Below are 60,948 nucleotides of genomic sequence, written 5' to 3'. Positions count from 1 at the left end.
ATCATCTCTTGTCACTTCTATCTGGCTCAGTTCTTTAGCTGCCGTTCCTGAAAAGCCTGGTTCAGGAACAGGTATATGCTCAGTATCCTCTGCTGTGAGACAGATGCAAAGAACTCATTTAGCTTCTCTGCAACCTCCATATCCTCCTTAATAATCCCTTTCACTCCCTCATTGTCTAATGGTCCAACTGCCTCCCTGGCAGGTTTCCTGTTTCTGATGTATTTAAAGAAGTTTTTGTTATTCCCCTTGATGTTTTCAGCTAAATGTTCCTCAAACTCTCTTTTCATCTCCCTTATTGTTGCCTTGCATTTCTTTTGCCAGAGTTTGTGTTCCTTTCTGTTCTCTTCATTTGGACAGGCCATCCAATTTCAGAAGGAAGTCTTCTTCCCTTTTATGGCTTCCTTGATAGTACCCGTTAGCCATGCTGGCATCTTCCTGGACTTAGTGGTACCTTTCCTCTTTTTGGGTATACAATCTAACTGGGCTTTTAGTATTGTGGTTTTGAGTAAACTCCATGCATTCTGGAGCAAAGTGACTCTCCTGATTTTCCCTTTCAGCTTCCTTTTCACCATACTCCTCATTTTGGAGAAGTTTCCTCTTCTGAAATTCAAAATGTCTGTGTTAGACTTCCTTGGTGATTCTCTCCCCACATGTATGCTGAATATGATGGCACTATGGTCACTGTTCCCTAAAGGGTTGATGACACTGACATCATGCACCAGGTCCTGGGTGCCACTCAGAATTAAGTCCAAGGTCGCCTTCTCTCTGCTTGGTTCCAAGACCAACTGTTCTAGGGCACAGTCATTTAGCGTATCTAGAAATTTGACCTCTTTGTCCTGACTTGAATGTGAATTTACCCAGTCTATGTGTGGGTAATTGAAGTCAACCATGATTACAGCCCTGCCTCTCCTTGACGCCTCCCTGATTTCCTCCTGCAACTCCCAGTCACTGTCAGCATTTTGATCAGGAGGGCAATAGCACGTCCCCAGTAGCACGTTTCCTTTCCGGCCTTGTACTGTCACCCACAGGGTTTCTGTGGAGGACTCCAGTCCACCTAGGTTTTCTAGCTTGTTAGATTCTATGCCTTCTTTAACATACAGTGCTACTCTACCCCCAAGGTGCCCCACCCTGTCCTTTCTATAGAGTTTATATCCAGGGAGAACAGTGTCCCACCGGTTCTCACTGTTCCACCATGTTTCTGTTATGCTCACTATATCTATTTCTGCGTTAGCCAACAAGCACTCCAGCTCACCCATCTTGGCTCCGAGGCTTCTGGCATTGGCATATAAGCACCTATACGTTGAATCTCTCACCTGATGTACGCTATCTATCTTTTGACTCTTTGACCAGCTGGCACAGTCTACCATCGGCTCTTTATGCTGTCCTGCTCTGTCCCCTTCTGTTTTATCTGAATCCTTTGCACCCTCTCACTTTAAAAGATGGCTTTTGCCGAACGGGATACTGCCAAGCTCCCATCAGCTGTTCCCCAGGTGTCATTTTAAAAGCTGCTCTGCAACCTTTTTGATTTTAAGCGCCAGCAGTCTGGTTCCATCTTGGTTGAAGTGCAGCCCGTCCCTTTTGTACAGGCCTTGCTTGCCCCAAAATGTATCCCAGTGCCTGACATCTAAACCCTTCCTCCCGGCACCAACGTCTCATCCACGCATTGAAACCCCTCAGCTCTGCCCGTCTCACTGTACCTGTGCATGGAACAGGTAGCATTTCTGAGAATGCTATCTTGTGGGTCCTGGACTTCAATACGCTACCAACCAGCCTAAATTTGGCTTCCAGGACCTCCCGACTACATTTCCCCACATCGTTGGTGACGACATGCACCACGACAGCTGTCTCCTCCCCAGCACTGCCTAAGAGCCTATCTAGATGCTGCACGATGTCCGCAACCTTTGCACCAGGCAGGCAAGTCACCGTGCGGTCAACACGTGGGTCACAAACCCATCTCTCTATACCTCTAATGAGTGAATCACCTACTACAAGGAGGCCCCCACCCCCCAGAGGAGTATCCCCTGTGCAAGAGGATATGGGCTCATCATCCATGGAAGGGGTCCCTTCTAAAGGAGCATTTCCCTCTTCCTCAGACCGATGTCCTCCTTGCCCGAGACCTTCATTCTCCCTGACAGCAGAGGAGCTATCAGCCCTGGAGTGGGATGTCTCTATCACGTCCCTGAAGGTCTTGTCCACATGCCTCTCTGTCTCTCTGAGCTTCTCCAGATCTGCCACCTTGGTCTCAAGGGAACAAACTTGTTCCCGGAGAGCCAGGAGCTCCTTGCACCGAGCACACACCCATGACTTCTGTCCATGGGGCAAATAGTCATACATGTGGCACTCTGTGCAATACACTGGGAAGTGCCCCCTCTCCTGCTGGCCTTCTATCTGCATACTGTTTTTGTTGCCTGTTTACAGTATTTAGAGATAGCTTATTAGAAGGATAGGTCTCAGCTGTAATGGTCAGCTATTTCCTGTCCAAGCAGCCTTTCCCAAGAATATGAGGAAGAGATTTATACTTACGTTCTCTTCTCCACCAGTCTCCTTGTGATCACCGGGACTTGTTCCAGGCTCCCCCGCACACTTCCTGCTAAACTCCTGCTAAACTCCTACGTCCTACGTAAGTCAAGTCATTTCCCTGCTGTGCCATTAGGTGGCTAACACCTTAGAAACACAAAATCAAGTTTCAGATGGATCTGGACAGGTTTGAACATTGCGTGAGAATCAAGTAGGTGAAGTTCAACAGGGGCAAATGTAAAGTCTTGCATTTGGGTAAGAAAAATCAAAGGTCCAAGTATAAGATGGAGGAGACCTGGCTTGGCAGCAGTACATATGAAAGGGACTGTCAGGAACCCACCCCGACGCCCCCTCAGGTCCAGGAAGGGGATTGGTTTTTGTATTGTTTTAGAACAACTTATTCTCCAGGTTCTGGGAATGTATTCAGTTTTTACTTTCCTTCGCTGCCACCATCTGATCACTCATTACCCTGCTCTCCGTACTCAACACCTTGGTTACGTAGCCTCGCAAGCACAGGATAGGCATATATGTTCAGTGTACAAATGAAACAAAACTTGAAGTGTAGAACAAAAGCAAGAATAAGTTTATTGTTTACAACTGATTTGAAAAAAGACCTCTGCAAGGAAGGGCACATAAATGTCTCTACAAATTTGATAAGTATGTCAGCTGTTTAACTCTTTCTGAGTGGTTTTTCCTTCTTGATAGCATGTAAAATTTAGGGAGGTGATATAACTGGGACAGAGGTAAATAAAAGTTTGTTTGCAGACTTAGTGAATCAAGTCAGACCTTCCTGTCTGTCACCAGGAGGTGTCACTTCTGGGCACCTTTCACATTCGAGGTTTTTTTCTGAGGCTTAACACTCCTAGGGTAGCCACGCCCACTGGATTTCCGGGTATTACCCGGATTTTAAATATCTCACCCAGATTGTTCAGCCTACCTGGATTTGCCTGGATTTCAGCTTTTTTTTTAAAAAAATTATTTTTTAAAGCTAAGCCGTTGTAGAAGCGGAGTTATGGAGCAAAATGTGTAGTCACTATTCTGCTCAACTCCTGGATTTGGGATTAAGAGAGGAAGAGCACAGGAGGCTAGCTGGGAGGGTTTCACTTCCACAAGTACAGTAATCCCCTGAGGAATGTTGCCTTGTTTGTTATCAGCAGGATATCTCTGTTGGGCGGTTCAGAGGATAGCTTGCTTTTGATGTGAATCACTACCTGCCTACCCGGCTGTGTATTGTAATGTTTAAGGACTGTCTTGGCTTTACATTCAATGCATGCCTACTTAGAAGTAAGCATGGTTGGTTTCAATCAGATCTTCTCTCAAATAAGTGTGCATAGAATGGCAGCCTTAATTTAAAAGCTGTGCATTTTTTGTTTTGTTCTATTGCTGCTGTTAATATGTCAAGGAAAATGGTCAGGCAAAGATATCTTCTCCAGCTATTTTTGGTAGATATACAGAGCAAATACAAGTCAGCTGGAAAGCTCAGCTGCTAATTTGATTATTTGCAAGCCAATTTACATAATATGCAAATTAGCCACCCAGATTTGGAGATCCAGAATATGGCAACCCTAAGCACTCCCCACTTTTAGAATACTGCCCCATACTGGTTCCACAGTCTCCACAGATTCACCAACCAAGTCTCACACAATCCTCTGAACAATCTCTCTTTTTCAGATCACATAAACCAATCTCTCTGCTACGCTCTGTCCAACTTCTCACTCCTAACCTCTAAACTTTAACCACCTCTAAATCCAACTAGCTTTGTCTTCTCCTGACCAACTGTCCTCCTTTTTAACTTCCCTCTGAAGATTCCATGTCTGGTTACTATAGCAACACACACTTTCACGCACTCACTCTCCAGCTCCTATATAGATGTTCCATCACAGGGACCTATGTGACTTAGTAGACACACTGGCAGATTAAAGGAGAGAAAGTAGAGGCAACTGCCTATGGTGGCAAAATTCTCCCAAGCAGCAAATTTTGGTCTTGTGGGGGAAAATTTTTTTAAAGGGGGAGGGGAGTTCAAATCTATTTTTTAACTTTAAAACTACTGCTGCAGTGCAGCACAGCAGCATGATGGCAAAGAGAGCAGTGATACCCTCCTAATCCAAGCCTGCCTACCTCCCAAATGACAGCTATTGCCTGAAATTGGGCTTTTCTGTTCACGTGCTGCACTGCTGTGCAGCGGCGGTTTTAATGTTAAAAAGAGATTTATTTATTTATTTATTTATTTATTTATTTATTTATTTATTTATTATTAAGAAATTTATATCGCCCTTCCAAAAGGCTCAGGGCGTTTTACATTAAAACACCATTAAAATCAATTAACAATTAAAACAGAAATTATAAAACTGGGCAATAATTAACAATTAAAACATCATAAAACACCAATTAAATAGCCAAAACAATTTAAAAACAAGTTTTTAAAAGCTGAGAAAGCTTGGTTGAAGAGATGTGTTTTCAGAAGTTTTTTAAAAATAGCCAGAGATGGGGAGGCTCATATCTTAGTAGGGAGCGCATTCCACAATCTTGGGGCAGCAGTTGAGAAGGCTCGTTTCTGTGTAGCCACCAAATGAGTTGGCGGTAACTGGAGACGGACCTCCTCGAGTGACCTCAATGGGCGGTGGGGCTCATAGCGAAGAAGATGCTCTCTTAAATACCCAGGGCCTAAGCCGTTTAGGGCTTTGTAAGTTATAACTAGCACTTTGTATTTTGCCTGGAAACCTATTGGCAGCCAGTGTAGCTCCATCAGTAAAGGAGTAACGTGGTCTCTCCGAGATGACCCAGAGACCAACCTGGCTGCAGCATTCTGAACCAACTGAAGTTTCCGGATTACGTAGAAAGGCAGCCTCATGTAGAGCACATTACAGAAGTCAAGTCTGGAGGTTAGCAACAGATGTACCACTGTTTTGAGGTCATTGATCTCGAGAAACAGGCACAGCTGACATATCAGCCGAAGCTGATAGAAAGCACCCCTGGCCACTGCCTCAACCTGAGAAACCAGGGAGAGGTGTGAATCCAGAAGTACTCCCAGACTGTGAACCTGTTCCTTTTGGGGGAAGTGTGACCCCATTTAGAACAAGGAGATCAAAATCGTCTCTGGAGTTCTGACCCCGCACAATAAGTAACTCCATCTTATCTGAATTTAACTCCCCCACCTCCTTGCTCCCTTGCTACTGGGGTGGCAAATCTTTGGCTGCCTATGGGCGGCAAAGAGCTTAATCTGCCCCTGAGTAGACAGTAAGTTGAACATGAAGCAGCAGTGTGAAGCCCCTGCTAAAACACCTACAACACAGCAGGGTATAAGAGCAGATGAGATTCTCACTGGCTGACATACAGAGCAAGGATGCACCAGTGCAGCAAGAGGAGCAGCTTAACAGAACTTCCCAATTAGCTGCACTGGTGTAGCAGGGAAGTAGCCATTTTGGATGTCCTCCTCTTCCCCAGGAAGCTCACTGGGCCAACCAGAAATATGTCCCTGAGGGCTGTGCAACCTTCAGGGATACATTTTCATGTGGCACAGAGGTTTTTCTGGGGAAGAGGATGGCATTAAAAATGGCTGCTTTCCTAGTGCACTGGTGCAGTTAGTTGTGAAGTTCTGTTAGGTTGCTCTTTTGCTGCACTATGCGTCTTTGCTCTGTATGTCAACCACTGCTGTGTTAACGTGTGTTGACTGTTTATTTGGAGCATCCAGCTCCCCTTGTAATAGGAAATTCTGCTTTGATGAAAATGAAGCAGCTGCCACTCCCTTGCCTCAGCTCCAAACACTTCTTCCAGTGGCCAGTTGCTGACCTGAAATGGGTTACTTCGTGCAGCCAGGATGCTAATTAAAGTTTCTCATCGCCAGAGCAGAACATTGCTCTCTTTTCGCTCGGTGGCCAGCTGCTCCCTTTCCAGTTCAGCTCTCAGGGCAATAAGTCTCCTCAGCCTTCTCTAGTCTGGTGTCCTTTTCTCCATCCGGATGGAGGGCAATCATCGGCAGTCAAAATCAGCTTCCATTCCCTTGTGGCAACGTTTGTCAGCCTTTGCTACAGAGAAGGCAGGCTCCTATCTCTCAGGGCATGGTTTCAGCAAGGGCTGGCCTGGGCAGCGCTCAACATGCAACCTGGTTTTGTCCAGCCCCTGCAACCTGTTACCATCCTGCTTCTCGGATGTCCTACCAAGGTCCAGAACGGAAGTGCCCTGGCTCCCTTTCCTGATCCCATTCGGCAAGGACTGGAGTGCTGCCTTCAACATTCTCTTCTGCTGTCTTGGAGCCACCAAATTCAGATGAGCATTGAGGATCAGATGAAGAACTAAAGCAGAAGAAGCTGATTAGAAGGCAAGGCAATTCTGCCTCCCTGCCTGCCATCCTTCAAGCCTGACATATGATGCCAAAGGTAAGGATCCTCCAGTCCCCAAGACACTTAACTAGGGAAAGTCTGGCTCTCTCATCTGGGAGTTGGACAACTCTGATTTAAACCTAGCAAGAGAGTGGTAATCAAAGATAATTACTGGCAAAAGGACAGACACCTTTACTTGCAGAGCTGAACTTTTTATTCCAATATATACGGGCATAATAAATGTAACATGTTCATGGAACATGTACTTTACTGAAGTGTGGGTAGAAACGTCTCCAATCCATTTTCTCCCCACATAAATTCACTGAACACACTAGCCCACTTTAGCCCACAGGGCTGCCCAACTTTGGCCCGCCAGCTGCTTTTGGACTACAACTCCCATCATCCCTACCCATAGTGGCCAGTCGTCAGGAATCCTGGGAGTTGTAGTCTGCAGGAGCGCTGAAGTTGTGCAGGCCTATCAGAGGTTCCTTTCAAATGGACAGAGGGCAGGGCTAGCAGAACCTGCATGGAATTTTGCCAACTCCAAGAATCCCTACTTTTTTTTTAAAAAAAATACAAGTTTCTAATACTTATGGTGATGGAAATATGTCTGAGAAGGCTTAGAGTCAGTAAAGGGTTCCAGAGAGCAGAGTTTGAGTGACCTGGCTATATGCTCCTCATTGGCCTCCAGTTATGTTCCATTATTAACTCATACTCTTCTCTTGCCACTTTGTGTGTGTGTGTATGTGTGTGTGTTTGTGTGCACTTGCATGTGCATGTGTGCGTGCGCACGCACACACACACACACTCAAAATGTTGTACAATCATACAATTCATTTTAATCAACTAATCAGTTAATACAGCAGCCGTCTGTCGGGGATGTTTTAGCAAATTCTTGCTCAAGGAGAGGGCTGGCCTGGAAGGCCTCCAAGGTCCAATTCTATGATTTTATTATTCTAGGGTGGTCCATTTTTCAGTATTCTTTCCTGACCCCGTCAGCCACCTATGCCTCCCAAAATGATGTCCCTGAGGACTGAGGGACCCTCAGGAAGATACTTTTGGGAGGCACAGGTGGCTACGGAGAGAAGGGAAGATTGCTGAAAATTACCCCTTTCATAGTGGAAAACCCTGGTGCATCAATGGAGGGCTGGGCTGGATATCAGCCACTATTTTAAAAAAACTAGTTAGGGTTTAAAGTGTCCACAATTAGAAAAATGTGCATCATTCCACATTTACTCACATACATTAGTGAGATCTATTTTGTACAATTTTTAGATCAGAATTTTCATTTATTTTTGAGGGGTTGCAGAATCTAGGATTGTGCAGAATTGGAATTTTGTATTCAAAATTTCTGGTCAGGGACTTGAGATGGAGTGTTCTGACTTATGGAAAATTGGGAACAGGGAAGAGGGGCAGGGATGCACTGGGGATGGGGGTTGAGGCCTAGTTCTCACTGAAAAGGTAAGCCTGAGTTTGGGTTATACCACAAGACTGCAGGTTGGGGCTCACATAATTAAACAGTAACCAGAAAAAAATGCACATGGAAAAAAGCCCATAAGAAAATTGCACACAGAAAAACCCCACTGTCATAAAAGGGCACAAGAAAAATGTGCACACAGAGCATTGCCCACATGGAAAATTGCCCACACTGGAAAATGCTCACATATATACTATGCTCCAGAGCAGAAATTTTCCCATGTGAGCATTTTTCGGTGTGGGCATTTTTCGGTGTGGGCATTTTTCTGTGTGAGCAATGCTCAGTGTGCGCTTTTATGACAGTGGGGTTTTTTTCATAGAATCAGTTAAACAGTTCTCCATATTTTTTCTAAAAAGACGTTCCACATAAAAAACTAGATATTTGGATGCTGGTTTCTAGCCTTTCCTTTCTCCTGAGATGCTAATTTTCTATGTAGTATATTTTCTTCTTGCATTCCCTGCAGTGGAAGTTTCTGCTTTCTTTTTTATGTTTCTTATGTTTCTTATATTTCTTTTTTTAGATTGTGACCCCTATGGGGACAGGGAGCCATTCTGTCTATGAAAACTGCTCTGGGAACTTTGGTTGAAAAGTGGTATATAAATATCGTATTCATACTCATAGTCAGATTTGCATAGCCAGATTTTCAACCTTCCCCACACCCCATCCTAAGATCCATGTTTATTCTACTCCCTTCTTCACTTTGTGGCCCAGCAGTTAATTCACTGCTGTCCCCATAGGGGTCACAATCTAAAAAAAAGAAACATAAGAAACATAAAAAAGAAAGCAGCAACATCCACTGCAGGGATGCTGTGCTGGGGATGGAGAGGGCCAGTTGCTCTCTCCCTGGTAAATAAAGTGAATCATCACAGTAGCTACCACAGTTATCCTAGAACAATAATTCTTACTCTAGCAAGCACCCTTGTTCCATTGACTCAAAACAATGGTGAATACTATCCATTATTTTGACTGTGGAGACCAGAAGAGTTGGAAGGGGAAGAGAGTAAACAGAAAATCAGCAGAATCTTCACCTGCTCACCAAGTAAGTAGCAGGGAAGAGGAGGCTGCTTGAGTGGCAATGGCCATGCTGCCTCCATCCTGAGCACCACATTTGGTAGGATGAGGCCTGATGAGTGGGGTGCCACCTTCACCTCATCCACTCTACTGCCTGCAGTGACTGCCTCACTAGGCCTCATTAGTGGGCCGGCCCTGGCTAACACACTCCAAAACTGTATTACACATGGAGCTGCAGACCATGTGCAGATTTCTCTTTCCCCTAGCACAGTTCTGCACAATATAACACGTAGGAGACCCTAGAAACTTTAATACATGGCTGGTGGGCTCAACTTACTTGGGTCTCCTACGTGCCTGAGACAGTGGTAGGGCTTTTCATGGCCCTGGCAGGACACATCAAATGGTGGCTGAGTTGTGTGCAGTTTCAGGGGTCACAAACTGTGCAGACCTCTTTAGCAACTGTTTTCCTACTTTTTGAGAAGTGCTGCCTCCTCATTTTGAAAACACTGACTGAAAATATTACGGAGAGGAAAGACAAAGCCCTCCTAAGCCTTCCAGTTCCAGATGTACCCGTCACAACGGTGTGGCCTGCTGCAAGGCATCAGCATGCTTTCATAATGGCTGGCCAGCAATGTTGTTGTTTCCAGTGAGAAGGGGCAAAGAAAGTTCTCAGAAACCGGGCCTGGGATTGGTCCACATCTTCCTTCTCATTAAAACTTTTGATCACTTTCTGATACTAGTGGGCATAGTCACTTTGAGGACTACGTGCAGAACTTAAAAATATTTGCAGTCACACACTGATTAACTTTTAATTTTAATTAACAAATAAATAACAATCACAGCCCTAGTAAGGGAGAAGTGGAGAAAATGGAGACATGGTGACATGGAGCCCTGCCCACCTTTGCATCTGTTCATGCATGCTATGGGGTACACTGATGCTTGCCTTCTCCCTTTGCCATTCTTGGATCTACCGAATACGCCTCCCACTCAACCTCTGCCTTTCCCCTTGTACACTTGACAATAAACCCTGATCCTACAAGTCTTTTCCAGCCACGTCCTGTGCAACAATACCTTATGGTAGGCAAATCTCCTGGTAAGGGACTGCAGTCCATCTCACAAAGCTGTGTTGTTCCATTCCATCTGAGGAACCTGCTTTGAAACCAGGCTGCATGAAGCCAAACGATCTGAACCGTACGTTAGGGCCTCTCCATACATTACATTACACCTCAAAATATAAAGTGTGAATGCAACAAATGTGTGACAAACTTGGAGCTCTTTGTGAAGCAAAACTCGGTAGCAACCCTGCTCTTTATTAACATGTGAAGTGCTGAGCACAATTTGGGGAGCAAGATGGTAGGAGAGTTAACCATGGCAAGATCTGGATGCTGCTCATTCTAAGGGAGATTTCACGACTCCTGGTTTGCTTCTTTATGTAAAATGGGTCTGCTGATTTATCTACCAAGGCCTGCAATCCTGTTAATCAAAATGACCATCAGAGTCCCTCAAACATGTAACAAGTCCTTTATTAGTGTGTGTATATAAGTGACACAGAATAATTAAACCACATTTAGCTTGAAACTCCATGGACTCCAGAAACACAATTCACACTTGGCAAGGCAATCTTTCCAACACACAAGTTTCTTAACTATCATTAAATTGTGAAAGAGCAAGTTCCTTTATGCAATTCTAAAGGATTCAGTGTTTCTTTTTCTTCTTCTGCACATGTCTTTTAGACAGTTCCTTTGGCAAGAATTTCTGGTCCTTCCCAGGTTTTATTATATAAAAATAGAATGGAATTTCCTTATATACAAACATTACATTACACCATATACAGGCTAAAAAAACCACTACAAAAATGGCAGGCCATGGGGTGAAGCAAGAGAGCAACAGAGGGGGAAAAATTAAATACTGCACATTTCATAAAAATTACATAAACTACAAAGTTTTTTGTTTGCAAATATCAAACATTACCAATGTAATTGGAAATATTTCCCAACAGTTTCATTTACACACCATATACATATATACATATAATATACATATGTATACGTGTGTGAGTATATGTATATAAATACACATACAAACATATCTATCTATAAATGTATATATATTTTAAGGCACGTTTCATTTATTCCTATATACATCACTGGACTCGGTCAATAATTTAAGAGCTTCAGGAATGGCCTAGCGGTGTTGATTCATGTAGGTGCATGCTTGGGGTGGGGTAGTGGGGATGGAAGCAGTGCTTAATTTTGTTTAAACGAATAGGTGCTAGGATACAGAGACCTTCCCTGTAACCTTGAAAGTGTACTGTATAGGGGCTGGCTGTGATCACTGAGCAGTGAGTAGGACACTCTGCACATGCTCAGAGTCACTGTCCTCTCCAACTCAGCCTGCAACTGCAGTGAGGGGGGAAACCCCCCAGCAAACACATAGTTTTGGACATTGGGCCTGAGGCCCCAGCATCAGCAACAGCTCCTGGGTCTGACACTTGTGAGCCTCAGCTCGTGAAGCACAAAGTAGCAGTTAAACTTTCTGACTGGTCTCAGGTGGAGGACCTAAATAGCGAGTTGAGGGGGCTTGGTATAAGGGCACCGAGATCTCTTGCAGGTCTGGCAGCCTCCCCGGATGAGGAGGGGAGAGCAATGTGATTGTCCTGTCATAATCCCTGTGCAACACTTTCTCATAGACACTCTGCAGCCCCACAGTCTTTGGCAGCTGTGCTTGGTAGAAGTTATCTCGGCGAAGGGAGTCTCTGGGCAGTGAGGTGCTTTTGCAGAAGGTGGACAGCTGGGCCTTTGGGTGGGGAGAGGAGTGAGGGTTGGAGCGGCCACAGGAGGGACTCCAGCATCGATCTGAGTGGCCCAGGATCTTGCATTCAGCAGTACAAGCCCACAGTCCTAAAAATGCAAGGGACAAAACAGAATTGTAAAAGTGGACATGCAACAGACAGAATACAACTGCAATACCCAGAAATGGACAGCACCCTGAAGGTCATCATAACAATGCTATATCAAAGGGAGGAAAGGTTCACACGACTTTCAGCTGGGGGAAAGCTTGCTGAATGTCCATGACACTGTTCACACACAGCAGCAAAAAGGGACTCTGTGACTGCGTGAAGCGTCTCAGAACACGCCCAGAAGTCCCGCCCCTGATGCTGACATCCAAGGAAGCCGCATCCTCACCATGCTGCTCACAGTTATGGCAGGTCTCTGAAGAGGCAAAATACCATAAGCGTGATCGTGGGCATTTATGTTCTCTTAAGGCTAGGGTGCACGAGCTTTGCGATCATGGAAATGCCCACGATCACCCTTACGGCATTTGCCTCTCCAGACACATGCCATAACTAGGGGAGTGCATGAATTGCTTCAGGCACATCCCAGGCTGGCGAGGGGTAGCTTTAAATGGAGGCAGGCAGGTCCTGCCTGCCCCCCTGCCAAGCCGCCACTGCCCCACACTGCCCCACCGTGGTGCTGTTGCAATCCAAGTTAGTCCATGCCAGCAGCAGCCTGTGCCGCTGGCCCCTTTGACACGCCGGGGCGACGGGATGCTGCTCCAAGCATCCCTCATGCGGCATCGGCATGCAAATGCTGGGAGCATCCTGTTGCTGCAAGCGTGTTAAAGGGGCCGGTGGCATGGGCTGCCGCTGGCATGGACTAACTTGGACTGCAACAGCACCGTGATGGGGCAGTGGTGGCTTGATGGAGGGGGCAGGTAGGACCTGCCTGTCTCCATTTAAAGCAACCCCTCGCCTTGCGCCGAAACGTGTCAGCGGCAGGGAGCGGAATGGTTTCAGTACCTTATCAAAGAGGCACCGAAATAATTCGGGCACACCCCTAGCCATAACCCCTTTTTTCCTTCTGTGAGTGAACAGGGTAGTCTTGTTTTCCATAGTGTACTAGCTCAGAGCCAGTTGTGGCCAGAAGAAAGCAACGGTGTATGGAAGAATGCGGAGGGCAAGTGGCCAAGAAGTCTACACGCAAACCCCCCAAAATGGGCTTAATGGAATCAATCATGTAAACCAAATGAAACAGCCATGAAACTGCTTCTGTTATTTGAGGTGTTTTTATGTGCCCCGCTGCCCAAATTTGATTTCACAGATATCCAGCTGTTTCCTGCATATTTTCCTCGAGAAAGGAATGAAGATTGAAACTCATTGAGGACTACAGTGGGACAAATGTAAGGAGCAAAGGGGTAAAGGAGACATACATGGACCTGTGCCGAGTCCCATCTCTAGACATGAAGTCTTTTGAGCACCTGAAGGTTCACACTGGTGTCTAAGGGAATTCTTAATCACATTTGCCCCTCATCTTTCCTTCAAAAAGCTCAAGGTGTATCCCCCTATCCCAGTCACAACCCTGTGAACTAAGTTGAGAGATAGCAAGGTCATTTACACAATCAAAAACTGTTTGGGAGCTGTGTATGCTCCCAATTTTTGGTTATGCGGAAGTAAGGTAAGAGGAAAATCAGGGTAGCTTTCAGATCAGTTTCATACCCTGCTTTGTTTTGTGTATCATGGAGCTTTTCCTCTTTCCTTGCTTACACACAATCACTTCTACCCAGGTTTCCCTCTTACCTTGCTTCCACACAACCAAAAACTGAGAGCACACACAGCACCCAAACCCAGTTAGGACAGAGTTTTTGATTGTGTGAATGACCTCAGCATCTATTCCAAGATCACCCAGGGGTTTCAAGGCTTCAAAGCAAGGGCTTCTTGGCCCAAGTCCAACACTTTATTCTTTACACCATACAGAGAACGGTATATTCTTTACACCTTTCAGAGAAACATAGATGGGTTTTTCGCCCATGTAGGTTTTATGTACTTATGTCCCACTTTGTACTAGGAAGTCAAAAAAAGAGCCCAAGTCTTCTTTCACCTGAAACTGGAATGGTGTTATGGCACTGGAAAACCAGTGGTTAGTGCTGCCTTAACCTGATGATGATACCAACATGCCTTAGGGACAATACTGTGTAGTGGAATGCATCTCACACTTGCACCAAGGAAACCTAGGTTCAAACTCCTGCTTTGCCATGAAGCTCACTGGGTGATCTTTGGTTCACCACTCTCTCTCAGCCTGGTCTACACCAAATGGGTGCTGTCAGGTAATGTGGGGCAGCCACCTGAGATCCTTAGAGAAAGGGAACCCTAAGAATCCTACGAATAATCATAGATCAGATCCTTGAGTTTCCGGTGGTGTGGGTGTGCCTTATGTCTTTAGCAACAGTGCATCTTTTCTCTATTTCTGAGATTCACAGAAATCTATAGTAGCCACCAGATCACACAACAATAAATACAGCCCATGGTGAACAGTGTGGGTGTAGCTCTGCATATTCCTAGACCATTCAGGGGGCTTCCAAGAACAGTTGGTTGGTGTCCAGGTCTTTGGACATATTCAATCCCTCGCCTTCTGTTTTTAGGGTATTATTATTATTACAAAGCTCTGTGGTATTTCCTGGAAAACACGCAAAGAGTGGAATGTGTTGACCTTACCATTCTGCATGTGAGTGATGAGGTCCTTCTTAAGGGCATCCCCACTGATGTCGGAATCACTGTCGTTGAAGTCGCTATCCCCTTTGCCACTGTCTTTGCCACTGAACTTCTCCGCTTCTCTACCTGATATGGTGTTGAAAGAATGGCCTTTCCAGATGGCCACAGGCGGGACTGGTTCCTTGCTGTAACTAGGGGTAGAGGTATAAGACTGGAAGGGGACAGAAGGGTGGGAGCAGGGTTGTGGGTTGTGAGGGTGAAGGAGGGGAGGAGACAGCAATAAAGAAGCAATGTTAATAAAAACAGTAACTGGCAGCCTGATCCATGTCTCAAGGAATATGAAATGCGTGGATTTAAATCACACGGACACATTGAATCGTTAGTACCAACAGAGCCCAACTAGCTAAAAACTGAAGTGCTTCAATTTGATTGGCCTGTCAATCTGGCTGTAAAGTAAACTTTAAATGCAAACACTCCTGTCTAATTAGTTTGTGAACTGTACTCCATACAATAATTATTATTATTATTATTATTATTATTATTATTATTATTATTATTATTTTTTTTTTTTTTTTTAAAAACCATTCAGGAATACTTTAAACCACAGTAAGCACTGCAAGGTGACTGATTCTCTTCCTCCGTTTTTACAAGGCTCCATGGGGTGGGAATGTTACCTCTGCGTTTGTTCCTCGGAGTTTGCTCTGACTGTCATAGAGACCGGTGCTCTCTCTGCTGTTCTCCGAAACAGGGATGTCTTCACTGGCTGGTGAGGGCTCAGGGCTAGCAAAGGAAGACTTGCTGGGGAAGGACTGGACTTCGAAGCCGTTGCCTCTGGCTCGGGGGCTAGAGGAGGTGCCGCCCTCTTGACGCTGCCCCTTCTCCAGGTGAGAGCTGTCCAGCGGCTCCTCCAAGACTCCCTTCTTCTCTTTTTTACGCCTGTTGCAAGTGGTGGCAATGGTGATGATGGCCACGAGCAGCAAAGTGCAGCTGCCTGCAAGGACAATGATGACAATCAAGGGGATGTCCCACTGCAGTGCCTTTCCTTCCCAAGAGCTGGGCTTGGCACCTGAGTCCTGGCCACTGGTGGCAGGTGAGGAGGCAGTCACCTGGAAGCTGATAGTGGCTGTGGTGGAGAGGGGTGGCCGTCCGTTGTCAGCCACAGTGAGGAGCAGCTGATAAACTTGGCCCATCTGCTCTTCCGAGAGGCTGCCAGTGAGCACAACTTCGCCTGTTTTCTTGTTGATGGCAAAGAGGTCCAGTGGCGGTGGCTGCTGCTGCTGCTGTTGTGGATCTTCCAGAAAAGTAAAGCTCAGTTCTGAGTTGACTCCCTCGTCGGCGTCTCTGGCTTTGATGTGCACCACCAGGGAATCCTGGGGAGTTTTGCTGGACACCCCGATCTCCAGAGAGCCGTTGGTGAACGCCGGGTGAGTAATGATGGGCGCGTTGTCATTCTGATCCACCACCCGCACCTTGACCAGAGTCGTGCTGGAAAGCTGAGGGGAACCCCCGTCTGTGGCTTGGATGCTTAGCTCCAGCTGCTTGAGGATCTCGTAGTTGAAAGTGCGCAGCGCGTAGATGGCCCCAGTGGCTGGATCCACAGAGACATAGGTGGAGATGGAGGCGCCCATGACCTGACTGTCCAGCAGGCGGTAGGTGACCTTGCCGTTGGGCCCCAGGTCCGGGTCGGCGGCGAGGACGGCGGCCAGGTAGGCGCCGGGCGGGTTGTTCTCCAGCACGGCCACCTCGTAGCGGGCCTTGGCGAAGCGCGGCGCGTTGTCGTTCTCGTCGGCCAGGCGCACGGTGAGGCGGCGCACCGTCTTGGCGGGCGGCGAGCCCAGGTCCTCGGCCACCACCGTCAGGTTGTACTCGGCCACGCGCTCGCGGTCCAGGGCGCCGGTGGTGAGCACCACGTAGCTGGCGTCGTAGGCGCGCTGCAGGGCGAAGGGCTCGTGGGGCGCGGCCAGCAGCGCGCAGCGCACCTGCCCGTTGGCGCCCGCGTCGCCGTCCGAGGTGCTGACCAGCGCCACCAGGCTCTCGGCTGCCGCCGCCTCGCTCACGTAGGCCACCACCGCGGCGGCGGCGGCGGGGTCCGAGGCGGAGGCCTGTGCTGAGCCCGGGGAAGAGGGGCCGCTGCCGCCGCCGCCGCCGCTGAGGGCGCTGATGGCCACGGCGGGCGCGTTGTCGTTGACGTCGAGCAGGCGCACCACCACCTTGCAGCTGGCCGCCAGGGGGCTGGCGCCGCGGTCGCTGGCCTGCACGTCGAGCTCGTAGGCGCGCTGCAGCTCGTAGTCGACGGCGCCCTGCAGGCTGAGGCGGCCCGAGAGCGGGTCGAGGCCGAAGAGGGCGCGCGCCTCGGCCGGCACCTGGCTGCCCCAGGCGTAGAGCAGCTGCCCGTTGGCGCCCTCGTCCGGGTCGGCCGCGTCCAGGTCGAGCAGCAGCGAGCCCGGCGGCGCGTCCTCGGGCAGCTCGACGGTCAGCAGCGCGCCGTGCGGGAAGGCGGGCGCGTTGTCGTTGGCGTCCAGCACCCGCACGCTGACCGTGGCCGTGCCCGAGCGCGCCGGGCTGCCGCCGTCCTTGGCCACCAGCTCCAGGCGGTAGGAGGCCTGCGCCTCGCGGTCCAGCTCGCTCAGCAGCACCAGCTCGGCGCACTTCAGCCCGTCGGCGCGGCTCTGCACCTCCAGGCCGAAGTGGCTGTTGGGCGAGACGGCGAAGCTCTGGATGCCGTTGGAGCCCGCGTCCAGGTCGTGCGCCAGGCCCAGCGGCAGGCGGGTGCCCGGCGCGGCGCTCTCCGACACCTCCAGGGCGATGAGCGGCTGCGGGAAGCGCGGCGCGTGGTCGTTGATGTCGCGCACCTCCAGCTCCACGTGCAGCAGGCGGTACTGCTGGGCGCCGCCGCGCGGCCCGCCCAGGCTCACCACGTCGAAGGCCAACACGCACGCCTCCTCCTCCGCCTGCCCGCCCGCCGCGCACAACTGCTCGCGGTCCAGGCGCTCCGAGCCCAGGCTCAGCTGGCCGTCCCGCTCGCGGACCCGCACCAGCGAGCTGTTGCCCGCCTGCTTCATCAGGCGGAAACTTCTTTCCCCGCCGCCTCCTGCTCCGGGCACCTTCAAGGGTAGCTCATCGGCTAGAGTGCCGATCACCGTGCCGGGAGGGTCTTCTTCATAGGTGTGGTAGCGGATAGTCTTGCCAAGGGCAAAGGAGATCAGCCACCCCAGACAGAAAAGCTTCAGAGAGTGGCAAAAGATGCCGGGGCAGCGCCCGTCTCTGCTAGGATTCATTTTTCTGGCGCCCTCTTGGGGGTCGATCAGAGAGACTGCAGGTGCTGTGTGTAAGAGAAAGAGAGTAGACCCAGGCTCTTCCCAGCGGCAGGTAAATTAGTTCTTCCCTAGCTATGCATCGGAGTTGCCTGGACCGGACCCATACACTGCACAGGCTCGCTTCCACTTCTCAGACACCTTCTCTTGGCTACCTGCTCGTCGCGCCTTGCCTCTGACCTGCCTGTCTCTACCCAGCTTCTAAGCCGGAGCGGCGCCTCCTGAGGGTGTTTAATAGACGCGGGTATGCAAATCGAGTCAGCCGATCAGCCAATGGCAGGCTCCCTTTTCTCCTCGGACACCTCCCCGAAAATCCTTTTTGTACAGTGAGGGGAGAGGGTTGATCCGGAGGAAGGAATGGGAAGGTGGGGGAGAGAAGACACCTTTAAGGGAATCTCGCACCTTTGTGTCCTTTTGACTCAAGGAGTTCTTTTTCTTTCTTTGGAGGAGGGTGGGGGTCGGCGTCCGAACGCTCCGCCGGGCAAGAGCGTTCATTAAAATGGTCTCGTCTTCGAGTGTGGAAGAGCAGAAACAGGTGTCTCGTCTAAATCCGAGCTAGCCCGTTTCAAATGTGCGCAGATCTGACAGCTCTGCTCGGGCGAAGCCAAGCTTCGTACTTTCCGCTAAGCTTGAGGTCTGTGGTGGATCGCCGTTCAGCTACTTAGAACTGTGCGCTCCTGTGGTACAGCGGCCGGGGATCTCGATTGCTGAGCCACCTGTTTGCCCCTGAAATTCTGCGATCAAAATCCTCAGCATATAACGGCACCGGTAACAAAAAAGGTTGCCTTGGAGCTCTTGCAGACATCATTTCCCGATGCTTTAAGCAGACCAGGGAACGGGGAGGGGAGCGGGAGGAATCAACATCTTAAGCCTTTGGCTAGCAAGCAGGCAACCGGGGGCGGGGGAGGCACGAAGAGGAGTGAGCTCCAAATCGGATTTAGCCTAAATTGGGGGAGATTTGGAAAGATTTCAAAGATGACACTGTATCAAAGGCTCATGAAGCCCTCATTAGCTGTTAGCCAGAGAATGGCTTGGCGGGCCAGTCGGTCGGAGGCACCAATGCCTGTATTATTTCCCGGTGACAAGCGGAAAAAAACCAAAACAAAACAAAAAAACAAGGGGGTGAGGTGCGGGGGAGAAGCGGGTGGGGGCGGTTTGAACAGTTTCCCCCTGCGGAATGGCGGCTAAATTGAATATAATGAGCGGGGCGCCACATGGAGCCGCTTCTTGGCCGGCCCCATTCACCGCCCATCACTGCCATAACTCTTTGACCGGGGCGATGATGGGCGCTGAAGGAGACACAATGGCCCGCGCGTATGGAAAAAAAAATACATTTGACCTCCCCCCTTCGCAATCCGCCCTCCTGGTGCCCTGCTATGCCTGTTGAAGGGATTTGCTTTTTGTCCTCTCTCTGGGAAGCCAAACGAGTCTCGTTTCAGGAGAACAAAATAACAGCATGAAGCTGAAACCTGGCACGAACCTGGGGAGGATTGGATTGGAATGGGGAGGGGAGGGGAGGGGGGAGAGCGAAGCCATCTGCCTTGAGGAAGGAGATCGGGGTAGCAGCCACCACCCTGCCCCGCAATTTTACTAGTTGACTTGAAACCCACCCATCCACCCACGCGAGAACTCTTGCTTAGCTCCGCTTCCAGTGCGATCCACAAATCGCGTGTCCACGATCCGGCGCAGGGTGCGTCAGAGGGAGACCCAAATCAATCAGAGCAAAATGGTTGTGTGTGCGTGCGTGTGTGAATCGCAGTTGGGGTTTGTGGAGGATCGTCACCTAAGCTCCTCCCCTGAGTGGAGAAGGAGACATCCTTATTAAAACCCGATCCCAGCCACTCTACTCGGAAATAAATGCCACTGATTTCAGGAAAGCTTACTCGCAAGAAACTAAAGGCTGCGATCCTTAGGAGAGGGTCCCCAGGCAATAGAAGCCCCACAAGATTTAGTGGAACAGAACTCACGTCCGAGTAAGCGTGCATAGGATTTCGCGGTATGTGTTCTTAGGCATGTAGCTGTACACTCCTTTTGTGTATCGCACTCTCTGCAAACTGCATATTTCAATTCGGTGTAAGAAGTGGGGGAGGAGGGGAGAAATATTTTAAGCAGGCAGGGCGTGGTGGGATGACAAGGAAAGAAAAGTGGCGGTGCGATCTTCCTAAAGGGCATTCTTGCGCCTTCCCTCGGGTTTGCATTCCTTGAGGTTCAGAAGTGACACTAAACGGTGAAGGCAAGCGTGCTTACGCTGGCACAAGCATCTTAAGAATCGCGATCAGATTTCAAGAGGTGGCAGCACGGAGTCAGGAAGCATGCACAAAATGGGGCTGAAAGCAGAGAGGGATTCGTGCCCTGGGGGTGGGGGTCAATGGCACTTCTTCCATTCAATGGATTTGGATTTCAGCCGCCCAAGGATTTTGCACAGGAAGCTGGACAAGGCGTCTTTGCCCAGCTTCCGAATCCGGAGTGAGGAGGATACGACAGGATTCAATACAACTGTAAATGGTTTGGACAACTCTGAATCGGAGTTGGCCAGCAACAGGTATTGTAAACTGATAGGATGCTGGATTTGAACCAGGGAGACCTCAGCCATAAAACTCACTGGGCATCGTTTATCGTCATTCTTGAAATTATTATTTCACCCAAAATAATAATTCGTTCTCGTATCCCATGGGGGTAAAGGGAATTTCCTGCAAATAACTTTGCTTTTACACCTGTCAAGTTAATAGCAACAACTGTGGTATAATAATATAAAGACCAAGCAGTGTGTCTGAAGCAACCTGAGTGTGAAGGGATGAAAACTGACCATCCCCCAGCAGCAACTGCTACATGTATATGGAGCAAAACATATTTGCCCCAACCAACCAACCAACCAACCATCTTGCATCTTCCACAATTGCATCTATTCATCCATCCTCCAAGGAATTCAGGCTGCATATCTACTTGGAAACAAGTCCCACTACGTTCAGTGGGATTTACTCCCAGTTAACTGTAGACAGGTGTGTTGACTTAATCCTCATAACAGTCCTGTGAGGTGGGTTCAGTTGAGAGAGTGCAGCTGACCCGACACTCACTGAACTTCATGGCTGAGCATGGATTTGAACCTGCATCTTTGTGGTTCAAACCGAGCACTTAGTAATACACTACTACCACCATCTTGCTCCCACTCAGAAAGTCCAAGTCATTCCCAGTTTTTCTGGATCCTATCCTTTGCTAGATCCTACCATTTCCTCCTTAACCCTCACTCATTCCCATCTTCCTGTGCTTTATGGTGCAAACCAGACTCATTGCAATGAATGGAAGTTTTACCATTGACTCCAGAAGGATGCAGATCCCATTTTTCCCCTTGCAGCCCAATCTTGGGCATATTCATTCAGAAGCAAGCCTCACTGTATCCATTGGAGCTTACTTCACAGACTAGCCTTAAACAAGGGCCACCTAAAATGGCTGCATTTGGGGTGGTAATATCCTTTTGTTGCTCTTCTAGAAGTTCAGGCCTTTGTATGATCTGCACAAGGGATGGGAATCTGCCCTCTGCTGTACCCCAGTGCTAACATTACTCATCTCTACAGCTGGGATTTGCTACCTTCATTCAGGAAAGGTTAAAGCATTGGGAGCTATTGTGTTTAGACATATACATATACAACAAATATTTATATACCGCTTTTCAGCAAAAGTTCCCAAAGCAGTTTACATAGATATATAAAAAATAAAAAAAAATGGTTCCCTGTCCCCAAAGGGCTTGCAATCTAAAAAATAAATATAAGACCAGCAACAGCCACTGGAAGGGATGCTGTGCTGGGGCTGAATACGGCCAGTTGTTCTCCTCCTGCTAAATAAAGAGAATCAAAAGGTGCCTCTTTGCTAGCAGGGGACATATGAGATAACCAAGTGGGGGCATAAAAGGAGTTTATAAAATGAGGGTGTGGAGAAAGTGGACAGAATGAGATCCCCCCCCCTTGTAATTGTCAACTCTGTAGTAATCTATATTATTAATTCTCCAAGACAGACCATAGATGGGGACCTGGTAGAAAGGTGGTTGGCTGATAGAGTTTGCAAGCAGAAGCACCTGATTGGGCAGTGGGGATTCCATATGCAGATAGGGAGAAGGAGCCTGTGAGAGCAGAAGCACCATGGTGATTGGGCAGTGGGGATTCCATATGCAGATAGGGGGAAGGAGCCTGTGACACTGTGGTGATTGGGCAGTGGGGAATCCCTATGCAGATAAGGAGGAGGAGCCTGTGATGGTTAAGGTAAGTTTTAATGCAACTGTTACTGGTCGGAAGATGTTCTTGATTGTAGAGGAGAGGAATCTATATATATAAAAGGATAGCAGGCAGGGGTCTGGAAAGAGCCCCTTCAGGAAAAGGAAGATGCCATTGTGTGAATTAAGTGAGGAAACAAGATGAACAAGATCTGTTAACTCAGGGAGGGAGGGAGAGAAAAAGCATGAAGGGAGGGGGAAGAAAGAGTGGAGAAGAGCTAGTGGAGGAGAGAGAAAGAGAAAAATAAGGGAGGGAGAAGTGAGACAGAAGGAAGGGCAAGGGAAGGGGCCTGAGCCTGTCAGCAGCCTGAGGGGAATGAGTGGCCATGGTGGCACTGGCAGCAAGGAAGGGCCCAGTCAACCACTGCTGCTGTTTGTGGCTACCAAGGCCATTGTCAGAGGCAGGCAGGCAGGCAAGGGATGGGCCCCAGGCCTGTCAGTGGCCTGAGGGGAACGAGCAGCCATGGTGGTGGCAGCAGCGAGGAATGGCCTGGTCAACCACTGCTGCTGCTCCTGAAGGGAGGAGCAGGAGTGGGGTTCATTTGAGGGTGGGGAGGTCTCTGGGGATAGGGAGCTGCAGCTTGGCCAATAGGCAGCAGCAATGCTGCAGCCACAACCAAGAAGGGTGAGGGGGATGGAAGCAACGGGATCGAGGAGGAGCAGGAGTGCAGCTCAGGTGAGGGTGGGGAGATCTCTGAGGTGAGGGGAGCAATCATGTACTAATGCGCAGATGCTCTAGAGTGTGCAAGAGTTCCAGCATTGAAGCAGAGAGAAATAATGGCGACTGCCAGGATGCAGAAGTGGAGGGCCGGCAGGTGAAGCCCCTTCGGCCAGAAGAGGTGGGTGGACGGCAGGCGGAGCCCCGCCAGCCAGGAAGAGGAGGTGGTGGCGGGGAGAAATAATGGTGGCAGCGAGGAGGCGGGCAAAGCCCTACCAGCTAGGAGGAGGAGGTGGGAGGCGGCGGTGGGATGGCCTGGCCCTGGCCCGCACAATGGGGAGAGCTGCGGGGGGAGAGAGAGAGTGAGCGAGCTGTGGAAGGAGGGAGAGCGAGCGAGCTGCAGGGGGAGCGAGTGAGCAAGCACGCTGCGGGGGTATGCCACAGGCTCAGTGTACAACTGCACAGATGCTTTGTGTGGGGTCAGCTAGTATATTATTAAAACTGTACCACTCAATGGTACAGATGGAGGAAGTAGGAGGGGAGAGTTGGTCTTGTAGCAAGCATGACTTGTCCCCTTAGCTAAGCAGGGTCCACCCTGGTTGCATATGAAAGGGAGACTTGATGGGTAAGCACTGTTAGATATTCCCCTCAGGGGGATGGAGCCGCTCTGGGACCAGCAGAAGGTTCCAGGTTTCCTCCCTGGCTTCTCCAAGAGAGGGCTGAGAGTGATTTCTGACTGCAATCCTGGAGAAGCCGCTGCCAGTCTGTGAAGACAATACTGAGCTAGATGGACCAGTGGTCTGATTCAGTATATGGCAGCTTCCTATGTTCCTATAAAAGGCAGTAGATGTTGCAGGACTGACAAAATGCACACTTAACTAACAGAATCTGCTACCACAAGTTGTGGGGATGGCCAGGGCCTTAGGTGCCCTTCCGATAGGGTTAGATGGTGTAGCTGTGGCTATTAGCCTTGATAGCTCTATGGAGCCTTTATATTCAGAAGATGCTTCTGGAGATCTTTTCGGGGAGGGGATGAGCAGGTGGGGGCTCTTGCCTTCCTGAGCTGCTTGTGGAGTTCCCCGCGGCCTGCCACTTCCTCCCCTCCCCCTCCCACTGCCACTAGAAATGGCTGCAGTGTGCGAAAGGGGGCGGTTTCTCTTCCAGCTGCGGAGAGGCTTCTTCACTTGCTGCCAGGGCCTACTGCTCTCTCCTCCACCCGACACCTTCCTTCCTCCCTTCCTCCTTTGCCTGACCCCCACCTCTTTTAAAGCACCAGGCTGCCCTACAGCCAGGCCTTGCCACCACTGCACTGCCACCCCAGCCATCTCCATTCCCAGTGGGGTCTGGCCAGGCAAAGCTGTACCGTGCGCTCCCCATGGGGCCCATGGCAGTGGGGCCAAGAGCCACTGTGAAGTACCACTAGTGGTACTTGTGCCACTGGTTGAAAAGCACTGAACAAGATGGACTCTGGGTCTGATGCCACAGGACTCTTGTTCCATCCCATCTCCCTCCCGCCAATGCATGGGTTACAGAGAAGCTTGGTAGCTGCAATTTTACCCCAAATGCCCCCCATCACACCCCTTCCTTGGGCTCCCCCAAGGCCTGCTAAAATGCCGTGTGCTCTCTCACCCGTGGCCCAGCCACACACTCATGTGTGAAGCAGCCTCTGCCTCTTGCCAGAGTGGAGGTTTGAACTGGAACCCCATTACTGTCTATTAGGGTAAGTTAAGCAAGGATTGCTAAAAGTGTGGTTTGGGCCATGGAGTGGAGGGCCTGTTTCCCCCTTGGCTGAAACAACAAGATGGCAAAAAGGACGCTCAGTGGTTCATCCCAAATAGTATACACTGTGCACTAAGCCAGGGGTTCCCGACTATGTCTCCAGATGGTTTCTAACCATTGTGGCTAGGGATGATGGGAGTTGACGTCCTACAACATCTGTGGGCTCAAGTTTGGGAACCCAAGTGTTAAACATTTCCCCTTCAAATTTGCCTATCTTCATGCAACTGAAGAAAATATATTTTGTGGATGTGATTCTCCCTGCCATTATACACAGCAGATATTGCAAAAGCCTTGCTTCCCTAGTTCTGCTGGCATCTCATTTCAGCTCCATACCCAACATGGGACCATATTCTGTAAGGCCAACCCACCAATCTAATAAGCTTTGGAGGCACCTAAAATGGCTTTTATCCAACATGGAAAGAACATAAGCAGGCCCCACTCTGAAAGTGCAGACACTGCCTTGATACTGCTGCCTGGAACAAAACTCATTCCACACACAGGTGAAAACATCAGAGGAAACAATGGACACAGGTACCTACATGAATGGGAAATATCCAGCAAGGAGGCCTAGATGAGAGCTCTATATTTTAAATACACTCATTCATTTATCACAACTTTGGTAATACAAGAAAAAAGATACTCGATTTTATGAGGTGGCCATATGAAATGCAGTGGGTGCACACATTGTCATGGATTTCTGATTTGTATAGAGGTAGATGCAAATCCTTTTTTGGATAAGGGGCATTGCTCTGGGTTCCACAGCAGAGGGAATGCCAGCTCTGCATCAGCCCTGCCTGACAAACTGCACCTGCCCCAATTCCCTCTTCTTCCCGAGGCATCAAGCAACAGGAGCTCTGCACCTCCTCTGCATCTGGTCACCTTGGCAGCAGCCGGCTCTCTTTTTGCAGCAAGCTGGTCGGGGGAGCAGGTTGGGAGGGACGCCTCGGCAGCCTTGCTCGTGCACGTGAGGCGCCAACGCGAGGGCGAGCGGGCTGTGTTAAGGAAAGAGTTATTTCCCAACCCCCCAGCTTGCTGAGCCAGCCAGGCTCTGTGATGGCACGCGAGTGAAGTGAGCTCGGGTGCCTGAGCATGGCCACTGGCCTCTACCCTGGCGGGCAGCCGCAGCAGCACCAGCCGCAGGAGCGGCAACTAGATGATGGAAATAGGATTTAAGCAGCGCCACAAAGGGAAAGGGAGGGGGCGGGAGGGCGAAGAAGTGCGGGAGGGGTGGGGGGAGAGAGCGCCCTCGCCCGAGGCCGATCTGCCCCAACAAAGCCTCCTCCAATGGCTTTGTTAGCGCACCAGAAAGCCGGAGCTCTTGAGCTTAGCTACCCACCAGACAACAGGCCTGAGAACAAACACCGGCCCACAATGACCCGCTGCGCATTTTCGCCTCTCGGCCCCCCCCACCCGCCCCCATGCAAATATGCAAAGCTGGATTTCCCGGCCTCGGCCCTTAATGCCGGCATTGTGGGGACTCGCGTGCGGCCCCCCCCATTGACATGGCCGTCACGTGATGGATTAGGGGGGCCCCCGGGGAGGCTTTTCAAAGGCGCGGACAATGGGCCCAGCTCAGCTTGATCGGATCTCTCCCACCGTCGAGTGGGGAGCTCCGAGCAGCCGACGACGTTCTCAGGCCCGATAATAGGATTAGCTTCTCCATTTCAAGTTCGATACAGCATGTAATTTATTTTTAATTAGGATTAGATGGCGGAGGAAAGGCAACCAGTCTCTGCCCCAAAGGCAGCCAACACTTTTGAAGGGAGAGAAGAGGAGGGGAGGGGGGAGGGAAAGGCGGCGCGATTGGGAGCACCGTCTGATTTCATCCCCCCGCCCCCCCATCATCATCATCATCATCATTATTATTTAGACTCATGAAATAGGACTGGGGGGTCCCTCCTGCACATTGCATAGGAGAAACTGTTGCATGCCCCTCATGCATTTAATATTCCATTAAGAATGCCTTGAAATGGAAGCCCACCCCACTCTGTGGCCACCTCCATACTCATGTTCTTGACTCATGCACATGAAAGGCTTCTGATTCCCTTTTACCGTTTTGTGCTGATAGGAAGGAAGAGGCGACACACAGAAGTACTGGGAATTAGGCACAAGGCAAGTGCCTGGCCACAACTTTATTAAAATGAGCATTGATAAGAGGCTGCGTGCAGGTATCTGGATGGCAGGGTCAGGGGGGCACCTTTAACCACCTCCTCCCTCCTCAGCACCAACTCCTCCCAGAGGGGGCCCCCGTTGTCACCTCCCTCCTGAGGTAGTCCCATAGAAGGGACTGACTGACCCAAGACATTGTGGTTCCTGAGGCAGAAAATCCAAGCGGGACTGGACACCCACCCACCTGGTGCTTAATCTACCCGGAAATTCTCTTGCACAGGCATCATGGAAAGAAGAGGCAGTCACTCGGGTTTAGGTTTGTGGAGGCACATAGACACATATATCACACCCCCATCTACCTCCAGGCCTGGGCAGAGGGTGAATGGGATCTAATCGGGGCATAGCTATTCGTGTTTGCCCATCTCCCTGGCGGCTCTTCAGAGTAGAAGAATAGGGAGGGGTGGATCTGGGGCCCCCAGGTTCTTTGAACCCTCAGGAGCTGGGGCCCCCAGGTTCTTTGAACCCTCAGGAGCTGGGGCCCCCAGGTTCTTTGAATCCATCCACTCAATTATAGCTATACCCCTTGAATCCATCCACTCAATTATAGCTATACCCCTGGATACATTCAAAATCTGATTTTTAAGGAATGCAGGATGCTGAACGTCCCTCCAAATCCATTATGACATTTGTTAGGATGTTGTGATTCATAGCTGACATTGAAAACACAGAGATAGCTTTCCCATCAAGAACTATGATACAGGGACCCTTCCCAGAAACGAAATGAAATTTTATATTTCTGCTTCAAAAAGCTACATTGTGGCTGAAATTTAATTTCATTGCTGACATTTAATTGCCCCTAGCCTCCTGCACATGCTTTCAAAATCCACACTGAGGATTTGAAATTGTGGATTGTTGTTGCATAATCTATAGATCATAATCTATGGTGAGGTTCCCCAGCAGTAAACTGCAAAATGCTACTAATCTAGCTATGTATTGTGTGACATTTGCAGCTTCCAGAATATACTTCCACTTTGGTGGGGACCTCTGCTTATGTGACTTGATAAAGTTAAATAAAAATATGTTCTGCTAGCTTTCAATTTCCTATAACTTATCCATTGGAGTCCTTTTTGAGTCAAGGTGCAAGACTAGCAGATTTGTAATACTGCTTTTTCTCTGATAATCTGCTACTGCTAATCTAATTTGTTAATCTAACCTAATCTGCTAATCTTATCTAACCTAATCTGCTAATCTAACCTGCTAATCACTGCTAACCTTTTGGAGTTCTTTGAGAGTGTCAACAGGCATATGGATAAAGGTGATCTGGTTGACATAGTATACTTGGACTTCCAAAAAGCTTTTGACAAAGTTCCATCCCCACCAAAGGCTCTTGTGTAAATTTAGCAGTCATGAGATAAGGGGACAAGTTCATGTGTGGATTAGTAACTGGTTGAAGGACAAAAAACAGAGGGTTATAATAAATTGACAGTTTTCACAATGGAGGGAAGTAAGAAGTGTGGTCCCCCAAGAATCTGTACTGGGACCAGTGCTCTTTAACTAGTTCATAAATAATCTAGAAGTTGGGGTAAGCAGTGAAGTGGCCAGATTTGCAGATGACACTAAACTACTTAGGGTATTGAAATCCAAAATGGATTGTGAGGAGCTCCAAAAGGACCTTTCCAAACTAGGTGAGAGGCAAATGTGGTTCAATGTAAGCAAATGTGCATATTGGGTCATCTTCACATATACACCGATGGAGTCTAAGTTGTTGGTGACTGACCAAGGGAGAGATCTTTGGGTTGTGGTGGACAGCTCATTGAAAGTGTTGGCACAGTGCATGGCAGCTGTGAAAAAGACAAATTCCATGCTAGGGATCATTAAGAAGGGGATTGAAAATAAAAATGCTAATATTATAATGCCCTTATACAAAACTATGGTGTGGCCACATTTGGAGTACTGTGTACAGTTCGGGTCACCATAATTTAGGAAGGACATTGTAGAACTGGAAAAGGTGCAGAAGAGGGCATCCGAGATGATCAGGGGCTTGGAGCACCTTCCTTATGAGGCTAGGCTACAGCATCTGGTGCTTTTTAGTTTGGAAAAGAGGCGACTCTGGGGAGACATGATAGAGGTCTATAAAATCATGCATAGAGTAGAGAGTTGCTGAAACAGCTTGTTTTGGGCTGCAAACCACACCCTCTATGTGATTTGGAGTTGCAGGCTTGTAATTTCTTTCTTCGATACCTGAGCTCACGAGATCGAGAACTCTACATATGCCTATTTTTGGCAAACTATGCCATTTGGTTGCTTAGCAAAAGCAAACATGGGGCAACTCTGCCCAAGGTCAGAATAACAAATGACTATATGGAGTCCCGCATAGCCTCTCTTGTACAAAGCAGGAAGCTAGCAAGCAGACCCGGTCAAAGAGACTTTCACAACAGGAATAGCTAACTCCCTTTTTTGGCAATTCAGTTAGTCTGCTAACCACTCCTACAGGAAGCAACCCATATAAATATGGCACAACCCCAGCTGCCTAGCACAACATTAATGAGCTGTCAAGTACCCAGCTGTCAAGTACCCATTAACAGGAAAAGAAAACCTCTCTCTCTCTTCCAGGAAGAGATATCCTGGTCTCAGATAAAGCTTTTTGGTTCTCTCATTCAGCACTCCATGCACACTTCTCTACCAGGCATGCCACCTTTTGTTTCTTAAAGATCACACCCACTTGATTGAACCATGAACTTCTTTGTTACATGCGAGTTTCAGCCCCTGCAAGAACAGAACACCCCTGGACCTATCCTGGAACCAAATGCTATCCTTGTTCCCTAGCTTGCGAGTGGCAGCCCTGCACTGTTTGCCCTTTCTTCTTTCTGCCTTTCTACTTTGTCCCTGCGAGGAAATCTACCTGCACACTCCAACCAACAAGTGCACCCAACACACCAATGGATCAGGACCGGTAATACTAACCATCTAGCCCTTTAAATCTCCTCAATCCCTTCTCCCTCTTTAAGTCTACAGCAGGGTCCTTTCTCAAGTAAAAACCTTAGGCTGATTTATTGATGATTTGGACCTGAAGCTAAAACGCCTCTCCGAAAGACACTAGTTAATACTGTCATTTAAGTTTGTATTGCCTCTTCACCTTGCCTAATCAATCTTTCTATTTTCCTGTACCCCTGTTATCCCTAAATAAATCTGATTGTACCATATTTCTATCTTATCATTTCCAAGCCAAAACTTTGCACAAATTGATACTGTAATGAACTGTTCTATATATTTTTTTATTTGTTTAGCATATTTTTATAGTCATTCCTCATACTAGCTCAAAAGGAATGTTTAGTCAGTACTCTGAACACTGGAGTGTTTAGCCAGCACTTTGACACAGTCTAATTAACGAGAGCATGGAAAGAGAACATTTTTTCTCCTTCTCTTACACCATTAGAACCAGGGGTCATCCCATTAAACTGGAAATTTTAGGACCAACAAAAGGAAGTACTTTTTCACACTGCACATAATTAATCTATGGAATTTTCTGCCATGGAATGTGGCGATGTCCACTAGCTTGGGTGGTTTTAAAAGAGGCTGAGACAAATGATCTCAGATCTATCTGTCTGGTGGCTACAGATCTATCTGTCTGCTGGCTTCAGGCCGCCTCCATCCTCAGAGGCAGGATGCCTCTAAATACCAGTTGCAGAGGAGCAACAGCAAGAGAGAGGGCATACCCTCAACTGCTGCCTGTAGGCTTCCAGTGGTATTTGGTGGGCCACTGTGTGAAACAGGATGCTGGACTGACTGGGTCATGGGCCTGATCCAGCAGGGCTTTTCTTATGTTCTTAACTAGGCAAAGAGACACCTTCTAAAGTTGTGGCTCTCTTATATTTAGCAACTGTTCCCATTTATTTCTGCACAGCGTCCTACCCAGTGGCTGTTGCTGGTGTCTTTACTGCAGTCCTGCTCAACTTAGGCCGCCTAGCTGTTTTTGAACTACAACTCCCATAATCCCCAGCCACAGTGGCCAATAGCCAGGGATTATGGGAATTGTAGGCAAACATCTGCAGGAGGCCCAGAGTTGAGCAGCCCTGCTCGAGAGTTTCTTTTTAGACTCAAGAGTCCCTTAGGATAGGGAACCATGATCTTCTCATACTTTAGAGCAATACATCACTTTCAGAACTCTTGTTATTGTTCAAAAGGGTATATACATTTTCTAAGTAAGTAAGTGAAAAGTAAGTAAGTAGTCTGAGAAATTTTCTTCCAAATTCCTGCTGGTACTTAGTGATAGTAATAGAGATACCTTCCATCCATCTCTGGCCTTTTCCATTTTTCTTTGCACGATTATTTAAAGCTGGTGTCTTGTTAATTGTACTCCCCCCCACCCCACAACAATATCCTACACACCTGCATGACATTAGCTTGCTTGTCATCTTTTCTTGAACCACTTTGTTGATGATGGGACAGGTACTGTCTGACAGTTTAGACTCAGAATAAGATAACAGACTCTGGTCCCCATCCATCTAAAAGTCAGTCACAGCTAACTTAGACCCCATGGATTTCATTGGGACTTAATCAGTCCTAACTGCATCTGGATCAGAAGAGTAGAATCATAGAGTTGGAGGGGGGCCTTTTAGGCTATGCAGTCTAATCCTCTGCTTGATGCAGGAAATCCAGCGCTTGAGCATCCCTAACAGACAGATTTTGAGGTTTTGCTTGAAGATGTCCATCAAGGAAGAGCCCACCCCTCCCAGGAAAGTCGTGCCATTGTTGGCCTGCTCTTAGTTTTAAGAAGTTTGCTCTAATGTTCAACTGATATGCCCTCTCCTGTAATTTAAGTACATTTAGTTCTTTTCTATGTAGGGAGAAAACAAGTCCTTGCCCTCTTCTATGTGACAGTCCTTCAGGTTTCTGAAGAGAGTTATCATGTCCCACCTCAGACTTCTCTTCTCCAGGTAAAACATGCCCAGTTCCTTCATTTTCCTTAGAGAGCTTGTTTTCCAGACCCCCTAACCATCTTCACTTTCCTCCTCTGAACCCATTCCAATTTGTCTATATTCTTCTTTGACTGTGGTGCCATAACTTCAGATGCATTTGAATCTGGGTATTGTGGAACAAAGTGCACCTATTCTCATTTGTTGGAAACAATAGTTTTATTAATGCCGCCCAAACATATATGAACCCTGTTCTTTTAACTACTGCTATTTGCAGTACTGCTGATATTCAATGTATGGAAGACTGCAATCCCAAGACCTTTTCACATGTTCTACTCTAAGCCAGGTATCCCCCATCCTTTACTTGTGTATTTGATTCTTTTTGTCCCTTTTGCTTGTCTCTGATGAATTTCATTTTGTTGGTTTTAAGCCCAGTTTCCCATTCAGTCAAGGACATCTGGAGACTATTCACACACGTGTGCAAAAACGGGCTAAGGGAGCCCAGCCCAGTTTTGCACATGCGTGTGGTGCACAGCGATCGTGCCCAATCCCAGCAGCACCACAGCGGCAAGCCCGCCTATGGAGCCACCCTTCAAAACAAGTTTAAGGGAGAATAAAGTAAAGTAAAGTTGTGCTGCTTAGTCGGTGTTGACTCCTGGTGCCCACAGAGCCTTGTGGTTTCCTTTGGTAGAATACAGGAGGGGTTTACCATTTGCCTCCTCCCATGCAGTATGAGATGATGCCTTTCAGCATCTTCCTGTATCACTGCTACTTGACATAGGTGTTTCCCATAGTCTGGGAAATATACCAGTGGGGATTTGAACCAGCAATCTCTTGCTCCTTAGGCAAGTTACTTCCCCACTGAGCGATCCCTTAACCTCATTTTTTTGGTCGTGTGTTAGCCACGGCTGCAAGCAGCTGCGGTTGGTAGACTCAGGGAAGGGAAGGGATATAATGCACTGTGCATTATAATGATATAATGTGATATAATGCACTGTGCCCCATAAAGCACTGTGCCCCATAAAGCACTGTGCACTCACATGGTGCATCATTGGAGCTTCGGGGGCAGGGCAACACAGGGCGGTACGTCCTGGCATCCCCGACCCTTGGAGTGGCTGGCAGCAGCAGGTGCTCATGTGGGCGGGCAATCTGCCTGTCCAGGGACAGCGGAATGCTTGCCTGCAGGGAGGGAAACTCTTTAGGGCTTCCTTCCCGCAAACCTGGTAGCCCTTTCTCATTGCTCATGAGAAGGGCTTCTTGAATTCTGTCCCTGTCTTCTTAGGTGTTAGCCATCCCTCCAAGTTTTGCATCATCTCCAGATTTCATCACCATCATCTTCCACCCCTTCCATTCAAGTCACTGATAAACATGTTGAAGAGTACTAGCCCCAAGGCAGTTGTGTGGCAACTGTGTAGCTACAATTTATTGTGGCTGGGGATGCTGGGAGTTGTAGTTCAGCAACATTTGGAGGAACCCTGGTTAGGAACCTCTGGATTATCATCAAGTCCATATTTGATCAGTTTGAGAACAAAAATGTTAGGGAGAACTTTATTAAATACTTTGCTGAAATCAAGATAAATTATGACCAAAGCATTCCCACAATCCACTAGGTTAGTACCTCAATTAACAGAAGAGGTACAGTTAATCTGATATCCTGTTCCAGGAAGGAGTTTGCTGGGTTCCAGGAGTCTGAGGTCAACAATGGAAGTTGACCTGTTCTGGACAGGAAACTAACAGAGGAACAGGACCAAGGCTAGCTCCCAGGGCAGAATCAGGATTTGGAGAACTTCCAAGTGCTTTTGCAGAGCATCTACCAGGGGATAGGAGGATGTTGCTTTGGCAGAGTTCTGGCCTCAACTGGGTCTTCAATAGCTCTGCTCTCCAGCAACTCTCTCTCTAGCGCCACCCCCTCCTACAGGGGTTGCCTGAATTTAAAGGGGCAATGTTCTGTTGCATAGGTTCTGGGGAGCCGCCATCCAGGCAAATTTGACCTCACATGGGGCCTTTAAGTCCAAGGAGGAAGGCAAGGGTGCCTCTTCTGGTTGTGGTGGAGGAAGTGCTTCTCATCCTGACTCATCCCCCAAATTGTCTGTGACCTTCCACAACTGAAGGGCTTGCAGACCTGGGGCTATGACATCTGAAAGGATTTATTCTTCACAAATCCATATTGGCTTTTATTAATCATTGTGTATTGTTATCAAGATGCTACAGATTGACGGCTTTATAATCTGTTCTGGTACTTCCCCTGGTATTGAAATCAGACTAACTGATCTGTAGTTCCTTGGATCTTCCTTTTCCCACTTTTTGAAGATTGGGACATTAGCCTGTCTTCAGACTTGTGGTTCCTCATCCGTTCTCCAGAATTTGTCAAAGATGATAGACAGAGGTCCTGAAAGTACACCAGCAAGTCCTTTTAGTATCCTAGGATGGAATGTGGCAGGGAATTTCCTTACATAAAGCTGTGAATTACTGGTTGAGCCCAGACACTTTTATTGTTGCCCAGAATCTCTCACCAAAGACTCCCCCCTCACCTTCCTTCAAGGTAAAGCCACCTCTGCAAACTGCTGTCCAGCTATAACAGGTCTGATGACATGTTTTCCCCAAAGGTGTGTTCTGTTAGTCTGCAGGGCTTTGCGCTCATGCACCATGCAGTCTATGTAATAGAAAATGGAGATGTCTTCCTTGTCTCCTTGTTCCCTTTGTAACTATGCAAAAATTAAATAATTGGCTAGATTTCTTTTAGGGAGTCATGGGACTCTGTTGTGAGAATACAAAACATTTCTGCTTGACTGGGTAGCTGGAATCTTGCAGCTGGAGAGAATTTAGCAGGGATTTAAAAAAAAAGAGTCGCCCTTTTGAGCTACAAAGATTGGGACCTGGAACAAAATGTTTTGCTTTGGCAGTCTGGTCTTATGCATGTTTACTTAGAAGAGAGTCTCACTGAGTTCCACAGGACTTAATCCCAAGTTAATTGGCTCCAGATTGCCACCTTAATCTTTCCAACAGAGAGGAAAAGAATGTCTACCACATAGATCTTGTATTACTGCAAAAATGATCTTGGCAAATGGGTTGTGATTATCAAGTATAACTGGGATTAACTGAGCTCTACTTCTTACCCTTAGGTGAATCATGTAGTTTGACAAAAGAGTTATGATCAGAAGTGTCTTGCACAGAACATTATCTGAGCTATCAATTATATTGAGCTGATAAGAAAAATCCAAAATTGACAAAGATGCTGAGTTCATAACAAATGAATTGGCAAATATTAATGTTTAAATTTTGAAATGCATGAGAGTTTTAATAAAAATAAATAAACCAGGACACCATCCATCTTGGTATGGACATAGCTACTGTATATGTTCATGGAGGGATCAGAATAGTACAGCTCTGTTTCCCTCTGCCCTGCATCTTGTTTATGTGTTGGGCTGTTACAGGAAAGGGAAAGCTCTTGAAAGACTTCTTTATCCCCACCCAGCCTACCCTCTTGTCCAAGGAGCAAGTTATTTCAGTGAGAGAGAGGGCCGGATGGAGATATGGGAGGCATGCATGGTTCTGACATTCCCAGCAATGGACTTGCATGATATAGTGGTGGGGCGGAGCCATTATTAGGCAGATGTGTCCCAAGGACAAGCACCACCCTGCCTCCAGAGCCACCTCACCCTGCCTCAGAGGCAGCCTCCCTGGCATTCCACCAGCCACCCACTCCTGCTCTCCTGCTCCAGGGGCGTAACTATAATAGGGCAAGGGGAGACAGTTGTCTGAGAGCTCACTGCCTTGTGGGGGGGCCCCCAGAGGCAAGTCACATGACTGACTCCCCCAGCCGTGCACCTGCCTGGACTTCCTTCAGTTGTATTCAACCTCCAAAATTGATGTGAGTGTTAAGACCTGGAGCTACCAGAACAGCATGTCTTTCTCTAGTCCCATCAAATGACTTGCATCGTCCACAATTTACAAAACCTCTTAAAAAACAATTTAGAATGATGTTCTATTGTGGCACATAGGAGATATATATATATATATATATATATATATATATATATATATATATATATATATATGCTCTTTGTTACCACTATTCAGCCTCATTTAAGATTTCTTTACTTCATGAGCTGAGCTTCGGTGAGGGGGGGCATTTTAAAATCTTATCTCTGGGCCCACAACAACCTTGCTACACCCCTGCCCTGCTTGTCACACCCCTGCCTTGTGTTCTTGTCACTTGCCACAGTGCTCCTTCCAGCTTTCTTTGGGTGTGGTATTTTTGGTCAATTCATTCTTTGATCCAGGCCAGATTTTCAGTGGTGCTTTAGTTACTGTATTCCAGGAGAGGAGAGCTGGTCTTGTGGTAGCAAGCATGACTTGTCCCCTTAGCTAAGCAGGGTCCACCCTGGTTGCATATGAATGGGAGACTTGATGTGTGAGCACTGTAAGATATTCCCCTCAGGGGATGGAGCCACTCTGAGAAGAGCATCTAGGTTCCAAGTTCCCTCCCTGGCTTCTCCAAGATAGGGCTGAGAGAGATTCCTGCCTGCAACCTTGGAGAAGCCGCTGCCAGTCTGTGAAGACAATACTGAGCTAGAAAGACCAATGGTCTGACTCGGTATATGGCAGCTTCCTATGTTCCTATGTTCCAGTCCTGGAGTAGAGGCGGGGCTAACAAACAGCCAGCAGCAAGTGCACTGAAACAGAAAGCACTTGCCTCTCTGTAAGTAATATCTGTTTCAATAAACCATTAACATTCCTGATTCTACTCCACTGCCTTGCCCTTGGATACCACACTCTTGCCTCTGGATTCTACGCAGCGCACCTTGCTGCCCACTCCCTGCAGCGCAATGTGCTGTGTTCATGCTGTCCGCTGCTGCTTTCAATTTGCTCATTCCCAGCCATCTCTGACCCTGAGATGGCTGGGAATGAGGGCACACATGCACCCTTGTCATCAGAACGTATGCATTCTCTTCATTCCCAGCCCCCTCAGTTGGAGCGTGGTGTGTGGGTGGTATGAGTGTGCCCCTCCACCACTAGGGGGAGCCTGCTGCCGTTAGGGGTGACTAGCATGGCATTGCCACTGCCTTTGTGGGCTGCCTGTGGACAATCACACCACTGTACAGTGGACATATATGCACGTGCAAAAGGGAAGGGAGGAGGAACAGGGCTTTACTGAAATCTATGCTTATCCCTCCCTGTACTACAACAGCCGGAAGTCCACCAAAACCTAAACTGACCTACAATCTGGACAATGTGGTCCAAATTTTTCCTCATTGTGTCAGCGACTTTCCTGTTAATTTCACTGGAACTAAAATCTCAAGTAAGTATGGTGGAAGCCTTATGATGAAGCATATGTAGCTGAACTTGAAGTCTATTTCCGGATTACATTTTTCTGACTCCAGTGAGTAGGACCACTGTGTGCTGCAATACTTCTTTCCTAGTATGTTCAAAGAGAGATAATAGATATTGGGAACGAATAATGTCACTTCACAGAGAGTAAATGTATACAATAATTCTTACAGGAAGTCTCACCACCAAGTAAGAAAATATTGAAATACTTCTGTGGTATTAAGGACATTATAGAACTGGGAAAGGGGCCGAAGAGGGCAACCAAGATGGTCAGGGACCTAGAGCACCTTCCTTATGAGGCAAGGCTACAACACCCTGGGGCTTTTCAGTTTGGAAAAAAGACGACTGAGGGGCGACATGATAGAGGTCTATAAAATTATGCATGGGGAGGAAAGAAACATTTCTTCCTCTTGCATAACACTAGCATGAGAGGTCATCCGCTAAACTGATTGCTGAGAAATATAGGACTGACACAAGGAAGTACTTTTTCAAACAACTCTTAATTAACCTATAGAATTCTCTGCCACAAGATGTGGTGAGAGCCAGCAGCCTGGATGGCTTTAAGATGGGCTTAGATAAATTCATGAAGGACAAGTCTATCAGTGGCTACTAGTCTGAGGTCTATAGGCCACCTCCAGCCTCAGAGGCGAGATGCTTCTAATTACCACTTGCGGGGAGCAATAGCAGGAGAGAGGACGTGCCCTCAGCTCTTGCCTGTGAGCTTCTCAGAAGCATCTGGTGGGCCACTCTGTGAAACATGCTGGACGAGATAAGCCTTCGACCTGAACCAGCAAGGCTGTTCTTTTGTTCTTAAGCAAAGATGCAACCAGGGGAAAATGCCATTTTCTGTTCATTTTCAACATAAGAAATTCCAGGGTTGTAACTTGGTTTCACCACCTGAGAACCTGTTTATAAAGTAACACTGAAAGAATAACAGGTATTCTCACCTCTAAATAGCTCAGTTTCTCCTGGTCGCGAGAATCGCCTCATAGGCTTGTGAAGACTAATCCTCAGTCTGCACAATTTGCTTTTGGAGAGCAGATGAATGACTTCAACTGAGGATCTGATCTCCTACAGAATGACACGTGTGGTATGTAGGTTTCTAAATACAACACTGGCCGACAAGATGAGGAAAATTTCCTCCAAGGAGTTCCATTGACATTAAAAGGACAAATCCCATATTCATTCCATATTAATCTTCCCTTTCCTTGACTCACCTATGGGCAACATTTAGATTGTAAGGCCCATGGGGTGAGGACATAGCTCAGTGGTAAGCCCATGTTTGCATGTAGAAGGTTCCTAGTTCAGACCCTTGCATCTCCAGGAAGGAGTGGAGGCCCATGTCTGAAACCTAGGAGAGCTTCTGCTAGTCAGTATAGGCCAGTGGTATTCACTCATTTTGCAGTGGGGACCACCCCCATGTGCCCCCCTGTGCTGCTGGCACCCCCCAAGCACCATCTGCCATGGACCTAGTGGCAAGGGGGTTGGGCACATGCTGAAGGTGCTGGCCCCAGGCACCTTCCTGTTTTCCTCACAGCCGCCAAAGGCAAAGCAGAAGGTGTGAGGGAGGCTGTGTTCTGTTGGCAGGGTGGAGTGTGTGTGTGTGTGTGTGTGTGTGTGTGTGTGTGTGTGTGTGTGTGTAGCGAGGGTGGGGGAAGAGGCACAACAGGGGTTACCAGAGGGGTCCTCGTGGGCCACCAGCTGTCCACGGGCCACACAATGAAGAATATTGGTGAAGGCAATACTGAGGTATATGAGCTCAATTTGAGTCAGAATCAGTATAAAGTCACTTCATCTATTCATAGGGCTCTATTTTTGTTGTTGCTTATAGTGGTCTTTAAAGCACTACTAGCCCTATCTAGATATGTAAAATAAAGTTTCCAACATTCTGCCACATGCTATCTATCTATCTATCTATTCGATTTTTATATCGCCCTTCCGAAATGGCTCAGGGCGGTTTACAATTAAAAACAGAAACCATTTAAAACCAATATCAATTAAAGCAGCGATATAAATATTAACACCAATTTAAAAAAACATCTTAAAAAACAATGAAACTATCAGAACAATTAAAACCCTGAAAACCAGGTTAGCATTAAAACAATTAAAACTAATTAAAAACCTTGAAAGGCCAGGCCAAACAGATGGGTTTTTAGGGCTCTCTTGAAGATAAGTAAAGAATTAAGATTACAAATTTCTGCTGAGAGTGCATTCCACAGCCCAGGAGCAGCCACACAGAAGGCCTGCCTCTGAGTCGCCACCAAACGAACCAGTGGTAACTGGAGATGGACCTCCTCAGATGACCTTAAGGTGTGGTGGGGATCATGTAAAAGAAGGCACTCTCTAAGATATCTCGGACCCAAGCCGTTCAGGGCTTTAAAGGTAATAACCAGCACTTTGTATTTTGCCCGGAAACATATCGGCAGCCAGTGTAATTGTTTCAAGACAGTCATAATATGGTCTCTCTGGTCATATGCTAGTGTGATCAAGAAACTTAATTGACTAGGAGGGCTTTGGAATTTGGAGTAGGTTTGATTCTCAGTAGTGGGGATCACTAAAGTTCACTAAGAACTGAGAGCATGGTTAGGTTCTCACCTGAGCACATCCATTTGTTTCCTCTCAAATGAGTGAATTGTTGCCATTCAGACCTATGGAAAACAGTAGAGCACCTCACCTGGGGATACTGTTACAATGAGAACAAAACCTGCTTCCCTATTCATGTCATCATCACCATCCACCACCACCAATCATCACCATCCTATTTCATGTATCTCTGATGGAGTTTGTAAAGTGTTTTTGCAAACTCTTTGATGAAACCCATAGATATAGGTTAACTTTTGAAATGCTGTGAGTGGGGCTATGCTGGCATCATGCGCCATCCTATCAACACAAGTTTTCTTGGTAATTCTGTGCCCCTGAGCATCCATGTGCTTAATCTTACCATGCAAATCAGAAGACAATGATTCTCTTAATTTCTTTAAAGAGAGGGGGGGGGGAGTGGAGAGGACTGTAGAATACCCCCTCCCCAACTTTCATCCTATTGAAAAGCTGTTTTCCTTTGAGTACATCCCCTTTTCTCTCTCCCCACACCATGGATGGTTCTGGTGGCTTCGATAATATACATAAACAAAAGTGCCCCTTATGCTTGTTGGGCTAAACAATTGCTCCTGTTTAATCAGTTTTTCCCTCAAGTAAGGATGTGGGTTTTAACCTGTCAAGCACTACAAGGCAAGGCTGATCAAAAGCCCGCCGAAAACAAAAGACTGGAACTAACTTGCGGGACGTTTTTTGTTGCTCCATGGTGTTTGCATGTGAGTTGCCTACTGTATAATGCCTGTGTTTGCTTGAAGATCCTGTGGAAAGAGACTGCTGCCAGTCATGTAAATTACAATCTGTGGCAAGAAATTCTCTGCCACCTACTTTTTGGTATTATTTAGCTTACTTTCCAAAGGGAAGTATGAGATCACCATGTCTGTGTGTCCATATGTCCCCCTCTAATAACATTTGTATTTACAGTTGGATACAAACAAAATTCACAGCACAATGGAAGGGGCCTCTAGGGGACCCTGATGTGATTTTGTGTGTGTGTGCCAATCCTCGCTGTTGTTTCAAGATGGTGACTACTTAGTGCATGAGCAACACCCCTTTGTAACCCATGTGCTTAGTCAGATACAAACCAAATTCACAGCACATGGGAGGCAGCCTTAGGTAACAGTCACCACAATAAAAGGAACAGAATGTAGGCCCCATTCATTCTACATAGAACTTCTTCTTAAAAGCTACTGCTCTCTTTGGTTTATGGGGAAATATGAATAATTTCACTTTCCAACGTAACTTCCTAAATGGTTAATTTCTATCTCTTTTTGACAGAGCTAGATGCTGATGGCTTTCATTTAAACAATAAAAACACAGGATGAGATGGTTGAAAACAAGCCACCTGGCCAACTTACTTTACAGAGGTGCTTTGTGTCACTGGGTGGGGTGATTGAGGTAGAAGCCAATGTATGACTTTGGAAGATACTACTCCTAGGTATGATCAAAATGCGAAATCCACAGTCACGCATCCATTCAAATGTATCTACTGTAATGTTCTATACTATAATTGGAGCAGATACCTGTAGGGAGACACTGAGGATAGCCCCAAATAACTATTCTGTTATTTATCTCGGCTGAGCTGAGATCTCTACTGAGACAGGGATCGGTGTGTCTGTGTGTCTCTGTGTGTGAAAGAATGTGGACAGTTCCAAGGGGAGAGAGGTCAGGACTTTAGCTAGCTCCAGGCAGGAACATATGGGAGCGGGATATAAGCACCTAAGAGGACTGTTGCTCCAGAAACTGCTTGGAGCAGGCTGCTGGGTTTTATGACTGCTGCCCAGGGAGTTATTCACACATGGCTTCATGTTTCGGAATAAATGTTGAGCGAAGCCACTTCAAACTACACTTGCGGCGTTGAGGGAAGCAGCCCCTCCCCTCTGCTCTCAGATTTTGTTTTGAAACAAGTTCACATGGCATGCTTCATGTTTTCCTTCTAGCCAAATTGGTGGTGGTGGTGGTGGGGGCGGGCGGAGAGAATGCTTCCTAAGGAGCGATATCTGCATTTCTAAAGAGAACATCCTTCTTATCATGCTGATGATTCTATGTCAGTGCCTCTCTCTATTTGCTTTAAGTAGCTTAAAACCAGCATTCTAAAGATCTGGAAACATGTTGAGATAAGCTAGAATTCACATCACAAAGCCCAATTTGTGTGTGGAGTGGGTCCAAGAATCTCGAAGGGACTTCCGGGTAGGTTTGACTGGTGTGTGAGCCACACACCACACTCTCCTTTGAAACAAATTCGGGGCAGAAGCCCTGTGTGTAAAGCCTCCAGGTAGTATTAATTGTCTGCACCCCTTCCCTGGGAATGGCTCTGTTGCTTGAAGGGTCTTCGCATGATTTTCTAAGTGGTGCTGGGGGAACTCTGCCAGGGTTGAAAGGTATTCAGAGGATTCCTCTAAGTCAGAAGATGAAGGCAGGGCTCTGCCCTCAGGTTGCAGTGAAAGTGCTGGCTTGAGTTCCCCTGGTTCTCCTGGTATGGGGTGGGGTCCTGGAAGTTTGGGATTGCCCTGGGTCTGGATCTTAGGATCTTCCCACTTTGTCTCATCATCCCCTGAACTGTCTGCCTCATTCCTTGGTTGAGGGAGATTCCTGGATTGGCGGGTCATAATAATGGCAAGGCAGTGCTGTGGAATTACACTATGCATGCACACATGCCCATACCCTGATCTGCCCTTTGGGTGCTGACTATTCTTGTTGACTGCCTGCTCTGCCAATCCAGGCCACCACATTATCTTAGAGGGATGAGCTCTTGGGCTTCTTTAGATCATGCCTTTCTATCCCCAGTACTGATGACTGATTGAGAGTTTGCCTGACATTATGATTGTTAGAAGAATGTGGAGTAGCAACATTAATTAACATGCCACCTCCTTTCTCCGTACCAGAGAGTGTGTCCCTGTTTCCCTCCCACACCCACCCACAACCTGTCCTACTTTGCTTTCAAGTCTTACCCTCTTCCTTCCATTCTGAGCTCCTTTCCCCATAGCACAGAGAACCCCAGGCAATCAGGAAAAGCAGGAGATTCGCTTTAATGTTGCTGAGCGGTCCGCTTCCCCTCCCTTCTCGCTTTTCTCTCTCCTCTCCCCCTCTTTCTGTGCCTGTGCCTGTTTTCACAGATTGCCTCTAGCTGAGAAGGAGAGTGTCCCTGCAGCTCACAGCCACCCAAGGAGCAAGGCTGGGAAAAGGGAAAGAAAAAGGGAAGACAGAACTGACTGAAGTTGCCGTCGTCCAGAAGGCTGTGGCAGGCCAGACACAGATTGCTGCAGCTCTTGGCTTTCTTCCAAGGAATGCTTCTGATTAATGCGCTCTCTTGGTGTCTGGGCAAGTGGTCTTCCCTTAGGCCCTTGCTCCTCAATAGGCAGCCCACTGAGTCTCCCCTCCCCTCCACTTCTCCCTGCACTTTTCTTTTTGTGTGTTATTAGGTTTAAAAAACACAAATGCCACACAGTAACAATGAAAACAAACCAGTCAAGACATATACATACATCATATTCATGTGCAATTGAATTACAAAACGGACATCAAGAGGCCAGGAAATGCAAAGCAAATTAAGATAGAAATAAAGAACAATCCTTCCCAAGCCCTAGTATTGTATCATATGTATCAAGAAACTCTAAAGCATTGGCAGTATTTCTGGTCACACTGGCAGCTGATGCCCATTCATGATGACCAGGAAGCTGCATCACATACTGTAAGAGAGAAACATGGTACCTGGCAGGACTTGTCAACAATGTGAGGTGGGGAATGGAGATGGGAGGAACCTTTGTTTCAGCCTTCTGTGGTGACTCAGGCTCACAGCTTAGAGGAGGTCCTATCCATTGCTATACTCCAAACACCAGGTTGCCAGACTGGCCAGGAACAACTTTTCACCAGTTCCTTGATGGTAAAGTTACCAACTTTCTTGTCAGATTGACAAGATTGACTGGCTTCATGTTTCAAAATTTGAATGCCAGATTGCTTTGTGGACTAGCTCTGTATGGACCTCCCATTGCGCCAACGGCTGGTGGGAGTGAATCCAAATTATGTGGGCTAAATTGCTTGCATCCTTGAAAACCGTATTTGTGTGTGTGTGTCATTTTTAAATGTATAGACCACCTTTCATAATCAATCTCACAACAGTTACTTAAATTAAGCCATGCATCCACTGTCCAATCATATAAGCATACAATAACACTAAAAGCACCACATAATTAATACATTAATTATTTTTCATAATAAAACAGATATAATAAAATTATAGTTATTCTCTGAATACTCAGCCTGAAAGTTTTCACAGTGTCTTATAAAATCATGAATAAAATCAACCATAATGTAAGCAATTACAACACATTTTGAACATGGATACAGAGGTGATGAGGAAAATTACTTATTACAGTTCCTTTCAAATTAATTTGTCCTTTTAATATCAATGGGATTACTCTGAGTCAGGTTCCTCATAGAGAATATTCTCACGATGAGGAAAAACCAGGCTGCTTTCCCCCCACCATGAGAACCACTGGGCTCGCAGGCTCGGCCTGTGGTTCTCTGGCTGCTAGCCTGCCGAAGAAGCCCTCCCCTTAAACGGGGTGAGCAGAGTGAGTGCTCCATTAATCCCGTTTCTTCAATCATGAGTCACCATGGCGTGGCTTCACGACACAGTGACTCATGAGGAGACCCCTGCTGGGAGGCTAAAATGGGCCTCCTGGTGTCGGGGGGGTGTCTCTCCAGGATGCCCCACGCACTCACGTGGGGCATCCTAGGACTTCTGGGGGCTGGGGGGCCCCCGATCCCTGCAGCCCCTACCAGCTCAGTTATGGGGAGAGTGGGCTAAGCCATTACAGAGGAGGCCAAGGATGTAAAAAAAGGAAAGGACTCTAAGCAAGGCCGCCGCTCCTGATAATAATCTTTCATAGGGATTGTAAAGAATCCAACATAAATATTTAAAGCTAGAAAAAGGCACTCATTTGCAAGCTTGATAGTACAAATTAAAATCAGAAAAGTCAATTCTACTTTTATTTGGCAACCTAAGTTCACCAGTATGCTGTAGTGGTTAGAGTGTTGGGCTAGGACTGGGGAGACCTGAGTTAAAACCCCCATTCAGCCATGAAACTCACTGGGTGACTTTGGGCCAGTCACGTATCTCTCAGCCTAACCTATCCTCTCAGCCTAACTTACCTCACAGGGTTGTTTTGAGGATAAACATAACCATGCACACTACCCTGGGCTCCTTGGAGGAAGAGTGGGGTATAAATGTAAAATAAATAATAGTGATGAATTGGCTATCCCCATATAGAAACAAGATCAAATTTCTTGCTACACTGTAAGATAGTTTTGCTGAATGCTAAAAGGATTGCTGAATCTTGCTTATCAATAAAAGATTGATAAGCTATAGGCCTATAGAAAGGCCTAGAGAGGGCTGTAGGCCACCTCCAATCTGAAAGGCAAGATGCCTCTGAGTGCCAGTTGCAGGGGAGTAAGAGCAGGAGAGAGGGCATGCCCTCAACTCCTGCCTGTAGGCTTCCAGTGGCATCTGGTGGGCCACTGTGTGAAACAGGATGCTGGACTAGATGGAGCTTGGGCCTGATCGAGCTTGGCTGTTCGTATGTTCTTATGTTCACAATCACTTGTATCTGTATGGATCGACTACCTCCATAGATGTTCGCTGACATTCCCAGACACCAATGAATTATTCCAAATGTACATTTTCCTGCTAGAACTAGCCTGTGTTTGCTTTGCTGTGTGTTCTATATATGGCAGTGTGGCATGGGGTGGGGGAACAAGATGACAAGCTACTACTGTTGGGAATTGCTCAACTTTAGACTGAGCTGTTTCTTCTTGCTCCCTTTTAGGGTAATCCATTGGTAAAAACCTTCCAGAGGAGAACCATCTTTGTCCGCCCAGGTCTCTTGTTTTATCTTCCTGGATTACTTTGTATTGGGCTATTTTCCAGATATGTTTTTCCTATAAGAACACAGCCAGAGCTGTAACTTGTAAGATGTCTTTAGTCTGTAGCTAGCAAAGCTGTGTTCCATGCTGCAACTCTTGCCAAAGAGGCGGAGGGGGACTTGGATTCCCAGCTGCTCCTTGCTCTGGATCTTCAGACCTCACATAAGCCATAAGCACCTGCCTATGTCGTCTAGGGCTAGCAACAATACAAGCAATGCTTGCTTTCCATTCATCTGGCTCCAACTTTTATATTCTTTATGTATAATAATAACAACCCTATTCTCTTAGTAAGCCTGTGTGTTCCATCTGGGGAGGGTGGGAATGGTTTCTTCTAGTTTTATCTCATGCCATGTCAATGGTTTTGTCCTTTTGGCTGAATTACTAAGAAAGAGTAGTATAATCCTTTGGCAGGGGAGTTGAGAGGTTAGAGGCTAGAAGCTGGCAAGAGTTATAACTTGGTATTCAGGTACTATGACTGACAGTTATTGAGAGTTTCTGTTGAACTGCTCACAGATGGTGGCAGTTTTAGTGATTTATAGTGTCTGTAAGTGTGGGTTTAGTCTCCCCAGCAAAGCTGAAGTAACTGCACTCCCTTTTAATTCAGTTCCCTGGTGACTCCATGAGGTTTGGGTAAGGAGAAGGGTAAAGACTCTCAAAATGACCCAAGGGACATCACACAGAATCCTGGGTAAAATATTTTAAGCCTTGAAATCCTCCCCATCTAGGAGGAGAGCTTAAGTTTGGTCTCCTTTGATGAGCGTATGGAAAGAAGTTCTTTAGATACTCCTTTAGCTTTGGTAACCAGAATGGAAAAAAGGGATACATTTTTTGGTTATAAATAAGGATACCCTGAAGCCAGATAGCCTAAGGGTTAAATATTTAATACTGGTTAAGAAACTGAACATTGGACACTCTATTGATAAAAATCAAACAAATCTGAACCTTGACATTTCACATTTAGAACATAGTTGCATTAGCATTACCACATCCCTTAGGAGTTGGTGGAAGGAAACACATGAACTATCTTCATTTGCTGGGCTCCGGAGAGTTATGTGTGCATTAATGTGCTGTAGGGAGAAGTTTGTTGCAATGGACTCTTGCAGGAGGCAACCAACTCAATGACTACTTTAGACTTGAGTGTGTGTCTCTGATTCCCTTTAGAGTAATATGAATTCAATGGCTCAGCTTGGCTTGTTCACCTCAGATGGGAAGACCCCCCACTCCCCATTCTATCTGCTCCATTGATGCTGTTTACACTGAGAAAGCACAGCACCTGTTCTGATGTCCTGTGGGCACTCACATCTGTTTCACAAGCTGGGTGTCTTAAGAGAGCCAAAGAAACCAAGAAGATTGAAGTTGTTCCACTTAAGCACTATCCCCTGCTAACTGATCAAAGAGGCACCTTTTACAAGTGGTGATTCTCTTTATTTAGCAGGGGAAGAGCAACTGGCCCTATCCATCCCCAGCACAGCATCCCTTCAGTGGCTGCTGGTGGTGTGTCTACCTTATGTTTCTTTTTAGATTGTGAGCCCTTTGGGGACAGGGGTCCATGCATCTTATTAATTTATTATTTTTCTCTATGTAAACTGCTTTGAGATTTTTTGTTGGACTGGACACCGAGCCAACGATGACCAAAGGAAGTAGGATGACCTCCTGTGGAGAGAGGCAGGCTTTGGAAGACCAGATGGGTAGAAAAGGGGGTTCATGGAGGGTGGAAGTTCACAATGGCAGGGAAAAGGGCAACACTGTAGAAAAACACAGCTGGCCACAGTAGGCATCCAAAAAAACCAGATTGGACACATCGTATTTGTATTTGTGAGTTCCTTACTAAATTTTCATGAGCAGGAGCAGCTTGTAGCTAAACCCCCCTGACCCAGAGGGGTTTAGGCTGGTATCTCCCACTGCGGCATTACATAAAGAGTGGATTGATTGTACTTTCCATATCTTCAGTGCTCTTCTTCACCATGTCTGGTGACCTTTCCCATAATCAGGGCTGGCCATTCAGTAAGGCCCATTGAGGCAGTTGCTCTAGCCAGCAGACTGGAAAAGATGAGGGGCACCCAGCTGCTGCCCATATCTCCACCCCACTGGGCCTTGCTGTGGCTGCTGCTGCTCGAACTTATCTTGGTGCTGCTGCTAACGTCCTCTCTCTTCTTGCCTCTGCGTGTGGGGAATGGAGCAGGAGTCAGCATGACTTGGGCCAGACCTGCCCATAGTTGCACTGATGTGCACATCTCATTACACATAGGGATCTAGGAAGCTGCCTTATACTCAGCCAGACCATTGGTCCATCTAGCTCAGTATTGTTTACACAGACTGGCAGCAGCTTCTCCACAGCTGCAGGCAGGATTCTCCCTCAGCCCTATCTTGGAGACGCCAGGGAGGAAACTAGGAACCTTCTGTGTGCAGATCCTCTTTCCAGAGTAGCCCCATCCCCTAAGAGGGATTATCTTGCAGTGCTCACATGCAGTCTCTCATTCAAATGCAAACCAGGGTGGACCCTGCTTAGCTAAGGGGACAATTCATGCTTGCTACTACCACAAGACTAGCTCTCCTCCCCTAACCAGTGCTTCTGTCCTAGATGCCGCTAGGCACCACTTATACCCCACTAGCAGTTTTTTCCTACATTTTCTGGTAGTGTAGGATCAATGAGAACTAATGTGCGGAATGGCTGGGAAAAGAGCAGCTCAGGTATTACAAATACATACAAAAATTCACCTCACCTCAATTTCCATAGCTTCTGGAGTTGTACTTTCTCTGTGCATACCTCTTTCTTGTTTCTAGGTGAACTGAAGGGGCATCCATAGTTATCCCCGAGAACTATCCTGAAAAGGAAGGCCAAATTCTCCACTAAGAAAGCTCATTCCTTGCACTTTGAATCAATCAGGCAAATCATATTTTTACATGGATTGTGGATTGCAAAGTAATAAGAGGTAGGTCCTAGAAGCCATGCTCAAATCTTCTTTTCGTTCCTTAGCTTTCTGAGGCTGAAATTGTGTGTGACAAGTTGCTTCTGCAGAAGTATATTTGCTTCTTTTTTCCTCTTGCACCTAAAAGCTGCAATAGGAGGCTACAATATTGAATTGTAGGGGAAACTGGGCTTTTTACCTTCTGGGCACTTCTCTGCTAAAAATGGTTCCAACCAAGTTGCTTTAATCTCTAAGGAGGAAATGATATGTATATCCATATCATTCCCCTTGCTGGTGGAAAAGTAGATGAGGGGATTGATTTTGAGTGGGAAAACAACTGGAGGAGAAAGGGTTAAGCATCTCGGCCGCTAGTCCTTCAATCAAGAGTTGAATCTCCTGAGGCTACTTTTGTTTTTGTTTTTAAAAGATTGGCAGATATGCATACAACTGTGTGTCACATTTAGTTTCAGCCTCAGCCTTTAACAAAGTGCTTAGATTACAGGTGCTCACGGTTTATGTTCCACAGTGAGGACTAGTAACTTGCTTTCCCTTTAGAAAGAAAAATCATGTTTTCTGGAAGTCCTAAACCAGGCTGGTTGAGATGTCATGCCCAACCTTGGTAAAAATTTCACTAAGGTTTCTGAAATAAACTGAGAACAGCACTACAGATTATCACCTATCACAGTTTGTTTCTTGAAATCATGGTTTGCAAGACTCTCGCCCCTTGTCAGTGAGGTGATTCTCACAATCAGTGGAAAGTGGGCTAAGGTTGCTTAGCCTGCTTTCCATGGACTGTGGGAACCACCAGGTTCGCAGGCAAGCCCGGTTTCCCCAAAGTGGGTAACCCGCTCAAATACCTCTCCCCTTAGCCCATCTTAGCGGAGTGAGTGCTCCGCTAAACTGGGTTTTCCAATTATGTATTGCCACGCTGTGGCTCCACGCCACGGCAACACACAAGGAGACCCCCGTCGGGAGGCTTCAAGCAGCCTCCAGGGCTCAGGGGTCTCTCCAGCATGCCCCGTGCACTTGTGCAGGGCATCCTGGAACTTCCGGAGGCCGTGCAGCCCCTGATCCCTGCAGCCCCCGCCGGCTCCGTGACAGAGACAACAGCTGTGTGGGCAGCCGATCCGGGTGCCCAGGGCTGCAGCCTTGATCATCTGCGGGGAGAGCAGGCTAAGCCCGCTCACCCCACAAACCCCCTAATGGCGGGTCTCACTGATTGTGAGACTCACCTCTTTGCCTCCCATATGCAGTCCCAAGCTCCTTTGCTCTGCCCTGCTCCTAGCAAGCTCTTCTCCATCACCTGCTTTGCAATGGTTGGTCCTGATTACAGAGAGGGTCTGCTCACCTGCCATGAACGTCCGCTCACTTTCAGAGTTCCCCAGATGCTCTCACTCCCTATAAAAGGTAAAGGAGCTGTTAAATGGCCAATCCTCTGATCCCCAGCTACAGTCACACCTCAAGCATCATTAACCATGCCTTACCCACTCCTACACTTGAAGAAAGTAACGCTAATGCCTATTAGGGAAACTGAGAAACATTAAGGAGAAGAAACACATGAGCAGTGTGGAGAGCCGGATGGGGTTAGGTGAGGAGAGCGGGCCAAGCCTGCTCTCCCTGCACACGAGTACGTGTGGAGCCCTGAGTGCCCGAATTGGCCACCCACATGATTACCAGCTCCTTCACAGAGCTGGTAGGGTCTGTGGGGATTGGGGGCTGCCTGCCCCCGGGAGGTCCCAGAACACTCGACGTGAGTGCTTGGGGCATCCTGGGGAGACCCCCGAGATGGGGAGGCTTGTTTTAGCCTCCTGGCGGAGTCTCCTCATGAGTCGCTGCAGTGCAGAGCCACACCGTGGAGACTCATGATTGCCAAAATGGGGTTAGCAGAGTGCTCGCTCCTCTAGCCTCATTTAAGGGGTGGGGGTGGGGGACAAGCGGGCTAACTGCTGTGAGACATGTGACTCTCAGCGGTTCCCACGACCGCAGGAAAGCGGGCTGGGCTCCCTTAGCCGGATTTCCTGCAGTCATGAGAATAGTCTCATTGGAAGGAGTCAGAAGAGGGAGTGAAGTAATGGAAGGACAGGATTGACTATGAATCAGAGACCTTTATTTAAGTGGGGAGGTGGTAGGTAAGAGATAGGTAACTGTTAGAATGCAGAAAAAAGGCAAGTTGAGAGTAATTGCCTACCTAAAGAAAGGGGAGGAGGACAAACACCCCACAGGACACAGAGAAGGGAAAGTTGTGAGAGTGGAAGGGAAAACCGAAGAAAATGTCCTGTGACTGCAGCATGACCAGGCTGAGAGAAGCGGGGATTTTAGGGAAGGACATGGGGTATTAGAGCTATGGAAGGGAAAGAGGAGGCACAATTTGGAAAGCAGACCGAAGTGGTAGCTGATGAACATGCAGAATGCTCATTCATGAGACTGTAGAGTTGGCTGAAAGGTCTCTTAAGCGATACCTCTTACAAATGCCTCACGTAAGCTGTAAGGAGGAGCAGCGAGGCACCCTCACTGGGCCAGCCAGAAAAAAGCCAGGAGCTTTTCAGTTCTGCTCTTCTTCGTAAATAATAGAATACAAGGCAGAATGGAGGGAAAGGACGTGTTGGGAAATGGATTTCAGCACAGCCTGTAATGTCCGGCCTGTTGCTGTGACACAAGGCAGGCTGTTGGACTCCAGCTCTGGTGAGAATGAGAGTCGTGGGAGAGCAGAATGTTCTTTGTCTCCGCTAAAGGCCTCTGGATTTAAAAGGAAAGGTGAGCCCTGCCAGAGACTTTGTTTCCAGGCAAAGATGGGAGAGGTGACATAAGAAGTTGCTAGGCAGACTAGGGGAGGTTTGGAGCTGGCACCAGTGAGAGATGCTTGCAGCCTTGAACAGCTGTGTCTCATGACTGCTTAGGCTAGCATCTCGGTAAGCAGCAGCCCTTGGAGTCAAAGAAGCAAACTATAAGGCTCTACACACTATCCATGTGTAGACCCTGAATGGGGTTTGCGGGGAGAGCGGGTTTGAGCTGCTCTCCCTGCAGACGAGCAGGGAGCCCTTCTTGGGAGGCTGGATCCACCACCCAGAAAATTACCAGCTCTGTCATGGAGCCAGTTGAGGCGGTGGGGTTCAGGGGTGTATGGGGCATTCTGGGAAGCCCCCTGACACCAGTAGGCTTGTTGTAGCCTCCCTGTTGGGGGGCTACTCATGAGTTGCTGCGGTGCAGAGCTGTGCCACGGTGACACATGATCAACTAACCCACTTTTCAGGTTAAGCAGTGTGCTAAACCGGTCAACTAACTTGGGTTAAGTGGCGGGCCACTCAAAAGGATTTGCTGCCGTGCTGCTGCCGGGAGCCTGGCAGTTCTCATGTGTAGTGGAAACTGGGCTGGGCTCCCTTAGCCCAGTTTCCACTGTGCGTGAGAATAGCCTCTATGGTTTATTCTGAGGATGGGTTCAGACATAAGGTAGAACCAAGGTTAGGCTTAACTTAAGTACCCAAGCCAACTTCAAACCTAGAGTTCTTATCTTGGTTGGATGGCCATAAATGAGCCATGATTAGTGTCATGGCATGGATTCAGATGACAAAGGTTCCATGTGACGTCTGAGCCAAGGCACTGTATGTCTGTGTTTACCTCTGATTATAAATGTATAGCGCTGACCCAGAGCCCACTGATGAAAAGTCATTCCCCCACCCCCCAGTGATTTCCATTTTCTAGATGTGCACCTAAAATGTAATGTGTGAATGTGACAAGTGAGTGTTTGGCAGCACATATGTAAAAAAGGTACATGAGAACTAGAGTTTCCTTGTCAAATTATACTCAGTCACAAGTTCAGCTTTGAGGCAGTGTGGAAAGTCTCTTTGAGCTCTTTTTCTTGTTGATTATAATAGGACAGATACAACATCCCAGATGTTGTTGGACTTCAACTCCCACAATCTCCAGCCACAATGGCTGGGAATGATAGGAGTTGTAGTTCAAGCACTTCTAGGGACTCACATTTGAGAAGCCCAGCTCTGTAGTGTTTCTGTGGCCATCAGCTCCTCTTCTCCTCCACTTTCCCCTCCCAAACTGAAGCCATTTATCTCTTCATGTTAGCAAGTGGCGAAGAGAGAGCAGATGGGCTGCAGCCGCAGTATGGAACGGGAGGTTGGCAAGCTCTTGGCCAGCTTTCCTACAACACAGGATCTTAAAGGTGCCACAGGCACATCCCAGATGGGATCGGGCAGCAGTCCTATTGGAACAGGGTGATCTGTGTTCTAGTTCTGTGCCTGAATGCCAATGGACTAATCTGGGTATTAAAATCGATGCCTAAGGCTAACATTGGATTTTACTAAAGACCTTCCTCCTTCTTGCAGTCTAGAGGTGCCAAGTGGCCAGGATTTTATGGGCCAGGCCAGAAATCCATTCTTTGGGTTGGTTGCCAGAATTAAGGATGCTAAGCTAGAGAAAAATTCAATCTAAGCTGCATTTGTTGTTTCTATGCATGTGTGAACTGTCATTTGATCACATGTTATGTGGTGTGGTGGCAGAGGCTGCCTTTGTAGTGTGGTGAGCCTTAATTCACGGTGAAAACCATGTGGGGTGACCATGTCCTTTGTGATGCCACATGGAGACCTGCCTCTTCGTCAACGTGGTGTGGAGATGCAGCTGGTGTGATTTTGCAGGATACATTTGGCGAGATGGCATTGCTCGATTGCTTTAATTATCGATTTTTCTTTTGCACTTTGTGTTTTGTTCTACAGTGTTTATATTTTGTATGTCAGTGTATTTTATCTTTTCAGTGGCTTGTCAACCGCTGTGAGAGCCCTTCAGGCTAGACAGCAGGACAACAGTTTTAGAAATAAAATAAATAATACATAAATGGGTATTATTCTCTGAGCTGTTGTCTGGATGAGCTAGCCAGCAGTACACAGCAGAGCTCGGGCATGGATCTTCCCATGCGGTCAAGTCCAAGGTTGCCTCTCAGCCAGGACAGCACCCATGGGGCTACACACAGAAGGAGGGTGAGATGTGGGATGTTAGATTCCATAGCACAGCTGGACCGTCTCAGAGCCTGGCTTTACATTAGAGCCATCATGTCAGAAGTGGCCACATATAGGCTGGGCAATGAGTGCTGAGAGGATTCTGAAGCTCTCCTGGAGACAGGCAGAGAAATCTGGAAGGGACCTTAGGCAAACACCCAGGGAAGCAGGAGCCTCTGGCTATCTCTTTCCATCTGTTGTTTATCTCTCCCTATCTCATCTCTCCCTTAGTGGTTAATTGTCCCTGATCCTCCCCGCTCTGAATCCCTTAAGGAGGAAGGGGGAGATAACATAAGCAGATACCTTATCAACAGCCAGTGGCTGTACGTTTCCCTCCAGGTTTCTCTACCTAACTCCAGGGGACTGTCAGAATTCTCAAGAGAGCCTGGCTTACAGGTGGCTGCTTTTGATGTGATGACTGTAACATGTAGCCAGGTTCTCTGTGAGGTAAAACAGTATTCCCTTCACAAAAGTATGGTACTTTGCGTGTGCTCCAGGGCATTATCTCCTTTGTGCAAATATCCAGACTGTAAGCCCAAGACTGTGGTGCTATAGCAACAAATACACACACACACACACACACACACACACACACACACACACACACACCCACCCCTTATTTCTTTGGGGAAGTAACTTGCCTAGGGAACAAGAGGTTGTTGGTTCAAATCCTCACTGGTATGTTTCCCAGACTATGGGAAACACCTATATTGGGCAGCAGCAATATAGGAAGATGCTAGAAGGCATCATCTCATACTGCGCAGGAGATGGCAATGGTAAACCCCTCCTGCATTCTACCAAAGAAAACCACAGGGTTCTGTGATTGCCAGGAGTCGACACCGACTCGACAACACACTTTACTTTACTTTATTTCCTTAAGTGAGATGAACTTTGTTGATGTGCAGAGATAATCAGTTTGAAAACAGATTTTTGAAGACAAACAGCAGCCTTATTTTAGTCTCCGTTTGTTTTCATATAGGCACATTGAATACTAATTTCTCATTAAATACTAATTGCATTCTAAATGTCTGTCAAATTGTTTTATTATCAAGGCAGCAATATCTCTTAATATGTGATATTAGCGATGGTACTCCGAAGCAGGACTGATTCCTTCCCTTTCTCATGTTGTGTTTTGACACAGCCTGGTGCTGATTTGTTGCATTCACATTTGAAATGTCATAGCTATATACTGAACCTACCAAGGTAACTTGAGAAGAGGCCCAGAGCAGAGGATATTTTAGCAGGCATGTTACAGAATGTACTTGTGCTGTTTTTGGTTAATCCATTCCTTGATCCAGGCTAGCTTTTGAAAGGGGCTTTAGTTACTTGTATTCCAGTCCTGAAGTAGAGGTGAGGCTGAAAAACAGCCAGCAGCAAGAGCACTGAAAAGCAGTCTGCACGTGCCCCTCTGTACATAATGAGGCTATTCGCAAGCCTGCTTTTGCATACGCATGTGAACCACCAGGATTGGGTGGGTCCCAGTGGCTCCACGTCAGAAAATCCACCTATTTAGCCACCCTACCAAATGAGGTTAAGGGAGCGAGCTCTCCCTTATCCCTGTTTTTTTTGCTTGTGTGCTTTTTGCTTGCAGCCACAGCTGACACACCTGGGAGTGGGGGTCCCCATAATGCACTGCACACTCGCCTGGTGCATTATTGGAGCTCCGGGGGGCAGGGCGACGTGCAGCGGTGCATCCTGGCACCCCAACTCTTGGAGCTGCTGGGAGCAGCCGCTGGTTGTCTAGGTGGTCGATCCGCCCACCCAGGGATGGGGAGAAGATCATCTGTAGGGAGGGTAAGTGTAACCCACTCTCCCCGCAGACCGCCCTGAAGCCCTTCTCCCAGGTTGTAAGAAGAGCCTCAATATCTTTAGGAATAAACTTAGGAATAATGTACCAAATGGAGTGGATTTTTGGTGGGAGGCTAGTGGGCTCATGCAAGAACTGCCTGCGGGAGTTATTCTTGGGCATGAGTTATGGATAGGGCCAGTTGCTCTCCCCCGGCTAAATAAAGCGAATCATCACTTTAAAAAGGTGCCTCATTGCTCAGTTAGCACAGGTCAGTTACAAATGAAATATGCACAACTGAACTGAACTTAGCGAGCCAGGTCGCATGATCAGTGAGACCCAGTTTCGCAGCGTGAGCGGGGAGACCGGGCTAAGCCCGCTTTCCCCACATACAAGCAGGGAGGGACCCCTGGGCGGCTGGATTGGCCCTCCACACGATTGCCGGCTCTGTGACGGAGCCGGCGGGGGCTGGGGAGCTCGGGGGCCACGTGGCCCCCAGAAGCTCCAGTATGCCCTGCGTGAGCACGCAGGGCATACTGGAGAGACCCCCGGAGCCGGGAGGTGGCTTTTCGCTTCCCCTCCGGGGATCTCCTCATGAGTAGCTGTGGTGCAGAGCCACGCTGCAGCTATTCACGATCAGAAAGCCCGGGTTTGCGGAGTGCTCAATCCGCAAACCTGGGCTAAGGGGAGGGCTAAAAAAGTGGGCTGCAAGCCCGGTGGTTTACACGATCAGCCAAAATCGGGCTAGACTCTCCTAGCCCGATTTTGGCTGATCGTGAGAATAGCCCCAATGCATATTCTTTCCCTGTTGCTCTTCTTCCTCCCTCCCTCTGCAGCTTCCCATTGTACTGAATTTTATACTGTAAGCTCCTTGAGGGCATGGACTTGCTTTTCTTTGGAAAGTGCTGTGTTCATTGTTGGTGTAATAGCAGCAGCCACAGTTAAGACTTCAAATCCACAGGTGCTGAGAAGATCTTGTTCTGCGTACAGCCACAAACAACTTTTAGCACAGAACTTTTTCTAACTACCAGCAAAAATCTATGACCCTAAACAAAGAAGACCATTTAGAAACTGGCACATTTTCCCTCAGTGGTATCTGAAGGTCACTTTGGACTGCATTTGATGATGTTCTTGCTAGGCTTTGTGCTTTGAGGCTGAGCTTTGGTTTGCCCGAGGGCAAACCTGAATCTTCACTTTTTGAATATTTCAGAGTTTGTTTTGCTCCTGGGGAAAGCTGCTGTGTTCCCCCTTCACTTGGACTTCAGAGCAAATTAAGGTGATTCCTTAACTGCAGGGTTTTCAGGTAATTCCCTGCTGTGTCAGCCCTGCCTGGAGGCTCAGAGCAAAAGGAAGATTCACAGCTTTCAAGGTCAGAAGTAACCATTAACCATGCCACCTTGGAACTTCTGCACAAGCCAAGCTACCAAAACAAATCACCTCCTAATGCTCACAATCTGCCACATGCAGAAGGTAAATTCTGACTTCCATGGAAGGGAGAATGGGAAGATTATAGGGGGAAACGGAAAATAAGAGATAGATTTGGAGGCTGCTTCCTATATACATGTTTATACATTCTTGAGATTCTAGCCACACGCTGAAGTTCCTCCCCTGGATACATTAAGCAGAGGGGAGGCAAAGCAGTGAACCTGCAGCAAATAAATGCATGGTTGTCTGTAGGTGTTGCAGCAGGCAAGGCTGTAGAGAGGTAACCTTGGGCCTGGGGCAGAATATAGGCTGCATTCACATGTAACGGCAAACCACAGTTAAACGTGGCTGAGGTTGTAACTCCATTATGTCCGAATGTGTGAAACCGCAGTTACGGGCTGAAAGCAACTTCCGATTTGTTTTGGCAAACTCCAAATTGTACCTTCAGTTATCTTTAAGGATTGCCACTGAGATCTGAGGTTTGGCTGCCGAAGTGTTATGTGTGACTCCTGACTTGCCATAACTGTTGTTCTGTGGTTTCCAAACTGCAACGCTAGAGGTGGTGGTACAGACCTGCCCAGGGAAGTGGCTGTGCAATGCACGTCGTGGCTTTCATTGGCTGCCTTTCGGAGAATCAGCCCCGCCTCCCACATCCCTGTTCTGCCTGGCAACAGTGGCACCTGTGGGGGAACTGTAAAGAGACACAACCCTCCTGCTACTCCCGGCTTCAAGCCACTGTAAAGTGTTTTGTTTCCCAGTAAAGTAAAATCATTCTTTCTCAAACTATTGTGTTTCTTTCAGTTAGAAGTGCAGAGCTCACCTTCCCACACCTGGGCAATGTTAGGGAGGGAGGTGGGGGTGGGGAGTGTGACTACCCGGGCTCTCTCTCCCTGTCCTGGACTGCTCCATTACATGCTCGCTCTCTTGCTGCTGGAGGAAGAGCGGAGGCACTGTGTGTTCTTCCTGGACTTCATGCTGTGTTGGGGCCGTCACCCTCTTCTCCTGATGCCCAGTTGGAGCTTCCAGGGAAGGGCTAAATGAGCATGCATGGAGGCACAGAAGCATAGAGAACAGTCATCAGAAAAAATGACACTAAATCCACTGCCCTCTCTTCCTCTTCACTGCCTGCTTTCTTTCTTTCTTTCTTTCTTTCTTTCTTTCTTTCTTTCTTTCTTTCTTTCTTTCTTTCTTTCTTTCTTTCTTTCTTTCTGCCATGCAGCAGGGGCCAAGGGTACCTTCTGCAGGATCTTTCTCTCCCTCTCCCTCCTCTCTCTGAAACATTGCCTCCTTTTAAAAACAACAACAGCCAGAAGAACATGAGAAAAAGGAGGGTAGGAAAATGTATGCTGCCTTGCAGAGAATGATGATGGGAGAACAGAGGGCTGAAATAGGTGGAGGGGGTAAGGGAAAGGACTGTGGTGAACAGCTCTGTCAATCTTTACATGTGCTTTGCTGCTCGAATTTAACTGCTTTGCAGAGAATCGGGAAGGGAGAACAGAGGGCTGAACCCCTCTGCAGGGACCTTGCTTGTCCCTCTGCTGCCTAGTCCCATGATCCACTGCTTTGCAGAAAACTTAATAGGACAACATAGCTAGGAGTAGAGTGAGGAAGGGGTTAAGCTGTCATCGGCCCAAGGAAGCTAGCTGAGTGTGAAGGACATGCCCCCTTCGAGATCGTGGCCAATCGCGGCTGCTCCACTAATGTGGTGACGCTTTGCCCACAGTGGAGCTTGCTGGTTTCTGGGAGGGCCCCCCCTCTCTTGGAACTGGAGTATGGTGGGCTGCAGATTGGCAAATGTCTGTGGTGCGATTTGGAGTTTCAAATAAAAACCTTGGCCACGTTTATCTCCAGTCCATCGTTACATGTGAATGCGGCCATAATCTTTGGACCTTTCTCCCCCACATACCAAATGTTACCAGTAGATATAATAGTAGTAGTGGGATGTTGGAGCTCTGAACAAAGGCAGTTTGCCCCCATTGCCTTCCCACCCCTCACCCATGGCAACAGGCATGACCTGTTAACATTAATTGAGAATACCCTCTTGATGGAACATTTTGTAAGAGAAATCTTTGGCATGTAGAGAGGTGTTCTCAGTGGTCATCCCCAGCTATAGAGCTTACTTCCTCTGGTGCCAGGAGATTTTCTACAAGTGTTGTAAGACCTTCTTGTTTCAGATGGCTTTTAATTGCTGTGCTTAAACAGACAAGAGGAGGCTATGTTAATGTAGTGATTCCCTATCTAGCATCAGCAAACCTGTCAACATCAGCTTCTCTGCTGAGTTGCCCCTTGCATATTGCAGAGGATTCTGAGAGGTGGTCTGTCTGGGGGCATGCTCAGATCGCACAGGGCACTGGGCAAGCCTGTCCCCCCCCCACTACTCTGCATGTGTAATTATGGAAGATGTGCCCTAAAACATTCCCAACACACCCCTGCAGCTGGACATTATAGGGAAAGATTGGTTATAAAGTCAAGCTCAGCTGTCTTTCAGGGAAGCTTGTCTGCCATTCATAATCTTATCACTGGGGACCCTTGGAGGAACTTCAGGGTTACTTGAAGACAGCTTGGAAAACACAGTTTTACTCAATGGTATTATTTTATGACCAGGCTCAAATGACTAGGCTCAGACTATCATACTTTGGACGCATTATGTGAACACCCAGCTCCCTTGAGAAGTCTATAATGCTGGGGAAAGTTGAAGGAAAGAGAAGAAGAGGACGACCAGCAGCAAGGTGGATGAACTCGATTATGACAGCAATGAATGCACCACTGAGAGACCTTAAAGGCCACGTTGAAGACAGATCTTCCTGGAGAGAATCTATCTAGGTGGTCGCTAAGAGTTAACACCAACTTGACGACACTTAATCAATCAATCAATTATTTTACCATCTATTTTGTATCTTGGTTATGGTAGGCAAGCTGAGAGGAGAGGTCCCTGCCCCAAGGGGCTCACCATCTAGAAACAGAATCAAGACTGGAAACAGAGGAAGGGGCAGAGACTAGAGACAGGGCAAACAGGGGAAGAAAATGCCAAGTATATGAAATGCCACATACTGTATATGAAATAATAACAATTTCATATACTCTTATTTCATATACTTGGCAAGGTTTAGTTGCAGTTGGGTATGGGGACAAGAGGGTTGTGCCCAAACCTCACCGAAAAGGTAGGTTTAAGGCAGGGTTTTAAGGAAATAAGAGAGGAGGCATCATCCAGGTGATTTGAGAAGGAGTCCCAGGCATAAGGGACAGCAAAGCAAAAAGGGCAGAGGAAGCAAGAGACCTTTGGATACACAGTACATAGCATTTTCTATTTAATTGGCTCTCAATCACATCCAATCAAGTAAAGCACAGACAACCTCAGCCCTTGCCGAAAGAACATAGAAAGAGAGCCCTCTTTGTCATAGCGAGACATCTCAAAATAATTGACTGCTCACAGATTTGGTTTCTTCTAGAATTTCATGCTTTAAGATACATGACTTATTAAGGCCTAATAATTTAGGAACACAATAGTGAAAGATCCTCGCCTGCTTGAATTAACTATTGAAGAACACAATATTGAGAGGTGATCATTTGGAGTTGTGTTGCAACACACTCACATCCATGGCACATTTTTAACACTGTGTCTGACACAATTTGAACTGTTGGCAGCCCCTTAGCCTGTCTCTTTCAATTTACATTGCTTTCCTGTTAAAACCCTCTTTATTCAGAGGCAGAGAGAAAATTACTCATTGCTGAGTGCCATAGGTGTACATTGCCTTGAACGAACATAGAAAGAGACAGATCGGTGCCTTGAAGAACTTACCATTGAATCCTAACAAATACAATAAGAAAGGAAACAGGAGCAGGGCTAAAACTCTGAGCAGACAAATTAATGCTTGTATACAGTTGCATTCATCATGGCATGAGGAAACACATTCCCTTTTGATTCATGTGCTCAAATGTGTCACGTCGACTGCTGGAACTGACACACTATTGCTTCCTTAGGTAGGGAAAGCGCAGTAACTTTAATGCTTGGTGTGCTGTGAATGATAACACCAATTTAACCTGAAAGATCAGCGGAAAGGAGAAATGTTACTTTCAAGGATGATCTGCAGTCATGGTGCTCAGTGTGGGAGGCAGAACTCCCTA

The 60,948-nt window shown here is 47.5% G+C and overlaps 1 protein-coding gene across 1 annotated transcript; it reads right to left on the bottom strand.

The window, feature by feature from the left end:
- Positions 1-10,829: 10,829 nt before the first annotated feature.
- Positions 10,830-18,344, bottom strand: LOC128352199 (protocadherin-8-like). The gene is made up of 3 exons (XM_053312544.1): positions 15,487-18,344; positions 14,816-15,023; positions 10,830-12,224 (listed from the first exon to the last, which is right to left on the bottom strand). The coding sequence occupies exons 1-3, from the start codon at positions 18,088-18,090 to the stop codon at positions 11,851-11,853; spliced, it is 3,186 nt and encodes a 1,061-aa protein (XP_053168519.1). The 5' UTR covers positions 18,091-18,344; the 3' UTR covers positions 10,830-11,850.
- Positions 18,345-60,948: the final 42,604 nt, after the last annotated feature.

This window comes from Hemicordylus capensis, chromosome 3 (genome assembly GCF_027244095.1).
Source record: "Hemicordylus capensis ecotype Gifberg chromosome 3, rHemCap1.1.pri, whole genome shotgun sequence".
Classification (NCBI taxonomy): Eukaryota; Metazoa; Chordata; class Lepidosauria; order Squamata; family Cordylidae; genus Hemicordylus; species Hemicordylus capensis.
Note: the sequence above shows the minus strand (reverse complement) of the source record. Positions and strands in the feature narration are given on the sequence as shown.

Coding starts and splice junctions, on each gene's coding strand:
- LOC128352199 (XM_053312544.1), bottom strand. CDS start 18,090: ATGAATCCTAGCAGAGACGGGCGCTGCCCCGGCATCTTTTGCCACTCT. Junction 15,024..15,486: donor TCCGAGGAACAAACGCAGAG/GTAACATTCCCA, acceptor GTCCCCTTCCAG/TCTTATACCTCTACCCCTAG. Junction 12,225..14,815: donor CATCACTCACATGCAGAATG/GTAAGGTCAACA, acceptor TTGCATTTTTAG/GACTGTGGGCTTGTACTGCT.